At 40.4% G+C, this 72,089-nt stretch overlaps 2 protein-coding genes and 1 non-coding gene across 6 annotated transcripts in view; 2 read left to right on the forward strand and 1 right to left on the reverse strand.

Moving 5' to 3' along the window:
* Nucleotides 1-874: 874 nt before the first annotated feature.
* On the forward strand, nucleotides 875-6,747 carry NPY2R (neuropeptide Y receptor Y2). The gene is made up of 3 exons (XM_039700288.1): nucleotides 875-1,083; nucleotides 3,095-3,173; nucleotides 4,235-6,747. Exon 3 carries the CDS (start codon nucleotides 4,271-4,273, stop codon nucleotides 5,426-5,428), a length of 1,158 nt encoding a protein of 385 aa, XP_039556222.1. The 5' UTR covers nucleotides 875-1,083; nucleotides 3,095-3,173; nucleotides 4,235-4,270; the 3' UTR covers nucleotides 5,429-6,747.
* Nucleotides 6,748-19,962: 13,215 nt separating this feature from the next.
* Nucleotides 19,963-20,088, forward strand: LOC120498064. Its single transcript, XR_005626631.1, has one exon. It is a non-coding gene; the product is annotated as a U6atac minor spliceosomal RNA (small nuclear RNA).
* A 45,453-nt stretch (nucleotides 20,089-65,541) lies between these two features.
* Nucleotides 65,542-72,089, reverse strand: part of MAP9 (microtubule associated protein 9) — a 16,811-nt gene continuing 10,263 nt past the window's right edge. For 2 of the 4 annotated variants that reach the window (XM_039700295.1, XM_039700297.1), the window contains one exon: nucleotides 65,542-67,161. In XM_039700295.1, the coding sequence (XP_039556229.1) occupies nucleotides 67,039-67,161 (123 nt within the window). In that variant the 3' untranslated portion in view covers nucleotides 65,542-67,038. The remainder of the gene's footprint in view (nucleotides 67,162-72,089) is intronic. The other 2 variants (XM_039700294.1, XR_005626624.1) reach the window with 2 other exon arrangements.

Here is a 72,089-nt window from a genome sequence, read left to right on the forward strand (position 1 = left end):
AAAGTTACAGGAAGTAAAGGAGTATTCCTATTCGGGAGAACAGCTTCTGCAAGGTTTGGGAAGAAAATTGTTTAAGTATCAGTGCTATCAGCCATAGAGAAAACAAAGTCTCCTAGTTCCTATTTTTGGGAAATACAACCAGGGCTGAAGCACGTTTTGGTAAATCAGGTCCCCCAGATATGCACTGAGACAGTTCCTTGAATCTCTCAGCTGGACCCTACCAGCGGCACAGCAATGCTGCCTGGCACTAGTCCTCTGTCAAGCCGGCTGGCAGGAGAGCTGTTTTGAAAGGTTATTGGTATAGAACCAAATAAAAGCAGCAGCTGTTGTCTTTACCTTTCCAGCCTTGTAAATAAATATGAAATATTTTATTTTGCTCTTGACAGAACATGTAAATGCTTTATTCATCCTCACACCTGCTCTGGCAACAGCCACATCTGAGGATCAGAAAATCTGTGCAAGCTGCGGCGCTTGTAAGCAAGGATTTCCGCAGTTGTTCGGAGCAAAGGCATCCCCTTTATGCTGCCCCAGAAGGCATCTCAGGCACTGGGAAAGCTAGGAAGCAGGCTCGGGTGTGCGGCACGTACACCGGCTCGGGTCTGGCACGACTCCCTCTTTCTCCAAATCCCGGTTTGAGGCCGGCAGCGCTGCCGCCGCTGGCTCCCGATCGTGGGTCAGCCGGCACATCCCGATCGTGGGGCGGCCGGCACATCCCGAGCTTGGGGCGGCCGGCGCATCCCGAGCTTGGGTCAGCCGGCACATCCTTATCGTGGGGCGGCCGGCGCATCCCGAGCGCGCTGCCCGCATCCTTCCCCGCTCCCGGAGCCCGGAGCCCGGCGGGCGGAGCCGGCGCCGCGCCCCGCCCGTGCCGCCCTCCCGGCGTGCGGGGGCCGCCGCCGCCGCCTCCAAACTTTGTACGGGGCGAGCGGCGCTGCGGGCCCGCCGCCCGGGAGGGGAGAGCGGCGGGACCCGAGCCGGGCGGCGGAGCGAGGGGCTCCGCTCCCTGCCCTGCCCTGCCCTGGCACAGCGGCTCCTGGGGCAGCAGCCGGCCGTGCCTCGCTCTCCCGGTGGGGCGAGAGGAAGGTAAGAACGGGAAGGGGGCACGGAGCGGCGCTCCCGGCACGGTGGGAACCCCGCAGCGCCCGGGCACGGGTGTCTGCCCCCGGGATGGGTGTCTGTCTCCGGGATGGGTGTCTGCCCCCTGCCCGGGATGGGTATCTCTCCCCCGGGATGCGTGTCTCTCCCCCGGGATGGGTGTCTCCCCCCGGGATGGGTGTCTCCCCCCCAGGATGGGTGTCTGCCCCAGGGATGGGTGTCTCCCCCCCAGGATGGGTGTCTGCCCCAGGGATGGGTGTCTGCCCCCGGGATGGGTATCTCCCCCCCGGGATGGGTGTCTCGCCCCGGGATGGGTGTCTGCCCCCTGGAATAGCGCACCGGGGGGCGGCAGGGAAGCGGCGCCGCATCCCAGAGGCGCCTTTGCTGCCAGCTGCGCCTCCGGCAACCCCAGCCCCTTCCCCAGCGCAGGCACTGCGGTCCTGATGGGAATGCTGCTTGCTAATGTAATCACGTATCCTGCCCTTTTTGCTTACTTGGTGTCAGAACCCGTGTAAATCCTCTTTGGGCCTTTCTCGACCGAAAGTTAGACGCAATTTGATGCCTGACCATGAGGATCTGGCTGCTGGGAGGGAAAAAATTGGGAAAAAAGCCCCGGTGTGGTGCAGTATGCAAGGTGTGCCTGTAAATGCTATCACCTGGAGAGTTTATCCCAAAAAAAGAGCAGGAAGTGTCCTGTCAAACACTACCTGGAGTGTCACCTCGGTTTTATCCCCATTTTTTGAAAGCAGCTGATATTTTGCCCACATAACTGTCCTACAGACCATGTCAAACTTGTCCTGTTTATTTCATCGCTTGGTGATACACGAGCTAATTTCTGTTTTAAAGTGTGGTTGTCCTTTCTTTCTCCCTCAGCTTTGTCATATTGACAAGACCAAAGCATCTTTCATCAGCCTGGATAGGGCAGTAACAAATAAAGTAAAAGTGTCAGAGCAAGACAGGGCATTGCTAAAAAGGAGTTGCAAGAAGGAATCAACAGAAAGTCAGGGACTAGAGAAATGGGTGAAACTACTTTTGGGAAGAAAGGGAAGCTATGTTTTTTGGCTGAGCTACATCCTTCTGCCTGGATTTAGGGCAAAGAAGGGAAAGAATTTATATTTCTCAGCCCTCACACCTTTCTACTTCTGTGTAGACATTACCTGCGCTGAAAGAAAAAAAAAAAGATATTTTGAAGCATCTGACAGTCCTGGGACCTCACCAAATCTCTACTGTAATAGTGTATAGAAGAGTAATTCCTAGGTGTAGGAATGGGTCAAAGGAAAGTGCTCATCATAGTTCTCAACTTCTGCATAGCCTTGACTGTACAAATTGTGGTGGATCTTTACATTTTTAACCTGGTGGACTAAAGGTGTATTGATAAGGAAACCCTTTCTGACATCCATTGCTTAGGCTAGTAGGTGAACACTGATTATACTGCTAAAATCAGCGGTGTACATTAGTATGAGCAGCTGGCATATCTCAGCTACGTGTCTTGTGGTGTTTCACCTCTCAGGCTTACACTATTAATTGCTGAATAAATGTAGACTAAACAGTATGGCATAATTCTGACCTGTTTAGTTGGGGAGAAATGCCTTTCAGTTCATGCAGTCGATCTGCTCATTTTGCAAAAATAGCTTGCCCTGAGAAAATCTTTGGGATGTTGTGTGGGATAGAAGCAAGCAAAAAGGGCTCAGTCTCCTGCTGGTAGACAACCCTCCTTTCTCAATTTGAAAACCATACTGAAGGATGTCACTCGCTGATAGCTACTGGGAACAGAGGTAGGGATGAAAATGGACCTCTGTTCCTCTGAAATGTTTCTCTGAGGATGGAAGGAATTAAATGGAGCTGATGAAAAAAGAACAAGAATTTTTTAAGAACCATGTTCATCCAAACACATCAATAGCTGTTTCTTTAGGCAGACTTGAATTTGGGGAGGGTTAAGCTATGTGTAACACTCAATGGCAAGAAAGTGACATTTCTTTTCTATGCTTGCTTTCCTTAGGGAAGGTAATGAACGGGGAAGTAGAGTGAGTAACTCAGGGTTGCCGTTCCCCTGGGTGGTGAACAGTGGTGTTATATTGGTAAGTTTGCTTGGCAGTGTTAATTTCTTATTATTTTCCCAGGCCAGAGAAAGAAGTCCCCATGTTCTTGGATCTTGGTTAGCATGCCACCCATGCTCTGGGCAGTTTTCATGGGGACGTGTACTTTTCTACATTGGTCTGAAGTCCGAGTCAGAAACTGATTGTAAACCATCCATATATTGTGCCTACCAAAGTCTTAGGGTAGCACCGAATTTGGCTCAGCCTGTGTAAGGAAGGAAAAAAAAATAGTGATTTTTATGCCAGTGGTGAAATTCTTACTGACTTCAGCAGGGGAATGATTTGCTCTTCGCTATGACTGCAGTCAGAAATGAATGCCTGATTGGCAGCCTCCAAGGAGCTCTGTTTTCTGAAACATCACACAGAAAGGAAATATCATGTATAACTGTGTTTCAATTGTTTCTTGAATTGATTTCAGCATGAATAAGTTATGTAGTCATTTCAAAGAAATGCTATTATTTCCATTCTATTTCATTGGTATTTTTATTTGCCTCATGGTACAAACTATTGTAAAAAAAGTTTCTTAAAGAAAGACCCCAGCAATTAGTTCACTGATGTTAAGGAAGGGCATAAACCTGTAAGAATTTAGTAACTATTTAAAGGAAACACTTTTCATTAAGGAAAAGCTGGAAGATTATTATGCTAATCACAGTCTGGATGGTGCTGTTCCATGTAGAATTCCCATAGATATTACTGGAAGATTTGTGCTAAATAAGCACTAGTTTTAGGTGGTGGGTTGTAAAAAAAATTATATGCTGCCCAGCAGGATCTTAATCCTTCTGCATTTACTTAGGCAAACTTTGTCTTTGGAATGCTTATGAAATCTGTTCCAATTTTCAGCAGGAGTCATGCCTAAATAATATTACTGGATCAGTCTTCAAAATGTAAGGGCAAGAGAATTTAAATATATTAAGACAGATCTTCTCTTAATCCTGCAATGTAGTGTGTGGGTTAGGAAAGAGATGTAGATTTACCTCTTTGCTTCTTGTCTTAGCCCATGTGGACCAATTTCTCCACTTGTTCTTGTACTGTTTTGTTTCCAGGGGCAGCTCTGTGGCTTAGACCAGGCTGCTGAAAGGATGGGGCCCCTGGAAGCAGTAGGTGAGGACAACCAGACAGATGAAATGAAAATGGAGCTGTTCACTAAGCTGTACTTGACAAGATACACCACACCACTCAACGAATTGGCTCTGGACCCTAAACCAGAACTGAAGGACAGCACAACACTTGTTGAAGTGCAGATAATTCTTATCTTTGCTTATTGCTCCATCATCCTGCTGGGAGTGATCGGAAACTCCCTCGTGATCCACGTGATCATCAAGTTCAAAAGCATGCGCACAGTGACTAACTTCTTCATTGCCAACCTGGCAGTGGCTGACCTGCTGGTGAACACGCTGTGCCTGCCCTTCACTTTGGTTTATACGCTCTTGGGTGAGTGGAAGCTGGGCCCAGTCTTGTGCCACCTGGTGCCTTACGCCCAGGCCCTTGCTGTCCACGTGTCTACTGTCACTCTGACTGTGATCGCTCTGGATCGTCACCGCTGCATCGTCTACCACCTGGAAAGCAGAATCTCTAAGCGGATCAGCTTCCTGATTATAGGAGTTGCCTGGGCAGTCAGTGCCCTGTTGGCAAGTCCTCTGGCCATCTTCCGTGAGTACTCGTTGATTGAGATCATTCCTGACTTCAAGATTGTGGTCTGCTCTGAGAAGTGGCCAGGGGAGGGGCAGCTCAACTATGGCACTATCTACAGCATCTCCATGCTCCTGATCCAGTATGTTCTGCCTCTGGCAGTCATCTCCTATGCCTACATCCGTATTTGGACCAAGCTCAAGAACCACGTTAGCCCCGGGGCGGGGAATGACCACTATCACCATCGGCGCCGGAAAACCACCAAGATGCTGGTGTGCGTGGTTGTGGTGTTTGCTGTCAGCTGGCTGCCCTTTCACACCTTCCAGCTGGTCAGTGACATTGACAGTCAGGTGTTAGACCTGAAAGAGTACAAACTGATCTACACGGTGTTCCATGTCATTGCCATGTGCTCCACGTTTGCCAACCCCCTCCTCTATGGCTGGATGAATAACAACTACAGGACGGCCTTCCTCACGGCCTTCCAGTGTGAGCAGCGGCTGGACTCCATCCACCCCGAAGTATCAGCAGCTTTCAAAGCCAGGAAGAAACTAGAAGCCAAGAGGATTCAGTTCCCTGGGGACTCTTTCACACAGCCTACCAATGTCTAAGATGTCTGACTGTAAAGAAGAAATGTTGTGGGAAAAGGGATGAACCCATTTTGGTACATGCATTTTCAATGCGTAGTTTTATTCATAAATGGTGAAAGAACAGTAGCAGGGAAGTCAAGGCAGGTGTTATGATTTGAGGGGAGTTGATTGATATCAAGAGTATGTAAATATACAACTGCAAGGAAGTAAAAGGGAGAGGCTTAGTTTATGGCTGTCTCTAACAGGGTAAATAAAAACTCTTCCATCCCTCCCATCTTCTTGTCAAGTCTAAATGACAAGTGCAGGGTTTGCTGGTTTTGCTGGAGGAAGGCAAATGACTGATTTGTAGGATAGGAATATTGGTTGTGGGAGTGGGTAGTTTTTATATTTGATGTGAAAATCAAGAAATGCAGAAGTCTGCCAGGAGAAAGAAACATGTCTGGTGGGGGAATCAGCTGTGTTGGTTAAATTTCAAACTTTTCAGGCCCCTTCTCTCCTACAGGCATCTTTTGCAAAGACAAGGGAATCAAGAAGACAAATACGTTACTTATTTTTTGACTTGTGCTAGACTATTTCAAGCCAGAGCATTTGAAATAGATTAGGTGATGAAAACAGAAGAGAAAAGAAAAACAAAACCCACCCAAATACTGGATTCAGTGAGAGGAAAGGTCAAGTTTCTACATAAAATGGAATGTGGGTTTTGGCCAATCAAATGGGATAAAAGGCATCCCTTAAGAATTGGCGTTTATGCTGGTGAGCAAATCACGAGCCTGTGACTTGAACAGTCATTCCCTGCAGATTCCTGCCTTTCATTCTGCTCTGGGAACAGCTCACAAATGCAGTGCTTCAAAGTGGCATTTGAGGGCAGGGAATGCAGGCTCAGGTCTTCTGTGAGCACTTCATAAACTGCTAATATTTTCATTTTCAGGACCTGCTTAAATGTCTAATGTGTTATTAGCTCCACAGGCTTTGAATTGTTGTTGCTTCTGCCTGGATAATAAAACAGCAGATAATTCTGATCCTCTGGAAAGGCTGCTAGATGGTAAAGTGCTTTTCCTTTTTGTGGTTTTATGTCACATACTCATCTCGTCTTGGAGCTTTTTCCATCTTTAGCCTTTGTGAAAATTAAGAACATCTGAATGACTGTAACCTAATAACAGTATGCTATGTTTATGTGATAACTTATCAGTTATTCTGCATGCTGTAGTTAATAGTTAAATTCCTTTTTTGCTCAGGTATAAAATTTTAATCTGTTTACCGTGTTGTACACAGCAATGTTCAACTTTCTATGTCTTTGTTAAGCCTCTTTGAACTCATTAAAGAGATGAAGAAAATTTCAATCTATGTTTATTCCCAGCTGCCCTGTTGCTTATCTAGAATAAAAACAAGTGTGATATTTTCACTTGAAGTCTAGTTTGATGGCTACATTTCAGCAGCCTCATTTTTTTCCTTTGCATTTTTTGTTGTTCCTAAGTTCATTATGTTCTCTCTTACAAATTAAAACCCAATGAAACTCCAGTGCTGAAATGTTTGCAATGTAATGAATGGTATCAAGTGGAGAAATTCATCTTTGTGTATTTGGTATTTGACACCATCCTTTAAATATCCATGAAATCATTTGGACTTGGATTTTCATGAGCAGAAAAGGGAGGTCTAGAGAATTAGCTAGTGTTTACTCAAGCAGAAAAAAGTATCCATCATTCTTAAACAGTTTTACAAAAATAGATTAATTCTCCACTGTGTTCAGGACATGCTATTGCCCACAAGTTATTTTTGTCTGAATATTAATAATATCCAAAATGTAAAACTCTTACGGGTGAGGAAGGATTATAGAAGTGTGCAATTATTATGGACATCAATCACACGTATCACTTGACTCTGAACCCTTCATCAAAAGTATTATTACTACAAATAGCCTCATTTATTTAAAACGCAAATGATTTAAAAGTTCTGTTTCAACTCCTTTAAGCCTGTTAGAGTGTGGTATATAGACAGTTTTGAAGTAACCATGACAGTGTGTGCAAAATCTACAATTGCCAGACTAATTCTCTGTAATTTTAAGTCTGCTTTACATCAACCTGTATAAGAGCAATTAATTACAAATAATCTTTCCGTTTACTTCATGGTATCTTTATTTTATGGCTTCCTGAGCTTTCTCTGCAGCCATCATGCTGAGCCAGAAGTGGTGCACTAATTTACTGCATGGCTTTCCTCTCTGCCTTGTGGAGGTGCTGCCTTGGTCAGTGCCTGCTTTAGGGTAACAAACCCACGCACAGTGTCCCACTGCAAGGTGTGGATTTTCCCACTGGCACTTGAAGAGGGCATGTGGAAGAGCCAGCACTGACTTGTGCCTCTTGCATGGCTTAGTCACTCCTGGGACTTGGCTCCTGCACAAGCACAGCTACACACTTTAGTACCCATCACTAGGGATGTTTCTAGGAAAACACAGCATTTTCACATCATCAAAAGCAATGATGTAGCAATATCACTTGGGTTTGACCCAATTCCCAGCTGTCAGAAGGATCTGGAAACTCAGGGTTCATCCCCATTTCCCTGTAAAGGAAAGTGAACCTGTAAGCAATATCTGACCACAGGACTGAGAAGTCTGCAAAACCCTCTGTTTTGCCTGAAATGGGAACCAAGAATTATATTTTTAAGGCATTATATTCTTTTCCTGTTGCTTAGGTACAAGTTTTATACAAAACCAAAGAATAACAGCAGCATCCACCCATTGCATAATTTGCTAGTGGGCAGCAGGGCATCCCATCCAAAAGGAAATATCATCAATGGTCCAGAGCAACAATTTGAACTAATGTACCTCAGTTCTCATCAGTATGACCTAGCCAGCACACTGCAGCCTATCCTCAGGCAGCAAAGTATGTCTTTTAAGAGCTGTTCTATTGTTCAGTTAAACACTGAATATCATGCTTTTATGGGCAGGAACTTATGACCTTTGCATGGCACTCAGGTTCAGGCACAAGGATATCAGAACAGACACAGACAACTTAGGTTAGGCCTCCTCCCTCATTCTCCATGAGTACATCTATTATAAAAATATTGCAGCACAGACAGGATGAGCTCACTGGGACTAGTGCCATGCTGATCTTTGACATTATAGAAATGAGACCTATCCACCACATAGATGCCATCAGATGTGATGTAGGATCCTAGCGGGTCATCAATTTTCTCTTGGCCTCCATACATATTTTGATGCCTTGCAAGTTTTACTGTCAGAAAGGCATCTCCAGTCTTTGGCAGCAGGCAGTCCTGAACGGTCCCTTATTCCATAGGTACAGCTGCAGCTCTGTGCTCTCCCAGCACTGGCTGGGCAGCAGGCAGCTCAAGCCTGGAGGCAGAAGAGCTGCAGCCATGCACGTTCCTGAGGCTGTCGTGTGTTTGCCTCGGAGGAGAACACAGTGCTGTGCTGCTTCTGGACAAGTGTTAAAGTCACATTGCCTGTTAAGGGTACAGCCAGGGGCTACACGTGGAGAATGTAGAAGCAATCCCGAGTGAGCTTGCTAGGGTTTCCTGGGAAGCCAGTGAAGATGAGGTTTTGGTATGTGGAGACAGTGCTGAACCCTCACTGGGCCCTGTGAGTAAATAGCCTTCAGTGAGAATTGTGATCTCCACTCAGGGCTGGCTGCTGCCCATGACTGAACAGAAAGATTTTCTCAAATTGTTAATCTGAGGAAAAAAAAAATAGATTTGAGGCCATAAGCAGTTAAAATAAAAGGACTAAGCCCTGACAGCAAATGGGTTTAATATACACATCTATTAATATATAAATTGTATGTCAGAGCTGTGCAAAAGTTGTTCTGTAGAATAAATGTGCAGAAAACAGTTGTCTGTCTGTACAACCCTGCTTCTATACAATGTGCAGTGGCCACACATACCTTGTCAACATACTAGTAAGTTAGATAACACTAAGAGTAATAACAGAGTGGAAAATACTACCTGCATTTCATCTGTCAGACCACAAAAAAATCACTGAATTCACTGATTAGTATAATCCATTTCCTTGCTTCATAGTTTCTAAACTCTCTCCAGGATTTTCTTACTTTAATCCAGATCATGACCTTAAGGGATGAATTTTGTCTTTGGATGCCTGAGTTATTTACCTAATACTGTCATTATAAATGCCACTCCACAATAGGGGAACTACTTTGTGCCAAATTACAGGTTCTTTGCCCTGAAAAGCTATGAGATGTATGTAAATCCATGCAAGATTGGTTTTGCTAAAGACCTGTGTACTGCAGTACAAATGCTTATTTATGCAATCAGTAGTGATTTTCATATTTTCAATTGGCTGTCATTTTAAAGGAAATTAGTACAAGTGTAGTGAAGGACCCTGAAGCTGGTAACGATGGAGAAGTAAGAAAGTCACAGGATGAGCTGCTGCTTCAAGAAGAAAGAAAGAGATAGCAAAAATGAGGCTAGTGCAGATGTCATTGATTTATAGACTTTCGTTCTTCCTTTAGTCAGGGCAGCGAGAGAAACGTGTAGAAATGAAACCAGGCCAAATGAAGACATATGTACGAGGGACAGCGTTGCCCAGGGAAACTGAGGAACTTTGAGAAGAAATTCCCGTGATTGTCTGAGCCTTAAAACTCACTTCATGTTCTCAAGCAAGTATACCCGGATGTGTACATTGCTGCACCTAAATGAATACAGCTGAACAGATCTGTACTGATAAGGTATCAGAAGCAATGGATGTGTTATTAATTCTAGCCAGGATATGGGATGAATAATGCAGACAAGCTCCTCATAAGCTCATTTCAGATGGGATATATGAAAAAATTGGTGCTTGTATTAAAATCTTTTCTCTCTCAGACTTCACTGAGCTCCTGTGGAAGGAAGAGAGCTTTGGTGAAAGACAGTGGAATTATATATCTGATCGATGGAGGCACAGTTTAGCTTGAAAAGATGGTTATAATTTTTGTTTTGCTGATCTGCATAGGAGAAAAAGGCTGTAGTTTGCCTCTTGGACCTGCAGCTGAATTGCACAACTGGAGTTTATATGAAACAGACTTTTATTTGCGTGCTTCACAACCCTCATAATCTACTAACTCTGCTATGCATATCTTCAACAGCAGAATCCATGTTTGCACATTTATTGGGTCAAACTATTTCTATCCTTTCAAGTTTGAAAAAGAAATTTAGGACAGTTCTCCTACTTATTAGCATCCTTCAAAATCAGTTATTTTGTAGCGAGCTGGATTTTAAAGTTTGTTGGCAGTACTGTGACTTGGTACTCTATTTAAGGTAACCAAGCTGGTGAAACCTTGAGAGCCTTGCTCTCATTGCACTCTGGCTTGGGGCAAGCCCATCTCAGCAGAGCATGGCTACAGTTGCTCACCAAATCAAACCTGAGGGTTGGAGCCGAGGATGAGAGACCCTTTCCCAGTGGATTCTGAGGCTTGCTCCCAGGAGCTGAGATGGGGAAGCATTTTTCAGTTTTTCAGTGCTTTGAATTTTGGTTTATGCTGCTGTGAGGACAAAGTACGTTGCATTTGTCAGGAACCTTCATCCTGGTTGCACTCTAAAGCAGACAGCTCCACAGGGTGTAAGTGTGCAAGTGCCACCACATGTCTGCTGCCTCTCCAGTTCAGTGTAGCCCAGCTTCCAGAGGAGCTCTCAAACAGAGCTGACAGAAAGTGTTTCACAGGCACCCTTGGACTGAGCACGCGTACTGTCACAGGCAGACTGAGGGCACTGAGCGATGACAGGGTGGCTGTGGCAACTCCCCTCAGGGAGCTCATCCTTAGCCCTGATGAAAACTTGCTCTCCTACCTCCCACTCTCTGAAGCACTGAGGTGGCCTGAGGCACCAAAAGCTGATGGCCACTCCACATTAATGCGTGAAGTGAGTGGTGGTAGATGGGTACTTCGGCAGTGCATTTCTTCTCTGTGCCTCCATCAGCTGTACTACCCATACCAGAACTGAACTGGCAGCAAGATCCATGGGGAAAAATGTTTTACAGATAAGAAGTGTTGATGTTCTTGTACTGACACTAACACTGGCTGATGGGTGGTTTTGCAAAATATAAATACTTTAAGGCAGAGCTGGGTGCAGCTGTGGTGGGATGGGTGTGTGCAGCAGCAAACCTCTCCTCTGTCACCACAGCATGAGGAAGATGCTTTAATTCCTGCTTATGTAGGTGACAGGTGAAAATTTAGTGTTAGGAATACACTATAGTTTTCAGTGTTGAGATCTCTCACGAGTCCTATTAAGCCAGAGGAATGATTGCAAGGACAAGTAGAACTAAAAATTATGCAAGGCTGAAGCTATAATAAAGTCAATCTCACTGTGCATAGTAAGTTTGCTTTCTTAGAAGTTAAAATTCCGTGGTTATCTCAGATAACTGGAATTAAAGGTAGAGAAAAGAGAGGAAGAGGACTCATTGCATTCAGAATCCTTATTTTATTTGCTTGTTTTCTTCTAATGGTGCAGCAAAAGACTTATATCCAGCTCAGTGTATAACTGATTACCAGGACATAAATTGAAATGAAAAATCATACTCTCCATAATTGCTATTCAAAAGCCTAAGCTTGCAATATTCCCTGAAAGCATGCTTTCTGATTTATCTATCCTATTCATCATCCTTTCCCTCTTAGTATTTGTGCCTGTGCTATGAATTCTGATTTTAAACCTCAGAAGAAGCTGCCTTTCTGACTCTTAAGTTAGCTGGAAACCCCAATGGTATGTTGTCTTACTCTTGATAAACTACTATCTAGTATCTCTCCTGATCTCTTCTTCTATCTTGGGCTATAAGAGCAAGTAGCAACTTCTACTTTGTGTTTATTATTTAGCTGTTCCTGACAAACTCCTGGAACACTTCATAATGCCATAAGCATCTGTTGCATATGTATGATACAGCTAATTTCTAGCTGCTCTGGCTTTCCTATAGTAGAATATAGTTGTTCCAGTCCATAAAAAAAAATACAATTCATCATTTTTGTTGCTCAGTTTGCTACTTCTCTGAGACATAATGCGGATGATACCAGAAAATTTTTCTCTCTCTCTGTGCAATTGAATATATATGGAAAGCTTGGTGCTGCTATGAAGGAAATTAGAGTATTTGGCTGCATAATGCTTAAATCTTGATTTCTGAATAAAACCTCAGACTAATGATTCTTCAAATGATTATGAAAATCCCAGTAATTTAACATTAATAAAGCAGCAGGAAGTCCTGCAGGGTGCTTGACAGGACAAGACAGCAGGATGAGGCAGTCATGCGACTTGAAAAATACTGATCTTTGGCTCAAGAAGGCATTTTGCTTACCAGTTTTGTCCTGTTACACAGGAAGTAGCTTGTCCCTTCTGCTGGAAACAGGTGCTCATAGTGCAGGCTCTGCTGCTGAAAGGGGAGGATCCTCATAAACAAAAGATACAGACCTTTGTGAGTGATGCTGGCAGAACGATGCCGTGTCCTTGAATACCTCCCCTTTCACATTTCGTTGCCCATCTTCTACCCAGTTTGCTGCAGAAGAGATTTTCCTCTAGGGATCTACAAGTGACAATCCTTCAAGGTCTGTTTACAGCCTTATGTCTTCAGAAATCCTAAACAAGTGACACTCAAACAGTGGGGAAGTGCAAACAGTGCAAATATGACTACAACTCTATCACAGCAAGCCTTTCTGTTTGAAACAAATGAAATACTGACTCATCAAAAAAAGAACAGGTAAAATGACAAATGTCAGAGCACTGATGACTTTTTTTTGTTCCTGTGATTGTGATTTCAGATTAGAAACTGCATTAATGTTTTTCTACAGAAGTTACACCTAACCAGTATCACAGCTGCTGAGATGAAAAACAGATTAAAGAGGTAAACTATTAAGACTGCTTTTTCCAGCACAAACAAACTGAAGTGCACTTCTAATCTTTGTACTGTTGTGATTCTTGGTGTTGGTGTCTATAGCTGAGCTCCTGCCAGCTGATGTGCTTACTGCTGAACTTTCTGTTACAAAAAGAGCTGAAAGATAGAGAAAAGCAAATTTCAGTGACAGATGCTTTTGAATATATGCTTTCAACTCCATTTTATTCCTTTGAAAATCTCCCAATAAACCATTTCATGCCTTTAGATATACATGCCCTTAGCTCCGTAACCTGTCCAGGATGTTTGGCAGTACCTGACTGAAATTTCATTGGACCTGTCCTACCACTCTGACTGAAGGTGGCCAGGTAGCAGGCCTTCATTTTACCTGGATAATTTGCAGCCCTAATTAAGCATACATTCTCTCAGACACAGGCTGGAACACTCAGGATGGAAGGCTTGCAGACACCCTACTGTCTTTGGCTCACCCGTGAGGATGCACCAAGTGTGAATGATCATCAGGCCCTCGAGGGCTCTGTCCATCTGCAGGTCTCCCTAAGACTAGCACCTAACAAAGCCAAGGGAAAGCATGTGCTTTGCATATCTTGCCACACTTCTTTCCTTACATTGCAGCCCACACCTTAGGATGTCAATGTAGAGTGGCTTTTACCAGTGTTACTTGGAAAAAATGGGTGCTACTTTCATGTTTCTGGGGCACTTCACTGATCACTACTGGATACTTCCCTCCTGGCTGTCAGGAGGTCAGGTTTTAACATTCAGCAATATTTTGTTGGCTTGAGTGTGTAACCAAGACCACTCTCATCCTTCCTTCCTACCTACCTCAGCATCTGAAATTGGATTTTATGAGTTTTTTTGTGCCTGAAGTCATATACAGCCATATTTAGAGTTATATCCTCTCAGAGGCTGCTGAGAACCTTTGCCTGATGCAGATTTCAGTTTCTCACTAGACACTTTTCAGATGGAAAGAGGTGAAAGCCAACCCTGAACACAAAAAAGCAGCCAAGTTTCTGCATTCAGCTTTAGAGAAGGACAAAATCTACACAGGGAGAATTGCCTATTAGAGTTCCACAATTCATTGGATTTTCATTTTCTATTAACACACACAGCTTAATTGATTTTGAAACAGCTCATTACAAAAGTATGGTCCTAGGCAGTGTTCTTAGTATATTTTTATAATGTGATTGCAGACTGGTCAAAGGGAGATGTAGGCTATTAAGGCACAGATGTGTTCCCATTGTTTATAATCTTGGAAACACTTAATGCAGACCCTGCTGGATCTGAACACTGTAGCACCTAGCAACTCAGGAGTACTTCAATCCTAATGTACACTGGCAACTATTTTATTCAGATGAACAGTGTGCCACTTGAGGTCACGATTGGTTTGTAAATCCATACTTAGGAACTCTACTGAACTCTGTAAAATTATACCAGACCAAAATATTTTTTTCATGGAAAAAACTAAAGATAAGCCTGATGACTTATTTTATTTTACCCTCAGTTACTTGCTGTGTTTAATACAAAGTTATTAGTTGCCTAACACTGAGACACTAGACACTTGTCTATCCTTTTTCTTCTCAATTTTTTTTCCCTAAGTAATGCTTGAGTTGAGTAGAACAATATTTTAAAAGGAGAGAAGAAGGTCAGATGTTGACAAATATATCTGGAAATGATGGAGTGAGCCATTGGAAAAGAAGGAAAAGTGGTTCTCACAGAGAAATTTGTATTGCCCATTTTTTTGCCACCACAAAATGTAGCTAAATGCTTCCATCCGGTGTTTTCCAAAGCAAAGCAAAAACAGAACAGTAGGCATGTAAGCTGGTGACCAGATTCTCAGCTGCCATAAATTAGGTCAGTGTAGCTCCACTGCACACAGTAATACTCAGACCATTTATATCTCATTGTGGCACCAGCCTGAAGAACTCTCCCTTTCACATGCTCAATTTCAGATAGAAGCAATAAAAAGAAATGCACTACGTTAGCACTATGACAAAATTTTTCATATGCCCTACTTTTTATCTCTTTGGAGCTTTGTTTGGATGGATTATTGGTAAATGCAACTTGTGTCTTCCATCTGAAACCCCTCCTGAGGCAGGAGGGAGAGCACAGGAAAAAGGGGCTCTGCAAGTCAGAGCAGCCAGGGCTGTGGTCACAGCTGTTGCCAGCAGCAGTGGGCACAGGGGAAGGAAAGGCTGGTGAGGAACTGGTGGCTGGAAGCTCTTGGGTAGGAGATTGAAATGGAGATGCTTGAAAATGGGATAAGAAAAAGATGGGGGATTTTATTGCAAGAGAGCTTGAAATTACACGGATAGAAAGGAGAAGTTGAGGTCTTAGAGCCAGGAGATTAGATTTTATAAAAGAACAGCTGTGTGAAATGGTAAATCAGGGATTAGAGTGTCAGGAATTAGAGCTGTGGTCAGGGATGGGTAATAAAAAGAGTCTTTTCTCAGGCTTGTTAACCCCATATCTGTCAGGTACCCTTTTCACTCAGCTAGGTGTTTGAGTTGACAATCTGTGATAATGGTGGTATCTGCTGATCTCCATACTTTTGAAGTATTGCTATGAAAATTGAAAAAAACATTCAAGGGCATTTAATCACCTGAGCAAGAAGGTTTACTAATCTTTGTGTTCTTTCTCTTAGTAAAAATAAATATTTTATTCTGAGTTTGTCATAGAAGGAACAAGAGTTGAAGAGATCCCAGGGAAAAACTATTTTCATTGGTTTTAAACCTGATGCAATTCCCTGTTTCTCCACACTGCAATATGAAACCATTTCAAATTTAGCAACCCAGCGGACAGTCCAAATGAAGCCTGAAGCTCCTCATCAGCAGCCAGTTTCCTTGGCTTGAGTTTCAGCAATCCAGCTGATGTCTGGCAGTTGCTCCTTCATCTGTTCTTGTTCCCATAGAAACAGAGAAAATAGTCAAACTTAGGTAAAGCTTTTCTTCTTTTAATTTTTTTTATTTCTTTCTGTGAAAGAACAGCAGCAAAGATGTTCACGAAGTGCTGCTTGTTTTCCGTGACCTGGGGCCCTTTATCACTGGAACTGGCAGAAAGTAAGCAGCCAGCTTCAGAACCATAAGATGCTGTGGAAACTACAAGAGGTACAGGCTCAAATGAAATAGAGACATTGAGACAGATATTTTTTCAGACAAGCCTACAGACTATATCCACATAGTCAACACACAGTCAACAGCAGTACAAGATCAATAAGAGTTTACCAGATGAAAAAGTAAACAAAAAGGTATGAAAAAACACCTGTAGGTGTGAATTCTTCTCTTTGTGATTTAATAGCACTTATTGACTCTAGTAAGAAGCAGACTGTATTGTTTGGGTTTCTTTCATTATTCATTATTCATGTGCAGACATGATCAAAATATTTGCTGAAATTGAATTCTTCCTTTTGTTGTAACCATTTTCTGTAACACTACAGCCTGGTTGATTTGTGAGTGCTTGTGCACACACTCCTTTTGGGCAATATGGTGCTTTCACTTAATTCTCCTGAAATTATTCTGGTTCTGTAATGGTGCAGAGGAGCAGAAGTTAGCCCAATGAGTGTGTTTTACACCATACATTCCTGTAAAAATAAGACAAATAAAAACAAGACTTGGCATTTAAATGAGCCAAAAAGGAGAAGAAAGTTTCTCTCCCAGGATGGCATCCCTTCTGCCTCAAAATGCGTGGGTTTTATCACTACTGTGAGTGCTGTGCAGCCCTTCAGAAGGACCTCGACAGTGTGGAAAGATGGGGAGAGAAGAACCATCTGAATTTCAACCAGGACACATGCAGGGTCCTTCACCTGGGCAAGAATAACCCCCTGCACCAGGACGGGCTGGGGGCCAGCCTGCTGGAGAGCAGCTCTGGGGACACTGGGCCAGCATTGTGCCCTTGTGGGCAAGAAGGCCAGCGGGATCCTGGGGTGTGTTAGGAAAGGCAGTGCCAGCATGGCCAAGGAGGTGATCCTGCCCCTCTGCTCAGCCCTGGTGAGGCATAACTGGAGTGGTGTCCAGTTCAAGGGAGACAATGAAGCCTTGGAATGGGTCCATTAGAGGGGAACAAAGATGATTTAGTGACTGGAGCTTGGACTGGATCATCTCTTTTTTGAGGAAGGGCTGAAGAAGCTGGGCCTGTTCAGTGTCGAGAAAACTGATAGAGGACCTCGTCCTTGTCTATCAGTATCTGAAGGAAAGATGTCAGAGGTCCAGGCTCTGCTCAGTGGTGCTGAACAACAGGACAAGGGGCAGTGGGCAGAACCTGATGCACAGGAAGTTCCACCTGAACTTGTGGAAGAACTTCTTTACTGTGCAGATGGCCATGCTCTGTAACAGGTTGCCCAGAGAGATTATGGAGTCTCCCTGGACTGGAGATACTCAAGAACCCTCTGGACACAACCCTGTGCCATGTGCTCTGGGATGGCCCTGCTTGAGCAGGGACATGGTGACCCACTCTGGTCCCTTCCAGCCTTACCCATCCTGTGACCCTGTGGTCTTCCAGAGAGATATCACATAAGAATGACAGTGCTTCATCTGTCTGATCCAGACCAGTCACAGAATCATCACAAACATCCATCATGCCCAAATGTTAACATCTTTTGGTTCTCTTAGTGAGGCACTACATGACTGGCTGGACATCCATTTAAAGCCATTCTCCAGACAGATTTGGGAACAAGCTGGAGAGGTGTCCATCACAAAAGTTACCATAATGAAAAGCATCATTCTGGGACATAGTTTCTATATTGTGACATGATTTCACAACACTTTTTTTGAGTTTTCATGATAATTTATCTCTCATATATGCAGACACTAATTTCTATAGTCTTCAAGCTTTGGCAGCCCTGAGGTACTTCTACTGTGGCAGATAAGAGAGTTAGCTGGTGATTGTCAAGGTAATAAAATGGCTATAGAAAACCAAACCCTCTTGTTTGTTCTTATGAGAAATACCCATTTCCAATAAAATGTTTACATTTTAATGTAGCGAGGAGGAATTTCTTTATGGTTTTCATTAGCAAGGAACACTTTAGGATTTTACTTTAAGTATATTTGCTAACAAGGGCACTTAATTTTCTTTCATAATTTTCTTCTTTGCCATGGAAGCAGCAATTTTACATATTGTAAGAGGTCAAATAATAGTGCATCCTGCCTCTCCTTAAAATCTGGGAGAGAAAAATCTCCAATTCCAGTTTGAAACAGCCAAGAGAGTTAAAAAAAATGAAATTCACTTATGGATTGATTGATTTGTAGGAGATAGATGAACCTAGATTCACTGCTTTAGTATTCCTTTCTTCTTGGTGCCCTATACTCCAATTAATTCACTTTCCCTCATAGCTGACTCAGAAATGTGAACTCTGTATGTGAACTCAATGTAATTTATTTTTATTCACCAGCTGGGGCACAAGCAAGGTAACAAGCCAAGCTCTTTCTTCATCAATTGTCTTTCCTGTATCGGAGGTTGTACCTTTTGTGTATAGAAGGTCAAACTGAAAATTACTTACAGAATGTAGGAGTTTATTTTTTAGAGCATCAAAATGAGTAGACAAGATTGAACCAAAGGTCTGTCTAACCCCAGAAGGCCAGAAGAAGTGAATAATTGATTGGGAGAGAATAGTGACAGAGCAGGCATATCATGACAACTCACCCCAGCACACCCTGTTTTCTGGAGAGCTACACACACTGCTCATTGGTAAGCTGTATTCAATAAATCCTTGAATGCTATGAAATAGTTATATTTCAATGCCAACTTGTCCAGGAGACCTGTCTTGCTTTATATGCTTATTCAAGCACTTAATACTCCACAGGCAAGGATTTCAAGGTTTAAATATATGTTGCATGAAGGACTAGTATTTCTTAGGTTCCTTGCATGGGGATCTTGTCATTATTTTTTGCTGTTTCCCTCCAAAAATGAAGTTCATGACCTTCACCACAAGAGTCTGGAATACCTCAGCCTTGTGCCCATTGATGAAAAGATCTACTAACCATTTGCTTACCTAAAGCTGCAGTGTAAGAGAAATAGGGAATTAAACTTCAGCAAATCCTATTTAAACCAGAGGCTGAACTGTCTCCATTAATAAATGATGATTTGGGTGAAGATAAAACAACTACTAGAAAATCAATATTTAGTTATTATCCAAGGATACAGGCTGTTTCTATCTCTTTTCACATGAAATTACATAGTAATACATTCAGCATTTTGCTGGTTGGCTTTTTACCAGCAAATAATTTCTTATAAAAAGCAAGCAATAGTCCAGCTATCAGCAAGAGGCAGGCATCATGCATCTCATTATTTGAGACACAAGAATCTAACAGGGAATGACTGCTGCTTCCAAATCATTCCTCTGCTGTCTGTATTTAATAGCATTGCTGTGAATATGCTTGTGGTGCTTTTGAAGGGTGTTGGGCTGACATCAAGAGGTGGATGAAAACAGAACTTGTTTTCTGCACCCCCAGGATCAGGAAGAGCAATGGCAGTAGGCACATGTCAGTCAGACTGATGCTACATGCTACTGATTACATGCCATTTTTCATAATCCAGGTTTGTCTGTGTCTTTTTCAGTAGGACTTTTGATTGCAGAAGTGAAGGCATAGGATGTGTGCACATCCACTCAAACCCCAAGGAATCATACGGCAGGTTTGAAGTAGTGGTAGAAGCAGGACAAGGTTTATTCACTTGGATGTCTGGTCTTATGAATTATGGATGTTTGGTAATTCTGAATTATGACCTTTTTAAAATGTTGTATGAAAGGAGAGAAGATCAGCACTCCCCTTGAAAGGGATGGAAGAGGTCCTTGTGGCCTGTACAAAATGCATACAGGTAAGGCACTGCCACCTACTTTGTGGCATCTAACCATGTTTAACCCAAAGAACAGCATAAGTTGTGTCAGGGGAAGTTTAGGTTGGATATTTTGGAAAGGTTCTTCTCCCGCAGGGTGGCTGGGCACTGGAATAGGCTCCCCAGGGAAGTGATCACAACACCAAGCCTGGCAGAGTTCAAGAAGCTTTTGGACAATGCTCTCAGGCACAGGGTGTGACTCTTGGGGTGTCTGGCCAGGGCCAGGAGTTGGAATCAATGATCCTTGTGTGTCTCTTCCATCTCAGAATATTCTGTGATTCTGTGACAAGGCAAAAGGCTAGTATTTAAAGTTGCTGCCTGTCCAAATTCACTGGTGGTTGTTAAAAAATATTTTGGACTATTGAATTGCATAAACATGTCTATTCCAGCACCTGAGGTATAGACACAAATGCAGAGAAACCCTTACTGTAGGTTACAGAAGACTTCAAAATGCTGCTATCAGGTGTGCAGCCAGAACTGACTCGGGGTTTCTTCACAATACAGGTAAAATTTAGGTTTCAGATGTGATGTGGTAGAATTCCTTTCTGCCTTCGTCTTGCAGATTTTACCCTCCTTCCCACAATGGAAAACAGAGCTGTGCCCCATTGTCCTGCACTCCCCTGCCTGGCTCTGAGTCCATGCTCTGGGAAGGAAAGCAGCAGGTACTCCTGGCCAGAGCTGGGCTCAAAGAGCAGGAGTGAAGGTGCCAAGAGGGCTTCTCGTGAGCACAAAAGCCCTGCATCCATCCATTCATCACTTCTGAAGTGTCCCTGTGGAGTGCACATGGGAGTTTGGTGTGCAGCAGCACTGGGAAGGCCATACAGATTAAAGTTCTTTCTCCCTCGGTGCTGGGCTCTGCACCACAGCATGGGTTCTTTCAGTATTTCAGATCTTTTTGGGGGTTTATTCACTTTCCATGTGCACCAAACAGGATGCTAGCTAGCTCATTAATATTCTGCTATGCTGTAGCTGGATCCTGAAGCTCTCATTCTCGTTCTCATTCTCATGCAACTCTGCTGCATTGCATGAGACAAGCAGCGTAAGCAACAGCTGCCTAGCTCAAACCACATTATGAAACTTGTAGGCATAAAATGATTAACATAATTTCTAAAATCTAAGTAAAATTTAGCCATGGCTAATTTCCCCAGGTGCTCTAGAAATACCTTTTTCTTGTTTAAGAGGTATTTAGGTCAGTCAAGTGTTATCAGTAACTAGCATTTAATGAGAAAGCTAATGCTTTCTCTGCTTCAGTCATCAGTTTTTCTAAAGCTGACTATTCACAGAAATCTGGGTTGTTTTTTTAAAAAATATATAAATATACTAACAAGTAGCACAATATACAGTACAGATGAGCAATCTCTGTCCTCATATTTCATCAGGAACCTCTTTCACTCCTCCTGCCTACAGCACTTGTTCTCTCATTTACTAATTCTTTAAGGACTGACCTGACATTTTACAGTTTATCATGATTCAAGAGCAGAGCACAGCAAACTCTTTCAAAAGCACACTGAAGCACAGCTTGTACCCCAAGCCCTCCACTCCTACTTTGACAGTGTGTATTGAACCAGACTAGGAAAATGATTTCAAATATTCCAGAACCACATGTATTCTGAAGAAAAAAAGAGCAGAAGAAGACAACAGTGAGGGATGTGAGAGCTGCCCTTTCTAAGCACTCAGTGAAGTGCACTGACACACACCTTAATCAGTATGGGATGGTCTGGCTTGGTCTTATGGGCATAGTTCATACGGAATTTCTGACTTGTCTGTCCATTGTCTGGAAGATCTGTTACCTGTGGTAAAGACTCCTGTCCTGTCTGTAAGGAGTAAAAACCCCCATGAAGTGCATTAGAGATTAGATTTGTGTTGAAAATGCTTAGCAATATTTTTCTGTATAAAAATGAAAACAGTGACCATCTTCTGCAGCAGCACAAAAGGACAAATCAATTCCAATGATGCAGAAGGCAGTGTGGCTCCCCACGGACTTTGTGTTCTCAGAAACACTAAGAAATGAAGTAACCAGTCAGCGACAATCAAAGACAATGCAGCAAACATTTCTTGAAAGGACTTATTCAACAGTACTGTCTCATCACATGATCATGGTCTTGTCTAGCATGCTTCATTATCCACTTATTCATTATTTACAAATGTTTGATCTGATGTGATGGGGAGCTTTCCTCCCTTTTTTAAAAGGTTTTGTAGAGTAAATAATTAAATATCTGTATATGGAAAAGGGAAAAAAATCAAGACACTGAGCGCAGCAGCACAAAAGGACAAATCAATTCCAATGATGCAGAAGGCAGTGTGGCTCCCCACGGACTTTGTGTTCTCAGAAACACTAAGAAATGAAGTAACCAGTCAGCGACAATCAAAGACAATGCAGCAAACATTTCTTGAAAGGACTTATTCAACAGTACTGTCTCATCACATGATCATGGTCTTGTCTAGCATGCTTCATTATCCACTTATTCATTATTTACAAATGTTTGATCCGATGTGATGGGGAGCTTTCCTCGCTTTTTTTTTTTAAAGGTTTTGTGGAGTAAATAATTAAATATCTGTATATAGAAAAGGGAAAAAAATCAAGACACTGAGTAAGTTAAATGATGAAAAAAAATCAGGTTTGGAATGAATCCCATTTATTCAATGAGTATTCAATGACTTGAAACAATTCCCTTGTAAGACATTACAGATTCAGTACACAATGCTGCTCAAGAATGACACTATATTTATAGTGAGCCAGGAAGTATTGTGAGATAGCAATTAGACACATTCTCTTCAAAGCTTGACTATCTTTCTGTAACATTTTGGTTTTTCATTGTTCCAGTAATATATAATGGTAGCCTCCTTATTTCAGTATCAGAAATGTGGAATTCTACCAGAATATGGAATAACTGGAAAAGTTGTCTGGTTTTGCTTTGAAAACCTGTGGGAAGACTTTCTATTTTCCTCTGAGAATCAGATGAGAGTAAAACGAAAGGATAACACAAGCTGTCTGCAGTAGGAATGCATTTATTAGACAGAAGCAGGACTAGAATAAAATTGTGTTAAGAGTATATGCTTTATAGGGGAAAGAGCAAAAGTAAAGAAAGTGTGGAAAGAGATTCATTGCTTATCAAGCTGGGAGGAAGATAAAACATGAAAACAATTGAGTGTCTGAAAGATTAGAGTATTGTCAATATTAATAATGTGGATTAAAAAGATTAGCATAATTGACACTAATTTCACATTGTGTAAATTTAGAGTGTAAAGAATTTCAAGAGGCTATAAATGGTAAACCAGTGCTGTCAAAAGAAAAAACATTCTCTTCCTGCCTAAGTTTACTTTTCTAATATTTTACATCAAGACATTTTCAGTGAAACACTGAGATTTTGATTAAATAAATTTTTATAGGCTGAGGTTGTTTTCTATTAAAAGAAAAAATCAAATTTTCACTGAAAACAATCGTGGGCTTTCACTATTTAAAATGAAAGTCATAGGGCCTCTTCAGAAAAAGAGACATATTCTGATGCAGATACTTTTGGATATCCTAGAAAGAGGCCTGCAAGTGTATTCATGATGAAATAGCAAAGACAGGAATTGAGAGAAATGAAAGCAGCTTTGGAAATGACATCTGTGGAAACAAAGACAAATGAGTGTTTTAAAAAAAAATATTTATGCTAGGCTGATTCAAATCACATTGTGAGGCTGGTGAGTCATGGAAAGCAAGAAAATAATAGGATTACACAGGGAACTGCCTTTGCGAGATGGCTAAAGCTTGTATCCTCCAGCACCCTTCCCAAAGTGATGCCCCTCAGGCTCCTGGGTGACCAGGTGAGGAGGAGCCATCCCCTAGTGAGGGACAGGTTGGGTTGTCCTACCAAGCTGTGCTAAAGCAGAACAGGCAATTAATGCAGGGGTTTGCATGCATGTGAGCTCCCGATTCGCTTGCATCTCTTTGCCGTAATAAGCGAGCGGCTAACGCTGGCTCCATGTACCCAGCCACAGGAGCTGGAAGGACAGCACTGAGAGAAAGATTTGCAGTTAAATTGCCTGAGCAGACTAAACACAGAAAGAACATTTTAAATTAGCTGGGTTCAAATGTCGGCTCACTTCAGAAATTAGAATTAATCTGATCTATCACTGTCTCGCACATCTGTCAGCATGAGAAAATCACTAACTGGCAAGGAAACAGAACTGGCTGTCTGCTCTAGTCCAGAACAGCAGAGCTATCAGATTTCAGGAAGGTTTTTACTTCTCTTCTGAAGGGAAACTAGGGGCAGAAAAGGAAATTAACTTTAAAAGAGGAAACTCCTCTACCATAATGATAAGAAAGGGAACTCAAATAGCGTATCTTATTGTTGGGGAGAGAGAATATAAACATTACTAATAAGAATAGTCATAATTTACATCAAATAATTACATTCTTGTAACTGCTGCCTGTGGATTAATCCCTGGGAATACAAACATGGAATTACTCATTAATACTCCATATAATCATTGCTACACTCATGCTTCTTTATTTTTGGTCCCAGTCTTTATTTTCCTCAAGAACATTTCCCAGTGAAGGCATGGGCTGTGGTAAGGAGAGCCCATGGTTCCCGGCTCCAGAGTGGACCACAGGGCTCCTGGTTTATTCCTACTCTGTGTCAGGCTGAGGGCACTCATCTCAAGAGTGGTCAGAAGTACAGCACCGTGAGAATACTGCTGTTCCTTCCTTATGCTGCTGTCTGGGATGTGAGCTGTCCTATTAAGTGAGGCTATGTCAAAGACTTCCGTGTCAGCCCCAGGTAACTTCTTGTCTGGTTCCCAAATCCAGCTGTGAGCGCAACAAGGAGCCTTCAAAAGCTGTTTTCCTTTTTCTAACAAAAAAGAATCACTCAGAAAATGAGGCTGATGTGTGCTGAGCTGTCAGCAGGCTGCCTGGGGAGTGACATACTGCCAGCAGTCGGTCAGCCAGACGGTCACTCTGGACACAAGCAAGAGATTATTTCTTTCATTTATGTGTCTGAAGCTAACTTGCTGCTCAGCTCTTAATTGCTCAGTGGAAAAAAAGTATGCAAGGCTCTGTCTCCCTTTCATCACAGGTAGATCAGATATAGCCTGTGGTGTCTAAGCAGATGAGGAGGAAACAAAAGTGTCTGCTGGCCTGGATCCCCTTGGGTTTTTTGGACAGGGTACAGAGAGTGATGCTGGTGGGGAGTAAATTTATGCCAAGTCCATGTGAAATGGCACAGAGGTCTAACCTCAGAGATATTACAGATGTTTTGACTTCATGACTTTAGAGGTCTTTTCCAATCTAAATGATCTATATATCAGTCTTGGAGTAGCAGCAATTCCCTTCCCTCATCTTTATGAACTATTTTTCTAACACCCCACTCACTCCTCCTCAAGAAGCAAAGGGAAGAAGTCACTGCTGCTGAGGTGCCTCCAACCAGAGATGCCAGAGCAAGAGTGGGACCATCCAACATGTGAGGTGTGCAACCAGGATAGACCAATCCAGCCCTAGTTTTTGTAAAAAACCAATATATTCAATTTAGTCTTCTTGCCTTGCCCTCTGCAGTATGCACTTACAGAAAGTAATCAATGAAAGAACAGTGGTTCCAATTACAGCCTGCTTCCCAACTTGCTCCAGGGTAATACTCAGACTGAAACAAATGACAAAGCTGTATCTTCTCCTCAGTCCTTAAAGAATCCATCTTTTCTGACATTCAGACTAAATTTAAACTGTAATTCAGGACAATTTGGTGATGGTAGCTGATTGTCTGTCTTCAAGTGATTTTTAGCCACTGTGTCGCACTATTACTATTTTGTGTCTTGTGGCATGGAGTTAATCCTACATTACCCATAGTATTTGGGGAGAGAACAATGAGATGTGTATAGGACAAAGCAAAGCAAAAGCACATCTCTTCATCGGGCTTGTACACCAAGAGGAGAAAGAAAGGTCAGCAGCTCTGTAGTGTGTTTAGGCTCCAGCAGGGGCTGATGACAGCTGCAACACACATGAAACCTCCTACAATATTATGCCAAAGTACCAGTTTCTGCAAGGACAAAGGTAATTCACCAGAGACCTTTACCAGTTGACTGTGTTTTCCTTTCTCCTTCCAAAGCCAATTACAGGTTGCTCATCATTTAGCCTCCTTCCTCTTTCTCTGGTGTCTCCAGCCACGATTCAACACGATGAGCAGCACGTGCTCATTGTGATTCCAGCTGTGACCCCATGCCTGGGTGCTTGTTCCCAGTTCCATTCTCTGAGACTGCCAGAGGAACCCATCTAAGGTCAGGTATCCCCCTACCCCACAGCAGAGCTGATATCTTTATTCATCACTGGTTATTTCCCCAATCTTGTTCCTGGCACCATGACATATAATGTTTTTGCTATCCAGGAAGGTCATGCTGTGTTCAGCATATGCTCTGGATCTTTACCAGGGACTTCTAGAAACAGGAAATCTTGTAAAATATTCACGTATTATCATGCGACCAGCCTGAGTTATAGCAATATAAAGATGCAATGTTGACTGAATTTATTTTTCAGTTTACATTAAAATCCAAACTAGCAGTTTCTTTTTTTATTTCTCCTTTCAACTAACATACAAATAATTAAATTTTTATTGTGCCCTGTTCATGAAAAATGAAAGTGCATAGTTTATGTACCAGTACTTTCAAAGCTAATCTTGACTTTCTCCAGAAGTGAACATTTGTAGTTGAAGAGTTTAAATTTACAGAACTGATCTACAGCAATAACTATTCCAAGTACTTTAAAGGATAAGAAATTGCAGGGAAGAATTTGTCATCGGTGAACCTGGATGATTAAGCTAGTAAGAATCTTGATTGTCATGTTCTCTAATGAGAAAATGACTCGTTTGTGGAACAAGTCCTTCATTATAGATTATTTCTTCAGCTGTGGTATTTTCTGCCTGCACTGCAGTCAGCTGTGGTCAGAATACTGTGGTGCCACAGCCCCAGATAGCTTTGTGCAGAGACACACTAACTGCTGGTTCTGATGTGACATTACTTTTAACAATGAAAAAAATCTCAGACTGGTCAACAAGGCATTTCATGGTTAATTCAGAAACTATTGCTTCCATGCCATGGTCTCCAGTTGCTACTTTTTAAAATTAGCAACCTACAATTATCTCAAATACCATATACTAAATCACAAGAAAATGATACAAATTAGAAGTACATTAGTTCAGAGGGTGGTTTGTTAGCCAAAAACATTCAAATTGATAATACTTTAGCTCTAATTGTTGGCTAACTTATGTGTTTCAATTCCTTTTATTATTGTGCTTTAACGCGTTGATTTTGTCACCTCTGGGTGTTTGTTTTCTCTCCAAAGATGATTAATAATTTATGCCAATCATGATGCATAAGCCTTGAAAGATTCACAGCTCTATATAACATGTGAGATTTAGAGGGACATTTAATGCTAATACAAATTATCAGCACATTATTCCCTCACAGCTTGTTACTCTCTGCCTTTCTCAGCTACTGATATTTCTAGAAGAATCTCTTCTAGCTCAATCTCTTGGTCATACAGTCACTCAGTGTTACTAGGATTTCATCTCTGACTGCAAATGAGAAAACAAGGTAATTTTTTCTTTAACTCTAGGATTTTTAAAATTTTTTTCTTGATTATGCCAATTGTTATTTTTCTATAAAAAGAAGTAATTAATTCAAGGTGAAGAATTTGTAAAGGACAAACTTGAAATGCAGGCAACAGCTCATCCCCAGAGATGATTCACTGTAAGCTGAATGGGAACTAAGAACCTGACTGCTGAGAAAGTTAATGTATTCATGCAGCCTGAGAATGGCCACAGACCTAAGGAAAGGTTTTCACAGATTACAGAAAAGTGAAGAAATGGCCCATCCTTAATTACTGAAGTCCTCAGAAGCAGAAGTGCCCAGGAGGATATTAATCAGTCCACAAATCTGAAAAAAAAAGAAAATAAACCCAAAACACCCCACCAACCAAACCCACCCCCCACTAAAATCTCCAAAACTGCTTTTCTTCTTTGGAAAAGGTTAGTCCAGTAGCAGACCTCTGGAATTAGACATATGTAGAGTTTGACCAGGAAATACCATAAGAACGCTTAAAACCAGGATAAGAAACACGTGGCTGAACACACTTAGGGGGCTGGTTTGGGTATTGGCACAGGAGCACAGTAAAATGAGGACATTGTTGAGAAAAATGGTGACAAATGCTTTGTGCTGCTTGAGCAGGAGCATTCAAGGGATTCACTTAAAAAATTTTATCAGAGATCTCTGGGACATTCGACAATAATAAAGGCAGGTGAAAAAAATAACAGTGTTGTTTTTAAATTTATTTTATGCTTAAAACCCCAAACACTGCTCATAAGAAGATTTCTTAGTAGGGAAAAACAATGAATCAAAAATGGTAGTGAGTTATAGAAGTTAAGGATGCAACTGTGCTACAAATACTCTCCAGGAAAAAGGTTTACAAGACTTATCTTAATGCAAAGAAGCACTTTCATTTACATAAGTGTATATGGGTCCTCAGACATTGCCTCTGGACACATTTTTCAGGTGTGTGAAGCAGTAACCAATGTTATACATGGTCTATTTTGTTCCCTTGTGTATGTGGATTTGCTGACCACTCCATTCTGTCTGAGGATTTTTTTTCCTAAGTCTTAAGGGAAAAAAATTAAACATATAAGAAACCCAGAGCACTGAGGAAAATAAAAAACTTCAGCGTCTCCTGGTGATAAATATGGAAAGTGTAGAAATGAGCAGATGGCACACTGTACACCATCATCCTTGCAGAGTATATACATATATTAAAAATATCTCTATCTCCGTAACAAAATTAAACCTACCACACATAACTCAAATATCCTCTCCCCTAAAGATTGTCTCGTTGTTGATCCTGCAGAAACTCAGGAGCTCTCTGTGAGAAAGAGACTAGGACTTTTTAAAAAAGTAAATTACATTTAAAATCATTAGGTGGATCACAATTTTCTTTCAGATTTAGACTATAGTTATTTTATTATACTAATGCAGTGCAAAGATAAACAAAATTAGCTTCAGCAGTTTACCAGTTAACTCTATCTAAAATTATTCATCATCACTTTAATTCATATACTTAAATTAATAGAATTTTATGGTTTTAACTAATTTTCCACTCATTGTGAAGCCTGTTATGAAGTTATGATACTTTTTTACATTCATCTTGGCTTGGTTTATCAGTAATAGGGAATGGAACAGTGAAACAATCTGTCTTAAAATGAAGCAAAATTCTCCACTCTAGCTACAGTTTCAATAGGACAAACTGTCTAAACAAGCATTTATGCAGCTAAAATAAATTTTAGAATTATCTGGTGGAGGTTCCCAACAGAATTCTCACAGCATTACTATAAGAATAAAGGAACACAGAACATAGTGGGATGTGTAAAATGAAAAAGTCCAGTCTTTCACTTCACATTTGCATCTGGTGGCTTGGAATCTGCCATTAGATCTATTACTCTAAATGCTAGTAAGTAATAGGAATATTCCTAACAAAATTATTATTGGATAAGCACAACACTCTACCCTCGTATCAAAAGCAGATTTTCAAAATCCCCTCATGATATTTATGATGACCAAAATATACTTAAACACACAGCCTCACCTTTTCTTTCCAGCAATTAGGTTACCGTGAAAATGTCCTTCTCAAAGCTGGGATGACAAAGCTGTGCTAAACTAGATTTTAATAGTAGAGTCTACTTATGTCTTGGTTTCCTAAGTAAGCATTTTTTTGGATCTAAAGTTAAAACCTGGTGCAGTTGTGAAGTATTTTATAACTGATGCCTTTCTACTGCCTGTTTTCAAATAAAATCTTTGTGGAAAGATGTATAATCTAGATGGTTTAGAGTCTAAATTATTCTAACATTCAGCAGAATAATAACCATTTTGTCTACAGAAAAGCAATATCCAATGTATTTTTCGTAGTAAAATGAGTGCAGGAAGGACAACTGGAGAGTAAGATCCATCTCTTTAGATGCAGTACAAGACTTCAAAAGTAAAATGTGTTAAATTTTCTATTATCTGAATTCTTCTGTGGTCACAGATGTTCTCTTCACTTTCATTTTATTTATTGATGAGAGACAATCATGTATTTAGCCCAGTCACTTTATTGCCTTGTTTTTATCATGAAAAATATGCTCATCTGAAGTGATTCTTTTTGAGTCCTGCCAAAAGCTGTTCCATGAAATTTGAAATAATACAGAAACCTTACTTGACCTCTCCTTGAGTTATTTCATACACAAAAGACAAAGCATAACTAGCTTTATGCTTACTATAATAGCATGTCTCAAACTAAGAGTTGTAGGGCTGAGAAGAGGGGCAGGATCACTCCTTTAACTGCTGGCAATGCTGTTCCTAATGCACATCCTCTGTTCCTCAGAAGGGTTGCAAGACAGCCAAGTGATGGGTATCCTCACATTAGGGAAGCTCTAAGTATGCATTCAAATTTGTGCAGACTTTGGTGTGCTTATAATGGGGGCTATTTATTCCAGCAGTGCTTTTATTCTGTAGCCTCCTGTAATATCCTTTAATTCCCATTTCAACTTCATAATATGGAAATGCAGCCAAATTAAAACCTCACCATTAATTTTCCTCACTGAAGGCAGCATGTTCTAGATAAATAGATGAGTACACATTAAAAGTTCACAGTGGTGCTGAAGGAGCAAAACAGACCATTTTTGCAGTGCTCCTAGCAATACTAATAGTAAATTCTTATTTAGAGACTTTAATTAAGAGTCCAGGAACAGCTGGATGCTAAAGTCTGAAGGAGCAAAACAGACCATTTTTGCAGTGCTTCTAGCAATACTAAGAGTAAATTCTTATTTAGAGACTTTAATAAAGAGTCAGGAACAGCTGGATCCTAAAGCGCAGAAACAATGTGATTTTCCAAAAATATTAATAGAGATATACAAATGTATGAAGGAATGACAAAAACAACAGGTTCTGTGTTCCTGATGGCTTCAAAATGGGTTTTTTGCCACACTCTGTGATTCAGAAAAGCACCTGAATGTAGCCAAAGATTGCAGGAGTAGACTAAAGGAAGCTGCTGGAGCAGCGTTTGGTATACAGTCTTCTGATTGTTTCAGCAATGCTAAGGCATCCTTTGAATTTTGAAAGGTTGAGAAGTGCTGGGCTTGAGAGCTGTGTTTTGTCAGGTAGAACTGTGAACTCTAAGTCTGCTAAAAAGTGCATCTTCTCAGAGTCAAATGGCTGAGGAAGAAATGGTCTCCTGCTCTTGGAGCTCACAGCTCTGGCTGCCTGTGGAAATGGGCAGCCAGATTATTTGTAAGTCAGGTGCTAATGCAAGAGGAACTATCCCCACAGGGCCCTCAAACTGACACAGTAAGTAAAAAAAATGGTACTACAAGCAGACTTCTGTGTGGGCCACCCACTGAAGAAATAAATCTACTTTTCTTACACGCCCCATGCCATATATTAAGAACACTGCTTACTAATTTAAAGCAAATTTGAAGAATAAATAGGACTCATCACAAATTGTATGATATATCTAAGAAAATCACTATGTTCCCTTCACTCCTTAAGCTGTGTCTCAGTAGTTATTCAAAGTTGCTATTCTTGAAAAGGGGAAAAAATAGAATAATTCTCAATTCCCAAGTGGTTAACATAATTTGCTGAGATTGATTACTCTTAAAAATAAAACTTAAAATTCAGTGGTCTAAGAACATAATGAAGAATTGACTTTTTCGGTACAGAATATAAAAATGCCTCCAAGCCTATTAATATATTTTATGGCATTAATGCATAAATATTCTGAAGTGACCATTTTGTTATGGCTTGTTAATGTTAACAGTGTGTTAGCATCTGGATTAGACCAAATGTCAAACTGTCTTTATGAAAATGTTCACTTCACTACAATGATCTGAAAGCACAATGTAGTTTGAAGTCCTTCAGAATTTGGACCATATATGTGTGTGCATATGCCAAGGTCTTGGGAAAAATAATTGGTAAGAAGAAAGTTTTACAGACTTTTCTAGAGCTTGAAAACATCTATAATTGTACAAAAATGAAAGAGTAACATTCATTTGCAAATGGTCTCTGAACAAAAAAAAAAAATCAGTAAAGAAATTTATGTCAATTTACTTTGGTCTCTAAGCACAGAGAAGAAAAAAGGAAAAAAGAGGCCTCAGTATCTTTTCAAGTACTATTACTCAGAAGATCACATCTAGAGTCAACTTTTTATACTTGAAAGAAACAGTTGCAAGTGAAAATTTGTTTTCAACAAAAAATCTATTTGTTTTACAAAAACCACACACTCCACGGTTGAATTAAAGTTGCTCAAAAGATTCAGTCAAACAACTTAATATCAATTCCCATTGGGCCTTCTCACTAGAATTTGGTTGTTGTGGGGCAGAGGTCAGAGGCAGAGGGTGAGAAGCTGTGTTTAGCTATCACTGAAGTTTCCTGAACAGAAGAAATCAAAAATGGTTGACAGATGTGACCCTAACATCCAGGACAATGATTTTCCATATCTGCTACAGTAATGAAGATGATCTCAAGAGTATCAGACTATTCTAAAGAGTTGCTCTAATCTCTTCTGAAAATTGATGAAAATAATTTCACAGATTTTTCCTTTCCAGGGGGAGGCAAGAAAAATATCAAGTTCAACATTAAAATGGTCTCTGAACAATTTTGGTTGCTTTTTTTTTTTTGTTTGTTTGTTTGTTTGTTTTGGGTTTTTTTAGTTTTTTTTTTTTTTAATGGCAAGGACCTTTGAACAGTAATGAAATCTTATCCTGATGAATATGTTTATTCTCAGGTAATATGCTGCATGCAGAGCTATTGTTCTGCTTCCATGCTCTGACCAAACCAGTCTGTCTTTTAAAACAATTTCACTCCATACTGTTTCTCAAAAGCTTTGCAAAATTAAAGTAAGCCCATTACATTATTCTCCTAGCTACTTACAAAAGGCACCCTTAAATTACCTTACCCTACCTTTATACTGCTTGATCCTGCAGAAACAGGATATCCTACAAGCCAGCAACTGGTCCCTGAGTCCTACCACTGTAGACTCTTGGGCATGTTAGGTGTGCATGTGCACTTCAATGAAGAGAAAAATGGGGCTCAGTCCTTCCCATAATTTTGCTGATTCTACCTGAAGAAAGAGTAGGTTTGTCCTGGAACCAATCAAGTATCAAAGCAGGATGCTACAGTCATTTATCTAATCACTACATGCAAGTAACAGCCAGCAAATCTCCTTCAAGACAGGGAGATTCCTCCACTACTGGGCAAAACAAAATATCATGTTATTTCCTTACTTAAATAAGAAATGCAAGAAAAATGGGATTTCAATCAGTTGCGTTCACAGCTCTGCACACTTGTCAAACCAGCCTGCAGATTCTAGGACGCAAGAAAGCCAGAGTGCAAACTCAAATGCAAATCAATAATGCACATACCACCACTTGTGGTGGTCCCAGCTACATTAACACAGCAAACGTGCACAAATCTTAGCTTTGGCATGCTATTTACTTATTCATGCATGTCTCCTCCTTTTTCAATGCCTATTTTAATAACTGGGAGGTTACAAGTGAAAGAAAAAGCAGGTTCTTAGGTGGCCACTGGGTGATTGCCATACAGAATAGTTGTGTCACACCTGAAAGTGGGAGGCCTCATGTAGCAGATACAGAAGCAAGACTTCATTTAAGCACTATGTGAAACCATTAGCCAATGATCCTTGTTCGAAGATATTTCTTCTTGGTCATTATCAGTACTTTTCACAAAGTGACCTTAGTGAACTCCAGTCACTTTGAGTTTCCTCACTGAAAAATCAATGACCTCCCACAAGTAGGGGTACATTTCATTTTTCTACAAAACAAGTAAGGAAGGCACTGCTCCTCAGAAAAGGAATTCTTTTGAGTACCATGGCTCCACAACATATTTCAGTGCTCATTGTAAATAAATCAAATGCCTGAAGTCAAATATATCAAAAAGCACTCCAAGTTGGGATAAATTTATCTGCCTCAAAATTTTTCCAAAATAAAAAGCAGCTCTCTCAGAAGCACCTTGTTGTCATCTGCTCCAGAGTACTATTGTAATAATTAGTGAAATCAACTTGTTTTTGAGACCAATCTCTTTTTGGTCTCTTCTAACATCCAGGGCAAAGGGAGGCACTTTGGGCTAGTTTGTTCAGTGCAGACAAGCTGAACACACAGTATTTTCAAGGCAGCTTTGACAGGAGCTCAGTGTCTGATGGGAGAGAGCACTCAGAACACTCAGCATTTCTACACAGCTTTGGAAAACCCATGGCTAGAATTAGGCTCTAGGAATGTATTTATTTTCTTTCCCTCAGAAAAACAAATATAGTCTAACCCGAAACAATGCTACAATCCTATGTCTTTTAGTAATAGATGCCGTGATGCATATAAGGTCTACTACATTTCCTCCTGGCAAAACTTCCTTCAGTGTCTTACTGGCCAGAAACAGGAGGGAGCCACTAAATAATTTTCACAGAAAAGTTATGAATGTTATGCTCTTCCATTCCAACATCTAATTAGCTTTGGAAAAATTCGGTGCAGTGAAGTATGCAGCAAATAGAGTGTAATGTAAAAACATTCCGTCTATGATGGCAAAATAAGGTGCACAAATTTACACTTTCAACACATAATGCCACCATCAGAAGAGATTGGTATTTAGTGTTTTCATGACAAACAGATATTGAGATTGCCCCTGTATCTATACACAGCATTGCTCAGGGAATGATGTTAGAGTAGACTGCAGAGCATAGGAATAAAACCCTTTAGTCCATGAGAAAAAAGGAAGATGAGTGAAGGAAGACAACATTTGTCATAATTACTGAAAACAGAGAAATTTTTGAGAGGACAAAGTGAAGGATGTGAGCAAAGCAAGGAGGCAAATGTGGGAATGTGGAAGACTGCTTACAAGGCAGCCCTTTCTTGTGAGCCTGCAGAGGTGATTCTGGCTTTGAGACTCACTTTTCTGGGCAGAGAACTATTTACATTCCTCATGCATTTGTCTTGTTTTGGCAGAGGTCAGTTGAGGGACCACTGCAACCCACCTGGGTATGTCTACACTACAAGGCCACTTCAGAAGGAAGCTCAAAGAGGATAATCCCATTGGAAATGTTGGGGCAGCGATAAGCAGTAGCAAACATCAGCAGCAGGCTTATCAATGTGCAGGCTCCAGATGGAGCAGAAATTTCATCCCAGAACAGACTATCATGGCAGCAGCTTCCCTGGATCTGTCAGCAGCAACAGCTCTGCATGGGACACAGCCAGCCAAGGGCAGCAGACCAGAACTGCCTGCAGGAAAACAGAGCTGGCCCTTGGGGTGTGTGGGAGGCAGCACTAAATGGCATGTCCATTCAAGCTCACCTTGCTGGATGCCACAGCCACCAGAAAAATGAATGCTTGGGATTAGTGCCCACTGCATAAAGAGACAGTGTCTGCACTTACAGAAGCTGTAGTGATAAATCCTGATTTCTTTCATTTTGGCCATGACTATTTCCTCTCCATCAGTTCCCCAAGGTATAAGCCATTTCTCTGGAGAGCTGCTGGTCCACTGTAGGTACAAGATGGCATCACTGATGACCCAAGTGACAGTGCTGCTCAGTCAGTTGTTTGCAACAAACAGTATGGGAACAAATGATCTGAACAACCCCACCAGTGATGGTTTGAACAAGATGAAAGTGTTGGGCAATATGCTCATCTGCTTTCCTTTTTTTTCTCAGATTTCTGACACCAGAAACAGAAAGGACAAGTAGAGTGCAAGTGCACCCTCTGCACACTCTATACAATAGTTTATAGGGGCCTCATCAAAATGTGCTTGTAAAAGACACCATTAAAGTGACTGGAGAAGAAAAAGGGAATATTTTGGAGTTGTTGTGTTTGATTCATGCATTAGACAGCATAAGCTCCAGAGAGTTCATGACATTGTGGATCAGTGTCAATCAATGTCAATCAGTTATTGGTCAAAGCAGAATTAGCTTGTCCATATATGTTTTGTCTCTGCTCAAACTCTGTCGTTTGCATGGGCTGAAAATGATAGATATGCAATTTTACCTTATAACTGTTTTGCATTATACACATACCATTAAAGCCTTATCTTAAATTAGCAGGTCTCTAACCCTTAAGGGAAATACATTGCTTGAACTCTGCCTTTATACCGCAGTTAAATAAATTTTCATTTGATGAACAGAAATAACTCTGAAGTCTGCTGGCATTGTAATTCATATGTGGTTTTAATGCCTCCTGAAGTTATTCTCTCAAGGCTTTTTGTCTCCTTCTGAAGGGACATTCACTTCACACTGAAGAGTCTCTTCAAACTGAAAAACTAACTGTGCTTGACTTATGGAACCCATAACATACATCCGACAGTTCCTGAAGAATCTAGGACTAGATTTATTTCATATGGATATATTTATTGTATTCATTCCACAGAACTCTAAACAATTACTAGCATTGCAGTCCAATGTTCTACATCACTGACACTTGTCAGTGTTGCTGGACTGTGAGTTTCCTTCCTAGACCCCACTGAAAAAGGAAGCTGAACAAGAGATTAATCCATAAATTAATCCAGGCAACCAAATACAAGTGTCTCCTTAAAGACTAAAGACCTGTTCTTATGCTTCCACTTCTATCTCAAAGTCCAACTACAAACAGGTTCCCTACTAGTTAATTTAGAGGGATTAATAACTGGGTGACTTTATAATTCACTTCAATAAGACTGGCAAAGCAGATCAATAAATCTTGTCTTTTATCCACCCGCTTGTTCTGCAGTCTGTTCTGCACCTATGAATGATTAGCATGAGATGTAAAATGGTTCCCTGAAGGTTGCTACTGGCAAGTCTCATTCATTCCCCATAGGTGAGACCCTGAATCTTGGAGGGGAAAAAAAGTTATTTATGCCTAGTGGGGCATTAAGAACAAGCACTGCACATGTACTAAAAGTGCAAATCACACCCTTGAATCTTTAAGCTTGGCCACATTTGACAGCAGCAGCATGAAAAGGAGCATATTTGCAATGCTGCTATGACCTTTCAGCTGTCTTGGTCGTCTTGATCATATATCAGCTTCCAGTCACTTGCAGCAGTGTGGGAGAACTGACATCAGCTGAGGACCTTTGGGAAAGTTTTATTAACTGTAATTATTACTACAGTATACAAAATGAAACTCTCTTCTCTTATCACCAGATGCCAGACTGGGTTACTGGTTTAATCATAGGGTCTGTCAAGAGGACTGCATAGCAGACCTTAGGGACTGAGATAAAAGCTTTATGGGCTGCTTCTTCCCTTCCTTCCCCTGATTTGTTACATGCTTATACAGGCAGTCCAGGTGGTTTAGCTGCCAATGACAAAGATTGCCTGAGGCATCAGAGAGGAGCACAAATTCGGACCATCTCGTTTTTACAAGGATTTTCTTCAGTGTCTAGGCTCCAAACAGCAGCTTTTCTAATAATGGAGGCTACGTCTCCCATGTGACAACATTTGTGGGTTTTATCTGTAAACAAATTGGAACAACTGCAGGAATTCCTTCTATATGTGCGAATGCTAGCATGAGCACAACTTTTATAAGCCATCTTTTTAATTAAGTGTAGAGAACTTATTCATCCTAACTTCCACTATCAGGTAGTTGCAACTAATTTATGCTTTTAATTTCTTTTTTCCTTTTTGAACGAGGATAACTGTGGTACATAAGCACAGACTGTTTTACCAACTTTTTTTAGTGATAATGAGATAAAATGTGTCCAAAACCTTGCCAGACTGTGAAGCTGCCTGTGATTGTGATGAAGTATTAAGTGAAGATACCACTACAGCTCTTTTGATCAAGAACAAAACCCTTTAGTGAATCGCAAATCAACAAATACTTTTTGTTAAGATCTGCCAGGGGAAAGAAGCATCTTTGTTGTACTATACCTAGAGAAATCTTGTCTCTTTCCATAAGAGCTCGATGAAAGAAGTTTCAGTATCCACTCATTACTGTAAGCATGTTTACTTATACCAATCCAGGGCAGATAAAGAGAAGATGGGTAACAGCAGAGCAAGAAAACACTTTAGCAGAATATCTAGGGTCTAAGAGTAGTGACTGACATTTATTCTAGATGAAAAGACAATGTTTTTCAGCAGGAGTGATCAACACTGGGTACTTATTCAGAATTACTGGCTCGCACAAGATATTTTTTGTTAATACCACTTCAGATGGTATGTTGACAGCTTTTATAGAGGATTAGTGGGTCAAAAAAAGACTTGCTCACTTGCCTGAACAGTCCCTCAAAGTTGCTCTCCACTTCAGTTGGTCTGTGCTGCCATGTCACAGCTGAGATGGGTGACCTGTGTGTTTCCATTTCTGCCCTTCCCTGCTGCTCAAACAATTGTACTTCTACACACAGTGAGTTCTGGTCAGATATTTAGGCTGCATGATTTTATCTAAACAGCCCTCTCAGCCCTACTGAATTTTCCCTTCTACATAGGTGACCATAGCTATATTTTTATTTGTGTTTGGTTCCTAAGCAAATAGGTTCATAAGCATATCAGCTGCTTTTAATAAGGAAATACTTACTTTCTAAGTATAGAATTTTGTTCAAAAAAATCCAGAGCTCATGTTCTGAGCTCATGGCTGAGACTGGATAGGAATTTTCAAGAACACACTCATGTGAAGAAATTGCACAAAGTATGTGCAATTTACCTGTAGTGTGTTTTGGGAGATATTAATGTAATATAAATACTTACAATTGTTCATTTTTTCTTGTATTTTGTTCATTGTTTTTGTATTCCCTTTTTGCTCTTGAACAGTTGTAAAGGCAGTTTGAAAAAAAAGTAAAGAAAGAAAATGGTGAACCTGGAGCTGAATTAAACTTAGAATTGAGAAAAATGGATTACTACATGAAATGCAGAATATCCCCTGGAGAAGCAGTGTTAGCATGAATGCAAAACTGTGGTTTTAAGTTTCACATTATAAATGCTAGCAGCAAACCTTGCAGCCACTTGCTTGAAACAGTCCAAAAAGATTCTTTCACTTCCTGAGGCAGGGTCAGAAGGTAAGGAGGTCTACTTCCAAAACTCTAGGACTGTACACAAGAGGGGGTTATGATACTACAGAGCATTCTGCTGCACCAAATGAAAAGTCAATTGACATTCACTCCCTAGTCAGAAAATAGTTCACAACAGACTGACCAAGTAATAACAAAGAACACGAAACAGAAACACAGCATTTCATTGCACTGGAAGGCATTTGAAATTCCACACACTGTTCTCATCTTTAACTTGGAAGGCCATGACAAAAACAGGCTATTAAAAATAAGTGTATATTGTTAGGGATTTATATTGAATTAAAAACCCTGAAAAGGGACACTCAGATTTTGATTTTCACAGTACTGTGCTCATGCCCATGGAAATGCTACAAACAGGTAGGATTTCCAGACATGAACAACTAATTGATATTCCTAAGTTATACATTTTTGAGGCTTCTAGCTCCTGTATTCAAATGAATTTAGATGAAGGCCAGTATTAGGAACATTTCAGCAATAATCCTAATTTATTAGAGGATTCTTATTGTCAGGTGTGTGTAGCAGGATGCTCTGCCCTGGATTGTGGGCACGCAAGTTGGACAATGCTCTATTTCCAAGGCTGTCAAAGGTGGGCTGACAGGGGCATCATGCTGGTTCTGGTGTTGAATTATGCCAAAAGCAGTCTGGCACATCAACCCCAAATTAACATCCTGATAGTGAGACAAAGATGTGGCAGATAAAATACTGAGCTGATCTGGAGACATGACTGGCAGCCAATCACTTTACTCTACAGAAGTCCAGCCCACTTTCATATGGTCAAGTTCTTCGAACACAACCCTTCTTGGAGTGTGTATACAGTTTCCTCCTTTGGGTGGGCATGGGCAGCCAATCACTCTACTCTACAGAAGTCCAGCCCACTTTCATAAGGTCGGGATCTTCTAACACAACCCTGTATACAGTTTCCTCCTTTGCGTGGGCATGCCCTTCAAAATTTCTCCTCAAGGCTGAGCAAAAGAGATGTCTTTTGCTGGCCCTAGATGTTGGCATGAATGATTTACATCAATCCCTCCTTTAGTAAGTGTTTCTTTTTGCTAGCTCTATCACAATTGCTTTAATATAATTTCTTTGATAAAGTGCACTATCCTGTCATACTTTACTAGTAGTACTAGCTTCTGTACTGTCTAGAAAATAACTCTGATTAAGATATTTTTGTCTATTCATTGACCATAATAAATCATTCATTTTTATATAAATATATCTGATTTTCCATCATTAATCCTGAAATTGTACAAAGGTTCAATCACAATCTATAATTTCTTAGACTTGAACTGTTGGCAGTCTGAGGCTAAGGTTGGATCCAGCCCCTCCTAGACTCCTCTCTGAGGAGTTTAGAAAGCAAGGGGGTTCTTTCTGCACTTTGTGACTCAGAGGGAGGGCTTCTCTAGAAAAATTTGTCTGAAGCTCCCACTCTCTCCCACGACACTGTGTCCCCCAGCACTGTTAGCTGACGTGCTGAGAGCACTGGAGTGTCTCCCTGCTCTGAAAAAACACAGATTAAGTGCTATTCAGTAAAAGTTTAGACACCTCTGAAGTGTCTATAGAGGAATGCAAATTTTCAGTTTCGTTTTCTATTTTAAAAATCAGAACCATTTCATTTTCACCTCACCTTCAGTGACCTACATATCTTCTCATCATTCAAAACTCTGCAAATTATTAGCTACAAATAAAGAACAAAATATGCCTGGCTTTATAAGCCATGTTGAGGCATGCAGGAAAACTCTTCCAGACAATAAGTATTTCATAAAACCAAAAAGTAGCTGGAGGTCACAAGCTGGAAAAACTTCTTCCGTAGAAAAGACCAGAATGTCTGCATAACAATAAAATGGTGTTCTTGTGTAAATATGCAGCTCCAGTTAAATCCCATTTAAAGATACTTGCAGTCTGGCTGACTCTAAGCACTGAGCTGATTATATCTTCAGTACTTATTGGGCAGAAGAAAACATTTATTTTTCAGTTACAAAGGAATATATGTTCAGATGTGAAAAAGAGATCACTGATTGCAGAGTGCCTATGTGCTCAGGAAATCAATGCACACATTGGCACATTCCCATCTCTCTGCTCCCTATTGTCACTAGAGCCTCGCACTGACCATTCCACGTCTGACCATGATGCACAGGATGCATCCCTGAGGGTGCCAACAGCCTCACCAATCCCACACCAGTGTGTGCTGGAGGAATTGTTTCATATCCATAGGACCACAGATGTTTTATATCCACAGGACTTCTTCCTGTGTCCCTTTCAAATCCATAGGCACAAATGAGCCATCACGTACCACATCGGTATTTTAAACTGTTGAAATGGAGGAATATGGGTTTTTTTTCACTGCAATTTATTGTCAAGACCCTGAAATGTTGGTTTCCTTCATAGTTTAAGAATGGAAACCTATGTGAGAGGAAACAGCATGAAAACTGTAGTTCTAACTGAAACTTGGCTGCAATGATTTAGACTGTAGGTGTCTTGCTATGTAGCAAGACCTTTATCTTCATGTTTTCTTCACAGTCATTTGTAGCACATTTCCTCCACAGAACACATGTGATCTGTAAGCATTCAAATGGGTCTGTTTGTACTATTGAGTATCTGTGAGTAAATGAAACAATGCATTTAATTTTTATTTTCTAGAATCACTTCAATGATTGATCTCATCTTCCTTGACTTTAATATTTTTGGGATTATTTCTTTGACTTGCCTAGATAAAGACCAAAGCAAAATTCATTATGATATACAGTCCACCAGTAGTCTTGGGTAGAACAAGATACCAGAGACAGCTATTGACACTAAGTAGAATTCACATTCCTCAAAAGATGTGCATGGGTGTACACAAGCTACTTAATCTTAGTGAACTTATTCTCAAACAGCCCCAGATGGGTTAGCTCACAACCAGTACCTTGTCATTCTAGTTACAAATTTGTGCCCGAGACCATTGTGCCACTGACTTTGCCTGAAAGTACAAAGCAGATTGGACTGACAGAGCTCGAGCAGCAGCACTGGACCTACCTTTGTGCAAGGTGTGTGCCTGTCTAGACAGAAGTAGAGCACACAGCAGTTCAGCTATGCACATGTACTGAGCAGAAAACACTGCCTCAGCTTTGCTACAGTGTCTGATTTTAGTCTCAATACAAGACAATTTTGGAAAGATTAAAAGCATCTCACTGAGGATCAAGAACCACTCTCTGTTATCCTCTGTCATTCCCACACAAATAGTTTCCTGCTCTCTTGCCTATTAGACCAAAAAATAAAAAAGCCAAGTAAAGATTATGTGCTTCTGAATTATTACCGCTGCTAAACATTTGACCTGATGGTAGAAATAAATACACACCAGTTCAAGTATTATAAACAGGGTGCCAGACATGTTTGACCCAGCCTGTGATGTTAATAGAGTTGACGCAGGTTTTGTATTATTTAAAGCATTATATCAGACTGTAAGATATAAAACCGTAAGAGTTTTATCTGCTGCTGTTACAAAAGAAATCCAAGATGACTGAGAAGGAAAGTGATCAGAGAAAGTGTTTCTTTTTTCAGCTTATTTACTCAGTACACTTGACAATACTTTCTGTACAGTCAGATTCTCCATGCTGGAGAAAATGAGCTTGTACAGATGCACAATCATTATGATAAAGTTTCAGCCAACACAGCTTAGGCTCTGTGTATAACTCCTGCTCACTTTTTATTTGTCTCCAGCCCCATTTAAGGACATGATACCAAGCAGCCTGCAGTCACATTAACTTGGTCACGTTCTGAACACTCTAGTTCTGAATGCTGAACTGGCGGAATCCATGCAAATTTGCTATGTGGTCGAGGTTAAATCATGACAGCTGTTACTCAATAGATGCCCATTAAGGAATTTCACTCCACTTTAAATTGTGGCTGAATAGGGCTCCTCAAGCCAAAAGCTTGCCTGTAAGAGCCTTTGGACAACCAGAAAATCCTCAAGAAAAAAGTCCAACTTCACCTCATCACACAAATGACTCCAGAAGCACTTACCACAGAAACCAAATGTTTCTGAGCAGAACACATTGCTCTCATTTTGGGAGTTCTCCTGATTTTGGGGGTTCTCCTGATGTGACCAGTCAGACCAATGGCTTTTCACAGGCTGTCCCACTCCCCTCTGGGTGGCCAGAAACCCCTCTGTGCTCCACCACTGCTTACATTTCCAGCTCCACTCCCTGCATGCAGGTGCCACAAAGCAGCTTGCTCTGACTTCAGACCCAGAGCTCTCTCGCTCCACCCACATCTGCCACCTTGCTAGCCCACTCGGACTTGCTCATGGGTTTAAAAAGTAGCTTTCTGGTAACAAGGAACTGTTGGTGCACCAATCTAGCCTAAATTCAGCTCACAAATAATTTAGGCAAAAACTTGTTCCCATTTCATATTAATTTCCCTTGAAATCTATATTATGCCACTTTGTTCCTTGGCAATACACCAGGAAAGATGCCCAGTACCTGTGGGAGTAAAGGCAGCCAAGTAGCTGCTGTTTGAAACCACAAGCTTTTTTTCAGTAACACAGCAACCCGCACTTGCTCATCTAATAAAAATCTCACTAACTCTCAGCTCTGACAGACAAATTATCAATATGTCTGAGCAGATTTATCTGTGATAAAGGGTTTTAATATTTTCCATTAAAATCAAAATATTAAGGCTTAGAACCATAGGAAGGAAAAAAAATTAGAATTCAAAGAATTACCTTTAAAATGAAGGGACAAGAAGATCCAGTTATTGAGATTTTAACTAAAACCTAAAAAATACTAGAAGTATTTCCATAGCATGACATCATGGAGGATAAGACCTACGAGAATTTGTTGTTTTGAATCTCCCAGCCTTCAGGCTGTTTTTAAGAAAAATAAAATTAAATTATTATATTAATTCACTAATGTCACTATTCTTTTATGAAAATGTGTTCCAGTGGTAAAAAGGGCTGTCTTACATTTATTTTAAGAAACATATTTTACTACTCTGCTACTGTTGTATTCATGCACCTTATCCACCAATTTATGTCCGTACTTGCAACATTAAACATTACATTCTCTCAAGAGAGAAAAAGCACAGTTCACTTCCTTGAGTCATTAATCCCAGGTTTTGACCAGTTACTCACTTCAAAAAGACAAGATTTATATTAGTTTCAAGTAATTAATGAATAATACCTAATAGCAGGTGACCCTGGTTTCTCTTCTCAAACATAAATCCTGACTGCAGAAGGAATAATGAAAATCACAGAAGTCACTACTTGCAAGCAAGAAACTTCTCTCAGTAAAATACTTTACCCCACATGAACTTAGAAATGAGGCATGGAGAAATAATGTGATTATGATAGAACACTGACTCAGTTGCTTCATAATTACTTAGACATTTCCCAGAGAACATTTAAGAAAAACATTGTTAATAAAGCCCCCAAAAGCCAACTAGAAATGTTCATTACCCCACTAGGAAAAAAAAAAAAAGTTTCACTTTTGGAACTTCTAATTGCTGTTGTTAAACATTGTAGAAGAGGACAGGAGAAAGCTGTGTAACTTTTCCCTTTGAAAGCTTCAGAGGTTGCAGTAGTGTTTGTGATTATGCATTTTACTAATATTAAAAATATTATCCTAATATTAGGGTAACTCATTAGGACAACCAGATATCTAACTGTTTTTATAGATGCACCTCTACTGGGAAGCAAAAAAATTCTTCTGTTAATTTTCAAAGCACAATCAATAAGCCTGCCAACTCTAGTGCAATCCATGAAGATATTTATATCCAGAGCAGCTACTTACACACTCTTAGTGGCTCTGGAAGATAGCACGGTGATCCCACAGTTATTTAAACAACTGCTCAGCTACCACATTGCCAATAGCTCAACTGCCTGTGCATTTTGATCCTGTAATTCTATAACATTTCCTAAAAATGGCCAAATTTTCCACCTTTGGTACCATTAAAAATGTTTTAATCACCTGTTCAGATGAAGTCCAACACGGTGTTGCACTTGGTTACACCAGCTGGGAATCTAACCAGCTTTAGTCAATACCTACACTTCTAGCTAGAATTGTTATGCCATACATAGTGATTGGGCCTTCATTAAAGGTCAAGGTTTGGTGTGTGCTGGTCTTAAAAAGGAAAGGAATCTGATGAGCCAGTGTTGGCTTTGCAATAAGACTTCTGCTATCACTCACTGCTGATGATTTCATTCAGAAAGCAAATTCCTCAGAAATAGTTTTCCCAGTCTGTCTACCATTTTGGTACATTGCTGGAAATATTTTCATCACCATTCTCTATGGAAGCCTCATTTCTGCCTAAACTTGATCATGACAAAACCAAGGTTTGCTTTCTGCTCTTTTACAGGAGGAATTCAATCCAAATAGATGGCAAAAGATGACAAATGCCACTGGGTAGCCAAAATCCAGCATTTGAAGAGCAGGATCAGAGAGACCACTGACTCTTAGCACCCAAATAAACACAGTAAGAATACGAAGCAAGTTTGTTTGATCAACAAACCAAAAGGCTAAAATAGCTGCACATACTTTTCTGTGTATGCCCCTTACACTGGTGGTTACTCTCAGACTACCTGAGAACAAATACACTGCAGGTTGCTGGAAAAGACATTCCTCACAATTTTGTTCTATTCACTCACCTATGGAAATCTCAGGCTAGGATGATTGCTTTGTTTCCTTACTTAGCACTTTGCTTTGGCCTTTATGGCTACTGCTTGGCTGTGTTCATAGGTAAAAAAATAGTACACTTAATAAATATTTACATCCAAAAGACTTAATCAGATAAATCTGAGCAGCAATATGTTTCTTTCTATTCCTCACATTATGTTAAGGGAAAGAACAATTTAAACAGCTTGTGGTATTGATATAGTTTAGATTTAGAGATAATATTCCTAATATTCTACTGAATAAGCTACTTTATTAACACTCTTCGACACGAGTCAGTTATTGAGTGAATATATGCTATAGAACTTGAATGTATGACATTATTTTACTGGTGCCACTCCTCACTCAGTAGAAATCTTCCTACCACTTTGGGCTGCCTGATTCAGGACTTCCTTGCACCCCTTAGAAAGTTTTTACATTTCCCCCAAAAGGAAAGGCTTAGTATTAGGTACAGACAATGATAACTGCAGAGAAAATGTTAGCAAATCACCAGCTCTCTGACCCTCTCTCTCCAAAACAGCAGATTCTATGTTTTGAAAGACTATTTATGACTTAAAGAGTGAGCTATTACTTCACTGCATTAGTCATTGGACACAGGGTAGGATGCAGGAATGTGGCCCTCTGGATGAGGAGGTATTTAGAAACCTACAGAGATTTCTTCAGTTTTTCATAATGACCCAATTTTCTATGAAAGTAGAGCACACAGATTTAGTGTTAGTGAGGACTGAGAAACACAATCACCTTAAGCAAAGTGTTTGATCTTGATACAATATGTGTATATTTTGAAAGAAAAAGAAGTTTGCTTAAATATTTTAAGTGATTAATGTAAAACTGTTGGAATTTAAGCTTTCAAGCAGGCATTGTCAGAAATATGGTGTCACAATTATATCCCTTTCCAGCACTAACTCCCCTTTTGTACTTGGTTCTTAAAGTGTTTTACCTATATTTAGATCCACTGCTTTCAATTTGCTTCAGGTTTGTTTCCATTTTCCTAGGGAACAAATTAGTGGACCTAGCACACAACTTGTCCACATAATTAGATAATATTTTTACATATCTTACTGTGGAAAAAGCCTTACAGAAATTGTAATGGCAGAAATGGACATCACAATATTAGTTAACCTATCTTCTGGCCCAGCGGGAGAATTGTCATCCCTAAAATTAGTCATAGAATCACAAAATATTCTGAGTTGGAAGGGACCCATTAGCATCACCAAAGCCCAACTCCTGGCCCTGCACTGGGGAGCCCCAAGAATCACACCATGTGCCTATTCCTTGAGTTTGTTTTTAAACAGAATTCCCAGACTGAAAGGCCCTAACCTCACCATTGCCCATTCCATATTAGGGTTAGAGCACTTTTCTTACTTTTTCTAATGACTTGCTTGCTATCATTTAAGTCCATTACTACTTGCCCTAACTGCAGCACGTGGCAGGGAATTTAATTCTGTTTATTACACTGTTTGATGTAAGTAAAGGCTTTGATCTCCTCAGTATTCTCATCACTACATTTGAAGTTATCGTTCCCTCACCACTCCGGATCCTGACATTTGATGTACATCCCTCCTGACCTGCGGAATTCTGTGCTAAAAAGGGTTGCATACTCCTATTTCTAGACTCTGTTTTTGATGATGCATCCACTCTGGTGTGTGTCACTCCAGCAGCATGACATATTGAGTCATATTTAGTTTGCAATCCTCTATAATGCTTAAATCCTTTCCTGCAATTCTGCTGTTCAGGCAGTCTTGCCCCTCTAAAGTTGGCATTCATTTTAAATGAATTGTTAGATAATTCCTCAAGAGTCTGATAACCTGATCATGTCTTCCAATGTGTTTACAGACTTTTGAATAAATACCTTCTGCATAGATAAAACATTGAAATCACTGATGAAAGTAATGAATAGTGCTAGACTCAAGAAAGGTCATTGAATCATGTTTTATAATTTTTTTGCCTCTTGATTTGATGTTAAAGCACTAATTTTCTATTCTAGAGTAGATTTACCAATTTTGCATTTCCTAATAGTCTCACTTACTACATATTTTCCTAGTTCTTAGATACAGTGAAGGAGCACAAAAATCCATAAAAGTTAAATTATTTGACTTCTATTGCTGCTCCCTTATTCACTTTGTCAGAGAAGAAAATTAAATCAGTTTGACATGACTTGCTCCTGGTACATCCATGCTGGTGCTTACTCATCTCCTTATCATTTTCCAGGTGCCTACAAACTGGGGGTTTTTGAGTATATTCTGGTCTTTTTTCCAGGCTCTAAGTTTTGATGGCATCTGTGTAATCTTTTGGCTGTTATGGTTTGCTGTCTCAGCACAGGTACCACACGGCAGTGCTGGCCACCACTGCTCTGGACCCCCTGAGTCACCACCCAGCCACGCTGGAAGTGATGATGGTCACAGGGCAGGCTGTGAGGGAATGGTGCCTCCAACATGGGGCTGAGTGGAGAGGCTCTTGGAGGTGGTGAGGGAAAGGAGCCAGGGACTAGACACTGTGAGACACAGCCCAGCTCTGGCAAAGCTCACCTTCAAAACAGGTGATCCTGATGGATGTGGGTTCTGGTCTTGAGGGCAGAACTTGTCACATTTCATCCCCCTTTGTGAAAGCCAGCAGAAAGATTCTCAGACTTACAGAATCCAGCATTGCAACAATTAAGGTGTGATTAAGGAGTAGATCTGAAGAAAATAATCAATTCTCTATTTCACCTTTCTCTGAGGCAGATAAACTTCTGTGGTAAGAAAGTAATTACTATGCAGGTAACCACAAACATCCTCTTGACAGATTTTACTATTGCTTTCCTAGAAGCCACATTTACCCTATTCATATTTATTAATGTTGTCAACAACTGATTTACCTACATTTTGCCTGCAAAAGAAAACCTAAGCATTTAGCTTAGAAAGATGCTGCAGAACAAGATTCTATCACAGATGCACAGAAAAACTTTACAGATAACAAACCCCATCTTTCACTGACTCTTCCAGCTTTGTTATTTCTTTATCAAGTCTTTTGAAACTCCAAATCCAAATTACATAACACCCTGCAGTCTTTCCAAGTCTGCAAAGATGGAATCCACTTTACTATTGACTAAAAAAATCTTGTTGTTACCCTCTAGCTTGAAGCAACTGGTCTCAAAACCAGCAAAATACCTTGCTTCACACTAAGTTCAATCTTACTTATAGGAAGCAGAGATCTTGTCATGCTATTTGCATTTTTATTAGTGTGTTGTGTAATATGGGAATGAGGCAGAAATGTATATCATCTCTGACTTACTTTCCTGACTATGGTTGAGTGTCAAACAACAAATCTGGACTGTTCCAAACATCTGACAGTTATGATGAATCTCCATTTGATGGAGTAACAGTCACTGTATGTCTCTAGAAATGAATGTAAAATTGGAATTTTAAATGTTATTCCAGACATCAAAAGATAACATTATGTCATCTGCTCCACCAAAGCTTTAAAAGCTCTGCTGGACAAATTAAGGAATACATCCTATTTAATTTAATACCTCCTATGATCACACAGCTGTGTGATATGATACCACCAAAATAACTTCTCAAGCAATGAAAACACTCCACCATGTTAGAACTCAGCAATAATAAATATTAATGATTCAACTTGCTACATATGTTGGATATTACAGCAGCACAGAGTGCAGCTCTGCATAGCATCAGAAAAAGAGCACACATGACAAAAATGCAATTTGTAGTTTCCGAAACAGTTCCAATTAAATCTTTTTTTAAAAAGTGGAAAAGCTACATCTGAAAGTAGACTTGTGTTCTATTTAATCCTAAAATTCCTCTAAGACCCCTCTAGATCTTTGTTCAGATAATGCTTCAGGCTGCAATAAACCTGATTGCTATTACAAATCAAACAAATAATTTGGAAGGTACACTTCATTTAGCTGCCATAACCTGTCCCCTTTCATCTTTCTCTGTCACATCAGGTACTAGCCACTAGGGCTAGTGCAACACAGGTCCTTAGACTCAATGTACCATGAAAGAGCCTTTGTTTAGGATTATTCCTCAAAACAGATCTGAGCAACCACATAATACAACTGCATTCTTGTCACAGAGCATATGCTTACCAACAGCTAGTGATGCCTCCCCTGCATCATCCTTTCTGCATTTAGGAAGTGTGGTGCTAGATTTGTATTTAAATGAAACAAAGGTGTCAGACAAGTATAAAGAATGAGTGTAAACAAAAAATGGATTGACAGTTGAGTGCCAACTGAACCATCTGAAGGAGATTATTTTCCTCACATTAAGGTAATTATGTGTTTATAAGCTATTAGGTGCCATGGCAGAAAAAAGCTCTGTTTTCTGTCTTGAAAGAACATGGTTACGTCTACTAATGTCAAATAGCATATTTCCTAAGGCCTTTTTAATCACTGTTTCTGGAGTTAGGAGTTAAAATCACGGGTGCTTAAATGATGAGAATTCGGGCCAGCTGGTGAACAAAAGGAAGGCAGGGAAAAAGAAGAGTTTAAGAGGTCAGAATCTAACTTAGTGTTTTTAAAATATATTAATGGCAAAGAGAAGATCAGAAAAACCATTGGCCTTTTACTTGATGAGGATGGTCATGTCACAAACAGGGACACAGAACAGAGATATCAAATTCTTTCTCTGCCTCAGTCGTCAACACTGATGGCAGACTCAGGGGGTCCTCAAGCAGCAGGACCATGACTGCAAGAATGATAAACACACATAAAACCTGAACTTGTGGGATTTGCTGCTCCAGCTGGATCACTGTGAGTTTATGGGGCCTGATTGGTTTCATCCCAGGCTACTCAAAGACCTGTCTGAGTCATTGCAAGATGTCTCTTAATGATTTTTGAGCAGTTTTGGGAATCTGAAAAGGTTCCTGCTGCCTGGACGCTGGCAAACATTGTCACAATTTTTAAGAAGAGCAAGAAAGTTGAGCCTGGTAACTGCAGCCTGTCAGTCTCACTTCAGTGTCTTGTAAAATCAGGGAGAAGGTTATTCTGGGAGGTATTGGAAAACACCTGGAAGACAACACAGCCATTGGTCAAAGTCAGCACACAGTGTGATTCTTGAGGCTGTCCTGTGCAAGGCCAGAAGGTGGACCTGATGATCCTTGTGGGTCCCTTCTGAGTCAGGATATTCCATAATTTTATGATTGATCAGATAAAGCTGTGACCAGAATGGGAGTGTTGCCTAAGTACCTAAGGTTCTGCAGATCTCTGCATATGTTTGGATAAATAGACGTTTCTTGGAACTGGTATGAAATATACACAGATTAGACATGCTGATATTTTTCTATCCTCCTGTAAACCTAGGGAATGTGTTTCTCTGCTGCTGAAATAAAAAGATATGGCTAAATACACAAAACTGGTTTTTATTGAATAAAAGAAGATGTGTCTATAATCTGGATATGCAGTGATAATGGATTGTCTTAATATAGATTATACATGTCATGCATAATGAATTATGCATAATATAGATCATACATAACTATTTATTACATATTATGCATAATATAGAGCATGCAATTTCTGCTTTGTTACTGAAGGCTGAATGTAGAGCACTCAGTTAATGTTTTACAGCCAATTAAGCAAGAAATCACTTGACAGTAGCTTTAAATGATGCATATATTTTCAATCCTAATTTCTTGTGAATAAATGTTATCTTTCCAGATTTCTATCTAAAAACTTCAAAGAATTTGATTTTTTATTAATGGATAGCTCAATCTTTTTATTTTTGTGACTGTGAAATATGCCAAACGTGGCATATGACAAACTAATTATCACATTGCCACAGAAAACACAGAGGAGTATATATTTTAAACCACTTCTCCTGTTCACTCCAATCTATACTCCAGAAGCATTATGTTTTATGTGAACACAGAATTTTAGTAACTCATGTCCAACTACAGAGGACTAGTTGATAGTACAGAAGAGAATTTGTCTGGATGGGAAAAGTTCAGTCTCCGTGCACAGTCAGGGTTTCAGCCCTTTACCAAAAACACAATAAAACCATCCAGCCATCACAATAAACACCCCAATAAGGTATCCATCTGGAAACCTCTCTGCAAGACACGAGACTGAGGAAAACAAAACTGACTGCATATACATACCAGGGAATGTTGCCAATATGATGAAATACAGCCAGAAAGAATAGGGGCACCCCGGAGTTATATACACTATACACTATAACACCTAATGTTCAGGCTCAAAATTAGGACAGTGGGGTTTGCAAGCTGTGCTGGAAGCCTAGGTCAACACATGATGGCAAGCTGGTGTGTTACCCAGGTATTTTATACAGACATCATGCTGAGCAAATTGTCACCTGGATACAAGGAAATCTACAGGTTATAGGAAACACATATCTTGCAACCACTCTAGTGTATCCTAATGTTCAACAACAGTGCTGGAAGGTTGTGTCTGCTTGTTTAACAGTAAGTAAACACAGCTGAAGTAAGGGATGCTGACAGGGAAAACCTGGCCAGTATTCAGCCTACTCCCACCATACTCCCAATGCCCAGCACTCTGAGGGCACTTCACTGCCCATGGCTCCACAGAACCAGCAAATTCAGCATCACCTCCTGGAGTTGCAACTGCCAGTTTTGTGCTCAGCATCCCACACACACAGATATTTTTCTCTAGAGGCACTTCACTTTAACAGAGTAATCTATATTGATGACTTTTTTTTATTCCCTCACTTAGACCTGTGAGGTCCTTCTGGAGCTGTGTGCCTTTAGTACAGAATTTAACTACCCAAAGGAGCCAAAACACACATTAACTGGAAAGAAAGTTTTAGGCAGCATAACAGAAAAATGTTGATGCTTAGTAGTTGGGACACGTACTAGGGTAAGACCTGGTTTCTGTCTGGAATTTGTTTAAAGTCCTTTGGTATCTGGCTGAATGCAGCCTGTTTCAATTTTGACAGAATTTGTAATAAAAATGTAGTCCCATTATCAGTGCACTGAGCCATTTACTTACTCCCACACACAAGTCAGATGCATGGCAAATCAGTTTACAGAGATCATTTAATCACTCATGACTGCACCTTGGGCAATATATCCTAATTCTCATAAATTATCTACAGTTCCTAATGTTTATTCAGAAGAGAAACCTTTCAGAAGGTCAGAAAGGATTATTCATCAGAGGCTAAGAAATTGGTCCTCTGTCAGTTTTACATACAGTAAAGCAATACATAGTAATTTTCAGACTTGCATCAGGTTTTATTATTTTTCTGATAATGGGCTTTTTTTTTCCACAGAAAGAATAAATTCTCATTTAAAGAGTTTGTAATCTAGTATTTTCTTTCATATTTAATCTAGTACCAAACACCATTTTATGCAATCATCCTAGGACTGTGAATAAGAATATTTTTTGCCTATCCTGACACTCAGAATTTGATTGCTTTTGTATGGCTACATTTTATTGCAATGTACATAATGTGCCTTCCCCTAAACATGAGAAAGGAAAACAACCCACATTAAATTTTGGACACTCAGGAAGATTCACATGATTACCCTGAATATAAAGAGAATCTAATATTCAGAGTTTTACTGCAGAAAATTTAGAATGGTTCTATTTGCAAAGATAGAGGTGTTTCCATATGAATGAGAGAAGTGAGGTGGAGCTCTTTGCCTTGCCCCTCCGTGCAGCTATGCCAGGCAGGAAGGAGAGCTGTGCTCTCACACTGAGCTGGGGAGCAGCCCCATGACTCGGGGCCCATGGACACAGGGCATCAGTCACTCCAGTAAGGGCAGCTGAGGAGCAGCTCCACAGCCACAGGGAAACCCTCGAGATCCTGCCCCTCTACCACCTCCTCCTTCTCCTCTCACTTCCCTGCTAGAGCTCTGCAAAGCCCCAGGGAGCACATGGAGCTCCCTGCCAGACAGAGAAGGAAGAGGGGGAGAGGCAGCATGCCCCAGCACGGTCTGCAGGACAAAATGAGACTCTGCTACAGCTTACACCTTTTACACCTTACAGAGGGCAAGGTCTGCCCAAAGGCTTCCTTTGTATAACTGGTAGGCATTGATTTTAATGCCATGACTCACTTATTGTGTCTCTCTCTATAACTCAAAGATGCAATAATAATGATTGCAGTCCATTCAGCAGCCAAATTCAGAGCTGTGGTGTTCTAAAAGGCTGTCACAGACAAAGATTCTTTGGCTTGGAACATGTTTTAAATCTTCCCATCTCCCAGGAAGCATTTATGACCTGCTTAACACACCCTAGTATAAATGCAAGTCTTTCTAAAGTAGAATTATAGATGTAGATAGGGTATAACTTATTATATCTCTACTTTCTTACAAATAGATTGAAAAAATGACTGCAGTTAAAATTTTTGTTGCTTAGTTTAAAAAAGATATATATTCTGAAGCCTAAGATAAACATGAATGTAAGCTTTAACCATTCAGATTCCTGGAATTTCAGTGGCTGATAACTGAAAAAAAAAACCCCAAAACTGGTGAAATATGAACTCCTGACAATAAAAAAAGTATTTGGAAAAGAGACAATGAAGATGAACAAAAACTTAAACAGGAGCACCAAAACCAGGACAGAAGCCATTGTGGCCCTTCCCAACCACAGAACTAACAACTGTGAGGGCAGCCTGAATATCTGCATAGTTCCATAATTTTGTGCCATGTGAAAAGCCTGTGAAAACTCTGAGAATCTGCCTGCTCTATGCATTGCTTGTCAGTGCTGATCAGTACTGCTGAGTGCTTATCTGCAGGTGCCAGGGATATCAAATGACCTGAACCTAAGAGCAATGGGCTCTACTCTGCAGATTAAATTTAAAGACCCCAATTCCCTGCTGACTTAAAAGGGGATTCAAGAATCTCCCCAATTTCAGACATTCACTAGTAAAAAACATCAAGGCAGAGGAATTAGGGAATATTCCTTGCAGTAAGCACAAGCTCACTGCAACCTTCTATCAGTCATATAAGATCCTGGGTAGCCTTAAACACCCTGCACAAATAGACAGCTTTGTGGTACAATGGCATTTGCATTTGAACAAAACGCCCTTAAGCAGCTAGACCCCAGCATCTCAGTTTCGGATTTATTCTTCTTGGTACAATGGCATTTGCATTTGAACAAAACACCCTTAAGCAGCTAGCATCTCAGTTTCGGATTTATTCTTCTCCTCTTCAAATCATCCTAATAATAGAGATACTCTTTTCCAGGGTAAAAAAAAATTAAAGTTGCCCTGTAGAGAGAGCTTCCCCATTTTTTCATATTCTTTATGAAATTCTTCTAGACTCACACTCTTTATAATTTCTACTACTGCAGTTTGAACAGCTTTCCATAAAATTAATGAGTGTACTCCAAGCCTTTAATCTTGTCTTTTTTGACTGATTAGAAACAAGTAGAGCATGAGCTACAAAGGAACTACATTTCTTCTTCAGCTGACAGAAGGCAAGTTACTCTCAAACTCCCAAATATGAACCTGCTGGTTTATAAATAACTTCCAGACAGTCAGTCAGTTACATCTAAGCCTCCCTAAAAGATAACTGAGGGGAGGACAAAATTCCTGTTCTGGACCATTTAATCATTAAATTGAACCAGGAATACAATTATTTGGCTACACTGTATAGAAATACTTGGGCAATATCTTTTCTATCAGGAAACTGGACACAATTTCCCCTTTTGCATTTTTAAATCATAGAATCACAGCATTGTTTGCATTGGAAGGGACCTTAAAGATCATCTAGTTCCACCCCCCACACCCTTACCTGGGACGCCAACCACTAAATCAGATTGCTCTGTTCAACCTGACCTTGAACATTTTCAGGGATGGGGTATCGCTTGGCATTGCCTCCAGTTCAGATTTAAAATACTTTTAGTATTTTACTTGCGCACTCCTGGTGCCATTAATATCAAACAAGCAGTGTAACAACTAGGAAGGTGTTAGGAACATCCCTTGGTGCCTTTGGAGAGTGACATCACATATCCACCTCTGCTGCACTGGGGACTGAGACTTGCATTAATTTCGCTTCCTGCTGCTTTAACATAGAAAATGCAAGCACCAAGAAGTTGTTGTGCAGTGATATTCAAAGAGGTACATGTTATTTCATGCCAAGCATCAGGACCAGTGGCATTACCAGCCTATAACTGTGCTCAGCAGGAGGGTGATGGGCAGGGGAGATGATAACAAAGTCAAGAACAACACGAATACAGCTGACTGAAGATTCTGGCAGACTGACAGAAAATTTACTTGAACTGCTCTAAATGAAAAGCATGACTTAAATCTACACCTTTTACATCAGAAAGGAATCCACTGAGAATCGACTCAGATCCACTGAGCCGTAGCAATTTCCACCTGAAAACCATCCTGCTCATCCTGCACTGAATAACTCCGAGAACACATAGGGCAGGAGGGAGAGGAGCAGCTTGAAAAGTGCAGATTCTCAGTTTGCATCCCCATGCCTACACAGCATCATTTCTAATCTTGCTTCCATACCAAAGTGTGCTTACATGCAGGAGCCACACAGAGGGAGATGCCCATACAATTATGACTGATGTAATTACACATTTAAAGATCAGTGTGCAGCTTCCAAGTTGCTTTGAAGAGCTGAAGGTAAAAGGACAGCAGAGATGCTGGTTTCCACAGGGCTCTGCTCAGGCCTCTTCACTGATGTCTCCTTAACTTACCCCTCAGTATGAAAGTCCATTTTAGAACTGAGGTTCAGGGCACATCTCCAGTGAAGATCTTGAGGCTTACCATTTCCTCACAGGATATCACTCTTTTGTAAGGTACCCAAAGGAGTAAAAAAAATCACTTCAAAAGAGGACACTGTCTCTTGGGCCATGTTTTACAAAATACTTTACACAGATGCACATAACTTCTGCTGACTGTGAAATTCTTTAACCTTTCTGATATTAAAGATTTCTATCAAACAACATTTCAGTGAGCGAGAATGTTATTTTCAAGTAGCAGTGCCAGTTTCTAGGGTGCCATGTTGTAATTTAACAGTGCCAAGTACTAGCTTGAATTTTAAAGCATGCTTTTAGCAGTTTGAACTGCATTTTACACAAGACTCTTTCACCACAGATGCTTCGAGTTTGCTGTTACCCAGTTGAAGAGCCATGCTTTTGAGAACATTTAAAACATCACAATCAAATCATGACTGCCTGATATCATCACAGTTGCTGTACCATGTCTAGCAAAAACAGATTATGAAATGTCATACAAATAGCAAAATAATCTTACAATAATACTGTTTCTGGAGAGCAGAAATAAACATTCAGAGCCATTATCTTCAGCTCCTCCAGAAAGCATAAGCAAGCCAAATTTTCCCCAGGAATTTTGTTCTTGCGTCAATAAATCCAACTAACCTTTTCTTAGCTGTGTTTAGTCCCTACGTTTTTATCTTAAATTTTTCTTCATGCTTTTGTTTAGGTGCCAGAATTCAGCTTTTCTTTTCCTTGCTCTGTATTTTCATTCAATTAAATCTTCCTTTGTTGCTACATATTTGATTCTAACTTTTGTATTTTCATGGCAAGTACTCCCTCTGGCAAGGCTTACTGCAAGAGTTACTGCACCATATTTCTTTCCTAGCACTTGCCAGGTATTAACCACGGTCTGTCCCTTTCCCATCTTCCTTTTTTGAAATATAGGAATTATACTGAAAGTGCATTGAATAGATAATAAATAATAACAACAAACAGTAATATTAATGATTATATTTATTCAGGGGGAATCTGAGTCTCATTGCCTTTCTGCAATAATATATAATTATTTCCCATCAGGGAAACCTATGTTAAAATACAAGGCTGTTGCTAATTACAGTGGCTAAATGCCAGCCCTAATGCTGGCAAAAGTGTCCAGGAGAAAAGAATACAGACGAGAGTGGATAGAAAGGACTTGTGACTGCTACTCCATTCATGCCAGTGATGCTGCCTATCCCACTCCGTAGCAGCCACTCCTGTTGGCCTCCATCTCTCATTCCCTGTGTGCTGCACTGGCACCACCCATGCTTCCCTGGGCATTGTCCATTCAGATTTCCTCCTGTCCTAGTGTCTCCCACATCAGGCAACATCACAGAGGCAAATCAGGAGTGATCAGCATCTGCATCACAAAACTCCGAGCATGAGGAGTGGAACTAAGGGTTAGAGTGAACCTGAAAATGCACTTGAAAAGCTCCTGTTATTCCAGAGGTCCCACAGCCGGGATACTGGTCAGGAAGCTGCCACAGGTTCCCCATCTTCTAAATTTCCTTTCTAGCGACACCCTCCTTCCCCAGTTCCTGCTCCTCCTTTACATATATGAATCCTCCAGCCAAATTTGAGTGCACATGACCCCATGAAGCACAGCTGGGTGACCTCCCCTCTTTGTGCTGCTGCCAGGCTGTGAGGGTCCCACGGGAGAGGCAGCTGGCAGAGCACATGGGAGCTTGCCACGAGAGATTCACCAGGGTGATGCTGGGCATCAGTGTGCCCACTGCTTCACCAGGCCTTCTCAGCAGCACCCTGAAGGCAGCTCCAGAGCTCCCAAGTGCTGCTCTATAAATCACACCTGGGCCTGGCTGACAACCCCTCTCTCCCTCTTAGACAAGCACTTTCAACCAGCTTGGTGCTCGCTGGCATTTTAGCAAGGATACAGGGCACATGAATACAAGAGATGAGTTATACTACACCACAAGCCAGTTAGGTGCAGGAGTCAGCATTTTGGACACACATCTAAAATATGTTCATTGCAGTAATAAAAGACCTGTCTCTAGTTTCCCTACTGTTTTCAGCAAGTTTCTTTTTGTAAGACTACAGCAACACCTATTTTTTCAACAAATCAATATAAAGCATGAATGAAGAAAAATAAGCAGTTCCTGATGCCCTTCACAAACTCAATGACAAATATCTATGTGTGCACTTGTGCTCAAGGGACATTAGGTTTCCAAGGTCTACCCATCCCAAAGCTCCTTTGGTAAAACATTCAATGCCAACTTCTCTGTGTGTTACTGCTGTGAAGAATGAGAGCTGACTGTAAGTGAGCAGGGTGTCCCTGCGGGATCAGGCTGGTAGAAGGAGACCCTCAGGGCAAAGAGAGATTCTCTGCTCGCTGGGTGCAGATGTGGATGAGTGGGATCCCTCCTGGCTGCTCTCCAGGGGTGTGGTAATGCAGCACCATCTGTGTCCTATTGTTGCTACTGCCATTTAATGCCTCCTTCATTAGCTGGCAAAGTGAATCTCAGCTGAAAATCAGCTTCCCAAGGGCAGTGAAGGGAGGAGAGCAGCATTTATCCCAGGTTGTAAGGCAACAAAAATAACACATTTCCAAAGCTTTCTCACTTAGAAAAGTAAACTAAGCTATTTTGAGAGTTTCAGTCAAAACAGACATTCTCTACCCATAATTGAATATGGGATTTGGGTTTACTGAGCTGCCCAAAGTGCTTTGTTCCTCGCTGTCTGAGCACCAGCCAGCAGCAGCACTTAGCCCTGTTTGAGCAGTCACCTGGGAGAGCTGCTGGCCCTATCTGCCCTGTCAGCCCTGGTCCCTGGACACGCAAGGTTTTGTGTAATGGACTGCATGCCATACAACTGAAATATTTATCATAATCGTATTTACAAGAGGCTTGGCTCCCAGGAGGGACTGAAGGCCTGAATACCATAGCAGAAGTGAAATAATGTGTAGTGTAGTTTGTTGGGTCTTCTGCTTTTCAATTGCATTCAAAAAGTTTGAAGCCAGACAAAAAACCTGGTTTGCTGGGGTCAGTGGCCACAAGAAATGCCTGAACATGTCTGAAGGGAGTCATAAAAAAGTAACAGAGCAGAAGTAATGCTTATCAGCACAAAGCCTCTCTGTTGGGAGCAGGCTCCACGAAGCCCCGTGCCACCTCTCCCTGCTGCAATATTGTTTGCTCTACCCCCATCCATCCCAGAGGTACAGCCACACCAGCAGCTGCAGCAGGCATTATAAATGTGTAATGAATGCTTTTAAGGCTCCCCAGCAGGTGTGCAGCTTGTGAGTCCATGCTGTGATCTTACATGGCTGTTGGGCTATGGAGAGTGGCAGTGGGGAGATGTAGGGAGCAGGGCCAGGCAAGAACACAGCTGGTGGCACAGCTGTGGCAGGGCATCCAGCATGCTGAACTCCAAAAGCAGGCAGTCGAAAGTTCCTACTCCACCTAGAGCTTAAAGGCTATAGAAAAGGTGAAAAGGTGATTTTTTTGCTTTTGCCCATGTGCAGCACTGGGGGTAGGTCAGGTGCTGATCACAGGAGGCACCCTGATGTCCATCCTACAACTGTGGTAAGGGATTGTGCATGCTGTCTTCATGAATCACTGTCTGCAAAAGGCTGTGTGTTCTCATGTGACTAGGTGCAGTGGAACTTCAAGCTACGACTTTGTGGCTACAGCTTGCTGCCTCTTCCCCCAAACACTTTAATACATTACTCTGACACAGAATGTATTCATGGTGGCTCAACAGTCTCCTCTACTCATGTCCAGGTACTTTCTATTTCTCAATTTTTCCCTCAAGTCTCAGCGTGGGTCTGTCTGCCCAGTCACACTGGCAACAGTCCATTGGAATGAACAGTTTTGGGGGTTTCTGTACTTGCCCTGTTTGAGGTTTGTCTCCACACTTCTTTTCCATGAAAACTCCCATGAGCTGGTGTTGTGAGCTGTAGTAGAGCACAGCACTGTGTCACCTTCAACTAGCCTGGTAGATCTGCAACACACTTAGTGCTATTGTTCAGGCACTGAATTTTCTCCTAAACAGGGCTGACAGAGGCTACTGCAACATTACCAGATTTGGGGTTTAGAGCATCTTTCAAGGTACACTGGGACAGTTGCTGAGCTTTGTTCAATGCCTATATGTAGCTCTTCAATGTATTGCACTATAATTATCTAAAATGTAAGTTGCTATTCTCCTCAACAACCGAAGAGTATGTGTGATGGATGGAGTAGGGCAGGGGCACAGTTTAATGTGGCAGAAGCTGAAGCCTTTATGAGGACCTCTGCACAGCTAAAACTTTGTAGGAAAAGCAGCAACATCTTCAGGGAACATAACAGATCTGGGAGTTAAGGAACTGTGTGTTCTGACCCCTGATTTGGTCACAGCTTGGGGTTGAGAAGCCACATTTGTCTAACACAGGGGATCAAGTCTTACCTCTTCCCATGGGGCACTGGGAGCATGTCTTTAATGATTATCCTGCCACACAAGCTGTGTGCTCTAATTTATTCCAGGTATGGCTGGACCTGAACACAAGCAAAATCTCTGGGAAGTTCAGATGCTTAGCACCTGAAAATCTTTGTTGTACAGAGCTAGAGTTCAGTGTTCATGTAGCAAAATAGATCTGTCCTTCAGCTACTAAGATTTTAAGTGAGGCCAAAACAGCAACCCTTGCTTTTCCTCTTAAATATTCTTCTCTGTATTCCAGTGCAATCTAGGCCTCATAGAAAACCACAAATATGTGTGTGCTTATTCGTAGCTGCCAATTTTGCTAAAGATGAGTAAGACTCACTTATTGCCCATTGAGTATTTTATTGTGGCAACAGCTTATTCATTTTTAAAAAGGAATTATATATTTAAACTGATGAAAACAGCCTTGCCAGCTATGACTATAATACATTCTGCTCATAGTAAATCCTGCTCTGGCGTGTGTGTGGGTAGAAGCTTGTTCAGGGCATCTTCCCAAACACTGTCAGGTCAGAACAGGGACATTCAGCCTCTATGAAAGACTGAAATCTGTACAAAACCCCACTGGCCAGTCTTGTCCTTGCTCTGTTTTATCCATCAGCGGCGAGACAGTGCAAGAGTTTGGGATGTCATTGCAGCCCTGTGGCATGGCCCCACAAACCTGCTGGGTTTTTGCCACAAACCTGATGGCAAAGATGTGCAGAAAATGGCAGCTGGGAATCAGGCCCAGTGGTATCCAGTGCAGAGGCTCTGAGATTGGACTGCAGGCTAGCAGACTTCACTTCCTTCCTTCATGGCAGTACTTTTGAGTGGTACAGTCTTGCTAATTCAATTTTATTAAGCAACTTATGTTTTGCATCCATTCCCATTTCATAATTGTACTTGTACATGTGCTCTGACTGGGAGCAAGAATTTTATACAGACAAAAGTTCTCCCCACTCTTTCTCTTATGAGTGCTCTAAATGGTGCATAGGATTATTTTTAAAAGTATCTGTGTGAGAAACTGTGAAAGTGAATCTCAAAGAGGAGAGTGTAAAGGCTATTTAAGTTGCAAATCAGCAGAAAGTCTTTGTGAAACACTTAATGTGCACTTGCTGTTAATTAATCCTCTTTGTTTCCTCCTGTAATTGTCATTATTTATTTGCACATAACCTCTCCTTCTAGTGATACTTCATGATCCAAACCCTTGAAAATTGGGGGTCATTATCAAGAGACCTTGCTTTGGATAGGTTACAAATGCATAGCCACTTGCAAAGAATTTGCATAGCCACTTGCAAAGAATTTTCCTCTGGTGCAGCAATCCCACATTTTATTGGTTCACGTGAGGAATAGAAACTTTAAACAGAATGTCAATTTTGTGCAGTGAAATTTAACAGCTCGATGCACTACCATCTGTTTAAGGGAAAATAAGAATCAAGCTGATGTTAGGGTTTAATGCTATAATAATTCTTTAAATTGTACAGCAATACTGATGGCAGATTCATCCTTTGAGCAGATTGATCTCTCTTGGAAATGCTGTACAACAGCAAGAATGGACAGAATTATTTGGTCTCTTAAGCAGGAAAGAAAGGTAGCCAGAGAGAGGATGCTTAACCACGTAGTCAGCAGAAGAGTCAAGGGGAAAATCAGCACATTGGCTTTCCTGCTGAAGGCAAGATAGCAAGCAAGGATAGTAGCTGGTGGACTGTGAAACCAAACTGCCAGGAGCTGTTACCATTGTACAACAGCTGTTGTGCAGCAAGGGATGCTGCTTTCCTCATTCTCCTTGTGCTTTTGACTAAATGTCTTTGCATGTTTTCTGGGATGGGGAGCCTTCTGTGGCAAGCCATCTTTACATTTTGCTTGTGCAGTATCCAGCATCATGTTCACAACCACTAATGCTTCTACAAATGATAAATTGAATTATGACAGTACTGTTTGCTTTTATTTTCTCACTGCTATTCATTTTGCTTGCTGATCTCTTGCAAAAAATCTTTCTGCTCCCATTTCAAGAAAGAATATAGTCGAGCAGTTAGGGTCAGTACTAAATCACGTCTGCACATCCCCAATATGTTTCAGTATTAGAAGGGCTAAGAACCATAGAGGAATTAGGGTAGCTAAGAAATTTTTTTTTCCCAAAGCATCATTTATTCACAATGATTCTCCAGATGCTTCTTCAAGAAAGTGAAATAGATAGAGGACAGCCAAAATATTTCCCCTTTGTCTAAATTTATTTTCCTGCTGTTTTTCCTTCCTGGTTTGGTTAGAAATCAGCATATGGGAATGGATGCTCAATGTATCATAGCATGTTAAAAGGTGCAAAGGAAAATAAATGTTAACCAGGGTATTGTTAATACGATGCTCCACCTGGGCAATACAACAGTTAAATGCTGATATTTACTGATGTTATCCTTCTATCATTTGCTGTCATCAAGGACCAGCCAAGCCAGTTTATAATTAATGAACATGAATGTATATTAATTTTGTATTCCTATTCATGAAAAATTATTAACATATAATGGGAGTTCTTGCTGCTTCCTTAAATGAAAAATTATGTGAAAAAACTTTCAATTGTTCTAGTCTGAAGCTAACCAGAAATAAAAGCATCATAGAGAAAGAGAATTTATAAATTTAGGAAATAGTAGTAAAATAGAAACATACCTTGCAGTACTAAAGACTTTTTGTAGAACTTTTCCTCTGAGTGTAGGTGCTAAAATAACATGCTGTGTTGAAATCAGCTCAACTGCCTGACTGCAATCTGCTAATAAGAGCAGCCTTCCCCATCCCCCAGGTTGAAATAATCAGGTAAGAATTTTGCAATTACTTTACTACCCATTAGGGGAAAATCCAACTAATAAATGTTATTAAAATCTCAGAAATTGTTCTTTAAAAGCTAACAGGTCAGTAGAAACCTGAAGGTGGAAGTGCTGATGCTCTAAGAGGTGATAGGGACTTGACCTTAGCTAATGGATGGTTACAGGAATCAACTAGCCTGGGTTGTGAAAGCTGATGATCTCCTGACTGCCCTAAGCCTGAGAATGTGAAACTTTTAATCATGTAAGAAGCAGTAAAGGAAATAGAACCACAACCTTGGTTTGAGGAGGGAAGATGATGGCTTATTTAGGGATCCGTTTGGCAGGATGTCACAGGAGGCTGCCCTGGGAAGCAAAGGGACCCAGGAATGCTAGCTGAGCTTCACTGACATCCCCATCAAAGAAATGTCCATTCTGACACGTTTGTAGTCAGGCAAGTGGGGCAGGCAGCCAGTGTGCAAGAACAGGATCTCCTGCTGGAGTTCAGAGGGTACACAAGCACAGAGATGGTGGAGAGTACTTGCACCATGGAGCAAAACAGAGACATTACTCTACATGGACTAAAACATGGAAGCATTTACTAAAGCCAAAGCCCAGAAAGTGTTAAAGCTCATATGGGACTCAAAGGTGCTTCTGGACCTTTGGGCATGGGCATAAAGAAAATGGCATAAACCATGGGCAGAATGAAAAATGGCATTCTGCTCCTCAAGGGCCAGGTGACTTAGTGACACGGGACATGGAAAAAGCTGAGGTGCTTAATGTCCTTTTTAGCCTTTTTTTTTTTTTTTAATGGATGAGGTCTAGCTTCAGACACTGAAGCACTGAAGAGAAAGACAGAAGAGGGAGCACTTCAGTTACTTGGACACAACTAAATCCATGCCATCAAGCATGGTGTTTCCCAGGAAGTGGAAGAAGAGGGTGGTGGGAACCTTTAAGGTCAACAAAGTCCTGCATCTGGGGCGAAGTTACCTCATTCCAACAGTACAGCCTGAGCCCCAGTAGTCAAAAAGCAGCTGTGCAAGGAAGTACCCAGGGGTGCCAGAGGAGAAGCAGCAGAGCATAAGCCAGCCATGGGCTCTCACAGCAGGGAATGCCAACGGCATTGTGGACTGTATTAGTAAGAGTGTGCTCAGCAGGTTGATGGAAGGGTTTGTTCCCCTCTGTTTGGCATGTGTGACACTGCAGCAGGAAGCAAGACAGCATCTGGAGCATCATGTTCAGTTTGGGGCTCCCCAGTGCAAGAAAGATACAGACAAACTGGAGCAAGTCCAGGTTTTGATGTGCAGCCAAGGCTGCCATCAGTGTTCACAGCCCAGAAAAAGGTTATCCCTTTAGTCTGAGTCAAGTAACTCAGTGAAACACACAATTAACCAAGTGAAATACAGCAGTCCATGATATACAGACCAGGTAAGATAATCTCCTATTTTGTGAATATAAAAGGAAAAAAATATATAATGGAAAACAGCATAGAATTTTTCTTACCCAGAATGAGAGACTTGAAACAGAAAATCATTTATCATCAACCTGTGCCTTTAGGGCACTAATGGAGAAACTTAATGCCTAAACCAAATACTTTGGAAAAAAATTACAGATACTAAAATCTTCTAGGTTATTGTTTAGAAACTATGTTCTTTAAATAAATGTTTGCATTGGTGCATCAGCAAGTGTCAGAGAGCTGGAGGAGACAGCTGGAATGCTGTAGAAGCTTGCCTTCAGTGGCATACAGTTCCCTACCTACTTGTCATGTTAACAGTGATAGCTTGGTCTTAGACACTGCCTAGTTAATTTCTATGTACTAAAGATTTAAATAAAGATTTGTATCCTAAAATCCAATGAAAACATTGAGGCTATTACTAAAATATACTTTATTAATAGAAAATATTTTCCCTCTATCATCAATAAACATATAGATAGCATCTATACAGATATTTGTATATTCTTATACATTAATGTACATTTTTTTATATTTCTCAGCTCTAATTCTTCTATGACTGTGTTATGCTGCAACATGTGCAAATTTTTACAATATAACATTAAATGAAGCCCCCCAAATTTTATTATAAAAGTTAAACATGTCAACTGTTTTCCCTTGTCTACAGACTTCAGCATCCTTTCCTAATTGAGAAGTTGTGAATTTGTGAGCTTCTCCTCATTCCTCTGAAAGATGGCACCCACATCTTCTCACTTCTGTCTTCTGTCAAAACCTTCTATCCAGTTATAGAAAGGCTTAAAGTCAGTGAGGATGCAGCATTCAGTTCAGGAACAGGAACCTGACAAACTCTATTTGATCTCTGCCACTAATCCTACCACACTTTTCATTTCCACCCCTCAAGTCAGCATTGGGACCCTCCTTGCTTCCTCTGGCGGGACACTGCAAAAATAAAGATCCAGATGATCCCTTTCTCACAGGCTGCCTTGTCTCAGACTCTTCAGGTCTGTTGTACAATAAACTCTGCTGCCTGCTACAAATTTCATCCTCCCGTGATACTATAGCTGGAGTTTCTTAACAGACTGAACTCAAATTCCAGGCTCCAAGTGCTAAAAACCCAGAGCACCAATGATGCATGACACCACCCCAATCTGAAGGCCTGAAGTAATTTAGTATTTTCTCATAAAATCCAGACGTGCCACTTTTGAATTGGCAATTCTTTTGCATTCTGCCAGGGCTGCAGTTCGTCATCTCTCCTGCTGCTGTCTGTAATTTTACTACCTCTTACGTGGGCCACTGAAGCTGCTCTGGCTGGGCATCTTCTCAGCTTCTTCAAAGTTTCTGCTGGCAGTAGATTCTCTTTTCTCCACTACTGCTGGAAAAATGTCTGGCCTGCCATGAGGGAACAGCCAACAGCCAGTAACAGACCTGGAGCTTATGAAAACCCTGTATTCACCTATCTGCAATATATATTTTCTCTGTATCTTGTATATTACTGTATGAAAATGACATCCTGCTTCCATACTCCTTAGCCTTTTGTTATCTACCACCACAAGAGAGCCAACATCTCCTTACCATCATCCTTATCCTACAGCCTCCTCATATAATTTCTTCAAGAATTAATTCATTAAGAGTGTAGTCTAATAACCTAAAAATAACCATTCTACTACTTATTGGGTGAAAAAAATTGCCAGAGTCCAGATTTATGTATCCTAGATATAAGTTTTCACCAAAAAGGTATGCCATAATATGGAATTTAGCAAAACTAATTGAAATGTGGAATTAGAAAAATTATTACATTTTATAAAGCAATGCAAATGAGTAACAGGTTTATTTAAACTGCAGATATAAAATAAACTAAAAATAAATAATTTAACACCTATAATGGATTCAGTGAAAATCAGCTGGTAACAAAAGTGCTACTAGCTATTGACAGAACTTTGTAAACTATCTGTTCTACGGGAAGGCAATAAACTGCTTAGTAATTACTAGAATATGTGACTTTGCCAGGTGGTCTCCAGGGAGGACTCATTTCATTCCCATGGACAGCCTGCAACTTCTTTTGGTACTTCTCAAGCTGTTCTGTCCTCATTTTGTTTTCCTGAGAATAAAAAGATGTGTGAAAAAAGAAGCCCAAAAACAAAACCACCCTCCTGCCCCTCAACAACAATTCTACTAACAGGAAAGTTACATTATTATTATCCCTTTCTTGTGTAAAATGAAAAGAAAACATGCAATATAAATTTGCCTTTTGGAGCTTGGCACATCCCTTTTAGAGTTTCAGTCACAGACACTGCACAATGCAACACAAGAGGCAGCACATTGGGTGTCACTTACAATTAGGGTGATTGTCTCAAGGATGGGCTGGGTTTGTGCACTGTCTAAACAAAGAGCCCAACAGAAGGCCTACTGGATTTGTCCTTACTGGCCTATTGGTCTTGCATGTAATTAGTCTCATATTAATTGCTTCTTGTCTTTAAGAGGATACCTAAATCACAATGCAAAATATATTGTTCTCATATAATGAGAACACTGATGCATCATTGTAACTTTCTGCACTTATTAAATCACACTTGCCATGTACTAGAACAAATTGGTAATTAATTTAATTTTAAACAAAGATCTATCTAACTTATGTTACAAGCACTGCAAGGTTCTAATTCTATTTTCTATTGTTTCAAACAGCAATGGGGCAATTAGGATGATGAGGGTTGCAAGACACTTTCAACACTCTTTTTGTGTCTCATTAACTAATGATTTTCAAGAGACCTGCCATTCAAAAATTAAGTTGCAATTATTTATAATTATTTTTGAATTTCTAATCAGTTCTATTCTACGTAAGCATTCTTCTCTGCAAAGATGACTGCCATTTCACCCTCAAGGGGACCAGCATTTAAAGGTGCATCTGCATTAGCAGTTTAGTACACTGGCGAGCACCCTGTGGGTGCAAGTTTTCCTTGCAGGCTTGTGGTGCATACGGGTGCACATTTCTTACTGAATTAAAAGTAGTTTTGTTCTTGGTAGAACCAAGGTTGGCCATACAGACCACAGCACAATTTACAGTGTCCCCCGTGATGGGTGGATAAGAAGTCCTTGAGCAGCTGCCCTTCTCACACATGAACAGTACATGCATTCCTAAGACCAACAACAGGCAAACACAACCCTGGTAGTAAAGATGCAATGTGGATATGCCCACTCAAAACCATCATCAGCTGTGCCACATCCAGCCCTGGTTCCTTCATCATTTGCAGCCCATCAGCCAGCACTGTGAAGCACCCATAGTTTAGTATTTTCACATGTATGATCTGCACTGCAGTGGAAGTACTGCTTCTTGAGGACAGCTGTAAGATAACTGGAACTGTCATATAACCCATGATCCTCTTGCTCTGATGGACACCATGTATCCACAAATTCCCAGGATGCTGGCAGTGTTTGGCTGTTACTCATGTGAGCAGGGCAATAGTGAGGTAACTGTGGCTGAGGGAGTAGACTGAAAAGGGCTGTGGAAGCGTTACTGTAAGAAAGAGAGCTTGAGTGAAGTTTTCTCCTGTTTTACACATACATGTGTCCAAACATTGTAGAAAGCAAAGCAACACACTGAAATATCAACCCTATCAATATGATTTTAATCTGTGACCTTCAGCTCTTTGTCAACATAAACCTGAAGATCCAATTCAGCTAGGAACATCTGGTCTGGCTAAACAAACACACAATAATTTCATGTCATTACTAATAAGGCTGATTAAAAGCAAGGCAAGGTTTGCATGGAAAAGGAAGGCCCTTTCCTAAAATAAGCAATATAAAAGTTCATCACAGTCTAATAAAAATATTATCTCTCTGTAAAAACTGTATCTTTCTGATCAAATGGAGTAATTGAAACAAACTAGGCTTGCAGCACTGTGACATTCTGACTCTTCTCATCCCTCACTGTTGCCTTCTTTCTCCTTCCACAGAGATGTCATCAGATGAACACAACTAGTGGCTTTGGGTCTAGAACAAATTAAAGATATTCTAGAATTCTTCAAGGGAACTGTTTAGTAACCTAAGAGAAAGTAGTCTGCATTGTAAGTGATATTTTTCAAAAAAAGATATGTGAAGCAGTACAGATGAGCTTGGGAAGAATACACTCTCTTGGAATACATATATGATACCTGCTCCTGTATCTATAGTCATAGAATTATATTGTACAAAGATACGTATACCATCAGGACAGGTAAGTGAAAACTCATTAAAAGTAACACTTATTGCAGCAGTACTGCAAGCATTAGAGACATTGCACGCTACAAAGAAATGTGCATATTTTATGTTTATCAAGCACTCTCTACTGAATAGATGTTACACAACAGACACAAGTATGAAAAACCACAACCAAAAATAAAGTATGCACCCACCCAAGAAAGGAACAAAAGCTGCTTTGGATTTTTTAACTGTGCTTCAGTTTTGAATGTTTGGGTTTGAGATCCAATTTGCATTAATGAATCCCAGGCAAGGAAAGAGTCTTAAGTTAATTTAACTGTTTTTAAAAGATTAAATTCAAAGTGAAGTTCTACTGGAATCCTCCCTGTCCTCAACACACACAAAGTTTTTATATTCTTGTGGTAACTACAGTGCAAATTCTCACAAGACATAACTGATAGAAATATTCAATAGAATAATAAACAAGATGGCATTTGCACTAATTGATCTAGAGTAACAGAAACAGTGAAAGGCTACATCAATAACTGTACCTTACACAGATCAAGTCAACTGCATGGCATGATTTCTGTGGAACTTTCCTCCTCAACAGCCTAGCAAGATGAATATATTTTTCATTTATGAAATTCTGGGAAGAGCACATTCATTAGCAGTACGACAGCCACATAGAAATTGAATTTTAGATATTACAGAAGACTGACAACATTTAAGAGGAGTAACAATAGCAGTCTTATTTCTAACCTACTGCAATGACAGGCCATGAAAATTGCAATTTAGAAAGAATTTTCAGAGAGATCTCACGAAATTAATGAATACATAAAACTGACAACCCACTTCAGCTATTTCTAACCCCGAAAAGTAACAAATCCATGGGACTTATCCAGTATATCCTTTCTTGATGTTTTTAAACAGCTTTAGAATGCCAAAAATAGATATTGCACATGCTGAAATTCAAGGTAAAATGTCAAACAACTTCTAAGGCTTTCAACATTACTATGTTGGTCTTTGAGAACTATTTGAGAGCAGCCTTACTTAGAAGCTCAAGGTAGGTTGATGTTTATCACAGAAAATGGACAACATTAACTTATCTAGAGATGATACTCACTTCTATCTACAGTAAAGAAGTATCAAGATTAGTATCGCAGAAATAATGGAAACTAAACTGATCTGTCATTATAAACTTTCTACGTGATTCTTGTCCTCATTCCACTCCTCACAACAGGTGCATGCCAATGACAAGGGTCAGACACTGGTATTATGCAGTAACTAAAAAACGATCATTTATCAATATAGATAGGCTTGAAGAGTTCTTGGTGGGCAGCAAGAAGCAAATGATAGGAAGAAACAAAATAATCAGAAGCTTGAATTTCCAGGCAATACTAAAGCATCTCACCTCAAGATTATCCTTTTTATGCCAGTATTTTACAAGTATTAGTAGCCTTTTCCAGGGCATTTATTTCCAGGCTTAAAAAGTAATCTTCTCTATGCTCTTATGCTATCAAACATTCACACAATGACCTCTAAAAGCAGAAGTAACAGAATTTCCATTAACATAAAAGCAGAATGTTTCTTCTATTTTAGAAGAACTACAATTAGATTTTCATGTCTGTTTTATCCATGAATTATGGTCAACACCTTCTTCAGGAAAGCTAAGAATGAATGTACACGTTTCTTTCCACTGAATGTTAATGAAAAGGTTAGAGTACTTCCCACTGTATCACTTCTATTTTTTTCCCTTAAAAGTATTTTTTTTGTTGGAAGAATACTTCTAAAATGCTTCCAAATTCTGCCCTCAGATCTGATGCCTATCTACCTGCAGGTAGATGTCACCTCAGTTTCCTTGGTAATGCAATGACAACTTTATAGTGTTTTTCTCCTGCAGTTCACTAATGGTCTGTATCTTTTCTGTAAATGTACAAAGTGAGGCAATATTCTGGCCAAAAATTATAACAGAGCCATTTCCCAATATGCTTTCTCAAATAAAAGTGTGTAAGTTGCAAAAAGACAGCAGAAATTCTGAAAGTAAAAATGTGAAGACTGGACACGAGACACATCAGTCAACACTTGCACAGACACTGAAAATGGGGTCATGTTAGAGATACCTCTGCCAACCAGTTCAGTACTTATCCCATCCTATACTTGCTTATTTCTCATGTAGGCACATGTATGTCTAGTTAGATCTGGTCATTCCTCCAACTACTAAAATTTTCATTAATAATCCCACTGAAGAGATAACCTCAGGAATTCACACACAATTTGAATGGGAGAGTCTGTGCTAGGCAGCATCTTTCACTCCCAAGAAAAGGGGTAATTTTTTTATATTCATACAGAGCCCAGGACAGCAAGGAAGTCAAATGTACAATGAGAAGTAACATTCTTGCTTTGGTACAACTAAGCTGATTAGGATAGTCTCAGTGAGCAGAGCATTAGTTACTGCTCAAAGCACAGTACTCCCTACCTTGGCAATCAGAAATATTGACAAAGCAAGAAATAACCTAAGATCAGACATTAATCATTTGCTAAACTGAGCTGAAAATCTCTTGACAATGGGGACCAGAAAAAAACCTTCTTATCAGTGATTACAGAAATGAGAGGTATTTCAACAGGGGACTAGGTCAAACATCTTAAAAGATCTAAACTTAAGACTAAATATGTTTGGAAGCAGAGAGAAGGGAAAACATGCAGGCTCTCCCTGTTTCATGCAATTGTGTATTTCAGGGTTAGCCAAGTAAAGGATGATTATTCTCTCTAAGTCCTCTCCAAACCAATCCCACACCTGTACAGCTGCCCGACTCAGTTTTCATCTATATGCCTCTTCCTCCTAACAACAGAGAA

This window comes from Passer montanus, unplaced genomic scaffold, assembly GCF_014805655.1.
Source record: "Passer montanus isolate IOZ18808 unplaced genomic scaffold, ASM1480565v1 scaffold14, whole genome shotgun sequence".
In the NCBI taxonomy this organism is placed as follows: Eukaryota; Metazoa; Chordata; class Aves; order Passeriformes; family Passeridae; genus Passer; species Passer montanus.

What these genes read in the sequence shown, in the direction of transcription:
- NPY2R (XM_039700288.1), top strand. Translation starts at nt 4,271, where the DNA reads ATGGGGCCCCTGGAAGCAGTAGGTGAGGACAACCAGACAGATGAAATG.